Source organism: Hyla sarda, chromosome 2 (genome assembly GCF_029499605.1).
Source record: "Hyla sarda isolate aHylSar1 chromosome 2, aHylSar1.hap1, whole genome shotgun sequence".
In the NCBI taxonomy this organism is placed as follows: domain Eukaryota; kingdom Metazoa; phylum Chordata; class Amphibia; order Anura; family Hylidae; genus Hyla; species Hyla sarda.
In genome coordinates this window covers 96,846,420-96,918,508 of record NC_079190.1, presented here as the reverse complement: position 1 = coordinate 96,918,508, position 72,089 = coordinate 96,846,420, and the positions used below count along the sequence as shown (strand labels likewise).

Below are 72,089 nucleotides of genomic sequence, written 5' to 3'. Positions count from 1 at the left end.
TTTCCTGGGATTTTGGGTTGAAATTAGGGGTCTCGGCTTATACTCGGGTCGGCTTATACTCGAGTATATACGGTAATCCTAGTGTATAAAGCCCATATTTTAATATTCAGGGAGAACTAGTTCACTATATATTTCAAAGCTTCTTATAACCTGCACATAACTTTATTGCTATGGAACAACCAGCAGTATTGCATCCATATAACATCTCCTAAAAGATATAAGCCCCTGCAAACACATGAGTATACTGGATCCAGTTTATGCGGCACCTGTATCCCGGATGGCAACAATAGCTTCTTGCTGGATGTGGTTATGAAATATCTAACTTCTGACCCCCCCCCCCCCCCTCCTTTCTTTCTTGTTCTTATCTATGTAGTGAATGACAATTTATGGACCAACCTAGTGTGAATTCTCCAACTTCTGTTGCCGAGATGTAACCTGTGTGTTTTCTGCTTATGAGCTCAGAAATTCTTATGACTTGATAAGGAGAGGACCTCCAAAAACTTCTCTACAAAATACTGTTAGTCCAGTAATAAAAGGTATTACAAGACTAGAGATGAGCGAACTTACAGTAAATTCGATTCGTCACAAACTTCTCGGCTCGGCAGTTGATGACTTATCCTGCATAAATTAGTTCAGCTTTCAGGTGCTCCGGTGGGCTGGAAAAGGTGGATACATTCCTAGGAAAGAGTCTCCTAGGACTGTATCCACCTTTTCCAGCCCACCGGAGCACCTGAATGCTGAACTAATTTTTGCAGGAAAAGTCATCAACTGCCGAGCCGAGAAGTTCGTGACGAATCGAATTTCCTGCAAGTTCGCTCATCTCTACACAAGACTCTGCACCATTCTTGCATCTGCATCCCTGGACCAATACGACGACTCCAAACAACTATATACTCCATAGTAAGATAATGCAACCCATGTGCAGAGTCCCATTTACTCACTTCTACCATCACCGCTGTGTTCCCTTCCTGCAGGAGACCCACAAGACCCTCGGCAGTCTTTCTTCCTTGTAGCTTGGACGCTTTATTCCAGCCTTCTTTTTGCGCTTGCTGATGGAGCCAGGTCTCTGCCTTTTTAAAGAATTAACAGTAAGTAATCTGGGGATGATGGCAAATATAATCTGGATAACACATACATTATAGGGAACACAAGATGTAGAGACAAAAATCAGTATCAACATTATCTATACCAGCGGTCTTCAAACTGTGGCCCTCCAGATGTTGCAAAACTACAACTCCCAGCATGCCCGGGTAGCCAACGGCTGTCCGGGCATGCTGGGAATTGTAGTTTTGTAACATCTGGAGGGCCACAGTTTGAAGACCACTGATCTATACATTGCTTCGTATACCTTTAGCTCTATATTTGTTAAGTATGGGTTAAAAAAAAATTATGTAACCATCACAACGGAAACTGTCAAACTTTTCACCACTAATATCCAGAATTTTTATTTTCTTCTTATTCTGGTTGTGGACTTTTTTTTTTTTTTTTTTGCAGTACTGAGATGATGTACAGGTGAATACTACTCCATGCTGGGGCGGTGAGCACTGCTGTAACTGCTGGTGACTTCTATTTTGGGACCAGGCCCCACTGAGAGACACGTCAAACTTCAAAGCTATGAGGCAGATATCTAGATCAACCCAGGAAAAGATATCAATCATATCATAAGAAGTTAATAAATCTCACTAATCTGTAATCTGGAAATTCATAATATGCAACCTCTATACCTTTAAAGGGGAACTCCAGTGGAAACAAGTGGTTTCAAATCAACTGGTGCCAGAAAGTTAAACAGATTTGTAAATTACTTCTATTTAAAAATCTTAATCCTTTCAGTACTTATCCGCTGCTGTATACTACAGAGAGATTTGTGAATTTCTTTTCTGTCTGACCGCAGTGCTCTCTGCTGACACCTCTGTCCATGTCAGGAACTGTCCAGATTAGAAGCAAATCCCCATTGAAAACCTCTCCTGCTCTGGACAGTTCCTGATACGGACAGAGGTGTCAGCAGAGAGCACTATGGTCAGACAGAGAAGAAATTCACAACTTCCTCTGTATTATACAGCAGCTGATAAGTACTGGAAGGATTAAGATTTTTAAATAGCAGTAACTTACAAATCTGTTTAACTTTCTGATTTGAAAACATTTTTTTTTCCCCCCACCGGAGTTACCCTTTAATGCTGTTTGCAGCTCCTTGCACTTGGGTGGCCAGAAATGCTGCCGTATAGGTAATACAAAAAAAAAAAAAAAAAAAAAAAGAAGAAAAAAAAAAAAGTACGTGCAGCACATGGAAATGTATGGAACAACCTCCGTATAACATCTCCTAAAATATATAAGACCCTGCAAACACATGAATATACTAGATACAGTTTATGCGGCACCTGTATCTTGTATGGCAACTAGAGACGAGCGAACTTACAGTAAATTCGATTCGTCACGAACTTCTCGGCTCGGCAGTTGATGACTTATCCTGCATAAATTAGTTCAGCTTTCAGCTGCTCCGGTGGGCTGGACAAGGTGAATACAGTCCTAGGAAAGAGTCTCTTAGGACTGTATCCACCTTTTCCAGCCCACCGGAGCACCTGAAAGCTAAACTAATTTATGCAGGATAAGTCATCAACTGCCGAGCCGAGAAGTTTGTGACGAATCGAATTTACTATAAGTTCGCTCATCTCTAATGGCAACAATAGCTTCTTGCTGGATGTGTTTATGAAATATCTCAGTTCCTTCTACCACAGTAAATACATGTTTTCCTCTTATCTCTACGCCAGTGTTTTCCAACCAGGGTGCCTCCAGCTGTTGTGAAACTACAACTTCAAGCATGCCCGGACAGCCGAAGGCTGTCGGGGCATGCTGGGAGTTGTAGTTTCACAATAGCTGGACGCACCCTGGTTGGGAATCACTGCTCTACGCTCTACTACGGCTCCTCTTGCATTCACAGTGGACAAGCAGCTAGGAAGTTGGAGGTGGAGGAGGTGGCACAGAAGCCTCTGAATGAGAGGATGTGCAGGAGGAGCAACTACCAACTACTCCCAGGGGCACAAGCGGTCCAGCGATGGATACAAAGTTACTGCTGGAAGGCGATACATCTGCCGCAAGGTGTATCTAAGCTCTGAATGACATTGCTACAAATCCCCCCCCCCCCCCCACCTCGGCACCTTGGTGCAGCTTACTGGCCAGAATCGGCCCTGTGGTGAACAACATTTTTAAAAGGAAAGACCCGACAAAAAACTAGGCGCCAGGATAAAATTTTCAGTCGCCATGGCAACCTGGCACCTGGCATTTGTCAAGCCCTGTTACATTGTAAGACAAAGTAAATGAGACTGTTGGAAGCGAAGCATTTTCTTATTTCTTACCTGTTTCGCATCATTGTTGAACTTTTCGAGGGCTTTCTTACAGTTGACAAAGGAGTAGCCAGTCTTCCTTCTGAGTTTAACTAAAAGTTCCTTGTCGCTCGCCAGTAACCGCAAACCGGAGTGGAACAGTCCCGCCTGCTGCCAGGAGAAGAGCTGCCAGATAGAGAAAACACATCAATAACCAACAGGTCTCTCAGCACAACTAGAAAACATACTATTGTGAAGCTTTTTCCTGGATACATGTTAAATAACCCTCATTGTCAATGATAAAAAAAACTACAGAGCAAAAATAAAACCTAAGAGGAGGTCTGTAGGAGTGTGTTTAATTCCAGATATGGGTGGCTAGGTGCCGGATTATCTACAGTAGGAATTTTTCATTATTTTGTTGTGGGGTAAAGATTAGACCCTTTTATTGCATGGAGAAAACATGCAATCTACTGATCTACTCAGCTCTGCTACATACTACAATACTTCCTGCTGATCTACTCAGCTCTGCTTCATACTACAATACTTCCTGCCGATCTTCTCAGCTCTGCTACATACTACAATACTTCCTGCCGATCTACTCAGCTCTGCTACATACTACAATACTTCCTGCCGATCTACTCAGCTCTGCTTCATACTACAATACTTCCTGCCGATCTACTCAGCTCTGCTACATACTACAATACTTCCTGCCGATCTACTCAGCTCTGCTACATACTACAATACTTCCTGCCGATCTACTCAGCTCTGCTACATACTACAATACTTCCTGCCGATCTACTCAGCTCTGCTACATACTACAATACTTCCTGCCGATCTACTCAGCTCTGCTTCATACTACAATACTTCCTGCCGATCTACTCAGCTCTGCTACATACTACAATACTTCCTGCTGATCTACTCAGCTCTGCTACATACCACAATACTTCCTGCTGATCTACTCAGCTCTGCTACATACTACAATACTTCCTGCTGATCTACTCCGCTCTGCTACATACTACAATACTTCCTGCTGATCTACTCAGCTCTGCTACATACTACAATACTTCCTGCAGATCTACTCAGCTCTGCTTCATACTACAATACTTCCTGCCGATCTACTCAGCTCTGCTTCATACTACAATACTTCCTGCTGATCTACTCAGCTCTGCTTCATACTTCAATACTTCCTGCTGATCTACTCAGCTCTGCTACATACTACAATACTTCCTGCCGATCTACTCAGCTCTGCTTCATACTACAATACTTCCTGCTGATCTACTCAGCTCTGCTTCATACTACAATACTTCCTGCTGATCTACTCAGCTCTGCTTCATACTACAATACTTCCTGCCGATCTACTCAGCTCTGCTACATACTACAATACTTCATGCTGATCTACTCAGCTCTGCTACATACCACAATGTAGGCCCTGGGCTTATGAAGCTGGCAGGGAAAATAAAACTAACCATATGACACACAACATGCTGGTTTAACCTAATGCTGCCTACAATGTAACATCCCTATTACCATCTACTTGTATGCCCTGCAGTCTCCTCCATATACTAGTACTAGAACATTCCCTCTGGGGCCTGGTGATCCGCACAGACACATCTCTAACCTTGGACCGCAGGAATCCTGACAGCGCAGCCATACTGCTCCACGATGAATGACAGGGCGCGGAGTGATGACGTCACGCCGCCGAGTAACATTCTAGTAACCAATATTCAAACACTAGAGGTAGACGCTTTGCTGGGGTAAGTTGTCTCAGCGGCCATTATGGTGACGCCTCAAACACCTGAAAAACCCGCCGACAGCACCCTGCAGACAGTGAAGAGTCATAGAGATAACTTTCTTAGCTCACTAAATCAATGTTTCCCTACCAGGGCACCTCCAGCTGTTACAAAACTACAACTACCAGTATACCCGCATGCTGGGAGTTGTAGTTTTGCAACAGCTGAAGACACCCTGGTTGAAAAACACTGCACTAGATCAGTGTTTTCCGAACAGTGTGCCACCAGCTGTTGCAAAACTATAAATCCCAGCATGCCTGGACAGCCAAAGGCTGTCCAGGCATCCTGGGATTTATAGTTTTGCAACAGCTGGAGGCACCCTGGTTGGGAAACACTGCACTAGATGAATGAACGTGACTGGGTAACGTTAGCAATCTACTGCCCCTTCTGGTCAGGTGTGGTATAGGCCAGAGAGCTTTCCCCCATCCTTTACCAGAACCTGTACATGCCACAAGTGTGCCACATAAGAACTAGTACACATGACTATATCCATACCACAAAAGGCCGCATTTACATCACCATATTTGCATCCGTCGAATGTAGTGCTGAAACGAATGGCTTTAAATCAATAAACTCAAATGTGTCTAAAAATCATATCTGTGGTAAATTTTCATGTTTTTCCTCAGTTTTATTATAAAAAAATGTATCCGTTTTATAGTTCTAAATCTTTCCAGAGTATTTCAAAGCTGTTTCCAAACTCCAGACTATTTCCAAACTGCGGATCTACAGATATTGCAAAACTACTACTCCCAGCATGCCCAGACAGCCGTTGGCTGGAGTATGGAGACCCTGCCTGTGGTCAGGGACAGACCCAAGTCCCTCCTCATGCCCCACCCCTACTTTTAAAATAAAATGATATAAAACATGTTAACGTAGGTAAGATCATTTTCCATGACCAATAATACCAGTATACAAGGAGGGAATATATACCACCACACAATAACTGGATAATACCGCCGTATTGTCTGAATAAAACCACTATACTAGACCAGTATTCCCTCATACAGTGACCATATAAAGCTAGATACCAGCTGTACACAGGATCTGTTTACCATATAGGTGATTATACACAGGACAAGATGTCGCCCTAATACCATCTTTGTATTTTCTGAGTTAGAGTAGTCTCCCTCCTGACTCCACCGTGCTCCCAGCCTGGCTTGTCATTCTGGCAGTGCGTCTCTATGCAGTTCGGTCATGTGATCTTTGTCATGTGATGGCTACATGACGCGCCGGCCGGGTTGGCTGACTGGGAAATGTGCGCCATTAGAATACTCAGGTGAGACACATCGCTACAATTAGTATACTGTTCTTTGATTGGTCCTGCTGTATAAAAAAGCCCAGTTTATTTGGAATGCAGACACCCCTGGACAAAGGTCTTTGGACTAAAACACGTGTTGGGGTGGCAGCATTCCAGGACTTGGAGTTCTGCAGTTGCATTAGTGGTTGGGATCTGTTTTCATTACCTCTGTTCAACTCGCTATATAGCTGCTTGCACTTTGCACTTTTAAAGACAGTCCTTTTTCTGGGGGTTTCCCCCAGCAATGAGCACTTTATGGTTTTTCTATTGTTGTACCTTCCTATTTATTATCAATTATGATGTATAAGATCAGGGGTCAAGTCCTAGGAAAAAAAAGTGTGGGAACTCACCCAAGATTTCCAGATAAGGGCTGGTTCTGCTTATAGGAAAGGTGTTCGTGCTGTGGAAAAAATGTAGGAACTCAGTTCCCACGCGTTCCTGCAGGATTTGAACCCTGTATAAGATCCCTCTATAACTTTCAGACCTTGTGATGCCACCCAGTCTGTTGCCTATTCATCCTTGTTTTTATGATGTGCTACATTCTGTCTCAATAAAATACACTGGTCAAAAAAGGGAACACTTAACACAATGTAACTCCAAGTCAATCACACTTCTGTGAAATCACACTGTCCACTCAGGAAGCAACACTGATTGACAAACAATTTCACATGCTGTTGTGCAAATGGAACAGACAACAGGTGGAAATGATAAGCAATTAGCAAGACACCCCCAATAAAGGAGTGGTTCTGCAGGTGGTGACCACAGACCACTTCTCAGTTCCTATGCTTCCTGGCTGATGTTCTGGTCACTTTTGAATGCTGGCGGTGCTTTCACTCTAGTGGTAGCATGAGACGGAGTCTACAACCCACACAAGTGGCTCAGGTAGTGCAGCTCATCCAGGATGGCACATCAATGCACACTGTGGCAAGAAGGTTTGCTGTGTCTATCAGTGTAGTGTCCAGAGCATGGAGGTGCTACCAGGAGACAGGCCAGTACATCAGGAGACGTGGAGGAGGCCATAGGAGGGCAAAAACCCAGCAGCAGGACCGCTACCTCCACCTTTGTGCTAGGAGGACCAGGAGGAGCACTGCCAGAGCCCTGCAAAATGACCTCCAGCAGGCCACAAATGTGCATGTGTCCACTCAAACGGTCAGAAACAGACTCCATGAGGCTGGTATGAGGGCTTGACGTCCACAGGTGGGGTTGTGCTTACAGCCCAACACCGTGAAGGACATTTGGCATTTGCCAGAGAACACCAAGATTGGCAAATTCGCCACTGGCACCCTGTGCTCTTCACAGATGAAAGTAGGTTCACACTGAGAACATGTGACACACGTGACAGAGTCTGGAGACGCCGTGGAGAACATTCTGCTGCCTGCAACATCCTCCAGCATGACCGGTTTGGAGGTGGGTCAGTAATGGTGTGGGGTGGCATTTCTTTGCCCCCATGTGCTTGCCATAGGTAGCCTGATTGCCATTAGGTACCGAGATGAGATCCTTAGACCCCTTAGTGAGACCATATGCTGGTGTGGTTGGCCCAGGGTTCCTCCTAATGCATGACAATGCTAGACCTCATGTGGCTGGAGTGTGTCAGCAATTCCTGCAAGAGGAAGGCATTGATGCAATGGACTGGCCCACCCGTTCCCCAGACCTGAATCCGACTGAGCACATCTGGGACATCATGTCTCGCTCCATCCACCAACGCCACGTTGCACCACAGACTGTCCAGGAGTTGGCGGATGCTTTAGTCCAGGTCTGGGAGGACAACCCTCAGGAAACCATCCGTCATCTCATCAGGAGCATGCCCAGGCGTTGTAGGGAGGTCATACCGACACGTGGAGGCCACATACTACTGAGCCTCATTTTTACTTGTTTTAAGGACATTACATCAAAGTTGGATCAGCCTGTAGTGTGGTTTTCCACTTTGATTTTGAGTGTGACTCCATATCCAGACCTCCATGGGTTGATAAATTTGATTTCCATTGATAATGTTTGTGTGATTTTGTTGTCAGCACATTCAACTATGTAAAGACGAAAGTATTTCATATGATTAATTCATTCAGATCTAGGATGTGTTATCTTAGTGTTCCTTTTATTTTTTTTGAGCAGTGTATATGTTTGTACACAGAATCTGTATACCATATAAGTAACTATATACAGGACCATATGGAAATAGATACCAGCTGTACACAGGATTTTTATACCATATAAGTGATTCAGTTACATCTAGGGAACTCACAGAGGTCTATTCTGATTGGCGGCATCCTCTTTCCTTTTCTTCTGTCCTGATCAGACCGCCATGATGACTTCTTTCATCCAAAACTCATCTCAACATCTGCAGGACAAATGTTAGACTCTGCATTTTTCCAATGCCATCCCCTCCTCTACACTATTTCCCCATCTATAGGCACAGAACTGTTATAATGCCCTCCTTGGTGTCCTGCACAGAAAAGGGCAGGTAGGTAGGTAGCCAGGTAGGTTGCTAACTATGTAGTTAGGTAGCCAGATATGTAGCTAGGTAGCCATGTATGTAGGTAAAATGTAAAAGGAGAACCACACTCCAAGCAAAACTGTTGTTCGAGTGCAGGCTGAAAAAGCCTGGGTTGAAGACCCGCGAATAACCAAATAAAGAAAAAAACAGCAGCACTCTGGTATCAGGTGAATAAATGTTTTCTTTATTAATCCTGTATACAGACACAACGTTTTGGCTGTCTAACACAGCTTGAAACCGGAGTGCTGTTGGCTTTTTTTCGTTTAGGTATGTAGTTAGGTATGCAGGTATCTGGGTAGCTAGTTAGCTAGCCAGGTATGTAGGTAGGTATGTAATTAGGTATGTGGGTATCCAGGTAGCTAGTTAGGTAGCCAGGTATGTACGTAGGCAGCCAGGTATGTAGGTAGGCAGTTACGTAGCTAGATGTGTGGGCCAGGTAGTTAAGCAGCCAGGTATGTGGGCCAGGTAGTAAGGCAGCCAGGTATGTGGGGACCCCCTCCCCTTCCCTATGTGCTAAGTTAAAATAAAATAAAAAACCTGTCCCACGCAGCAATCTCCTCAATTCTACCGCTGGCCATGTTCTTTAGCCTCCACAGTGCAGGCGCCTGCACTGCGTGGCGGAGGTCACACAGAGAGGAGGCTTTCAGCTGTATGCGTGTGAGCCATGCATACAGCTGAAAGCAGCGTTAGTGTGCGTTCACACGGCCGTCTGTCCCCGTTTTGTTTCCTTTTTTGCAGGCTGTAAACGGATTCAAAACGGTTTTTAAAAAATCCCATTCATGTCAATGGGATTTTTAAAAAAATCCGTTTGCACCCGTCAGCATTCATTTCTGATTTTTTTTGATGTACAGTATGCAGTATTTTTTCTTCTGGCCAAAAAATGGAAGAAAAAAGGATACAGTAAATTTAACATTGCAGTCTGCAGTGGTGGATGTCCATGATGCACCAAGGAAAAGATCTGCAATTATTTTGTATGTTCTCCCTGTGATTGTGTGGGTTTCCTCTGGGTATTCCAGTTTCCTCCCACACTCCAAAACAAACTAATATTATATTGTGAGCCCCAACAGGGACAGGGAGCAATCTCAGTGGAAAGTGCAGCAGAATCTGAGCGCTATATAAAGAATTATTAGTCTATGTGCGCTATATGAAGATATATGTTCAGACGGCACAATTTCTGCACAGAATTCTGCAATACAAAAATTTAGGTGCACTACTGTGGTAGATGTATACAATGACATTGGCTAATCCCTCAACACTGATGTTAAAATTGAGACATTCGCCAGTATATCCTTGTACGAAGGACATACCAGAGCCCGCACACCAACGCCGCCAAGGTTTCTCAAAATGGCGCGGAACCTAGCGCTAATCCTACCTGTGCGTGATAAGCAAAACAGGGGCCAGTGGGCAATTACAGCAGCACGAAAACTCCGCCCGACTCTCCCATGCAGGAGGCGTGCCAGCCGTAGCATGACGCCATGGCCGACACGCCTCCTCTATGTATCTCTATGGGAGAGGTGGGCATGCAGCGTTTGTGCCTCCCGTATCTCCTATAGAGCTGTATATAGGGGACTGTGTCCAACGAGCTCAGTGAGCTCGACGCTATGTGAATTAGCCGGCACACAGCACGGGCAATGCCAGGAGTAAATATAGCCTTATATAGGCACCAATATGGCGGCTAATATTTTATGGTACAACAGTATTGGGCAATGTTCACATCATGTTTGGAAAGAGACTTAAAAGTGCTGAGTCTCACAAGTAATTATAAAGTAGACTATGTTTGGTGCATTGAGGTATCCAGCAGTATACGTGGTCATATCTATTTACTAGTATACAAACTCTACAACCAGCCTAACCTGATGCATTAGCTTTACCCAACTATATCTGCCGACTTTAGAGAATAAATGGTGCATGTGCCGACCAGACAATCCATTCAGTCAGGAGAAATCGCAAGGGGTCCCAGCAATTTGTTTTTCTATAGGCTTCTTTGGGTGGTTTCCACACACAGCTTTTTGTGCCAATTTTATATTTAGTGTTTTGCACCAAAGCTAGAAGTGAATTCAAAAGAAGTGGGAAACATAAAAAGGACTTACCACATCAAAACAGCATCAAAAACTGCTAAAAAAAAAAAAAGCCTGTATGTCTGAATAAAACAAACAAAAAATCCTGTCACACAAAAATAAACATACTATATATAGTTTAAAAATATATTTTTTATTTCAATGATGTAAAAATTTAAACTGTGTATAAATGTATTTCTCAGAAGCTTACCAACTAATTATAAAAACAACCAAAAGTATGTCATTTACATAGTCTTTGTGGCTTGTTTACATAGTCCAAGTTTTTGGGGTAATTTTTACCAAACCGTGGTGTTTGGATGTGATTAAATAAAAAAAATAAAAAAATTAAAAATTACAGCAATTCAACTAAAGTTTTTTTTTATTGTTAAAGAAGAAAAAAAGTACAGAAAAAAAAAAAACAGTGCCACAGGTCCCAGCCTGACCTGAAAGGATCATAGATTTTTATAGATCAGTGGTCTTCAACCTGCGGACCTCCAGATGTTGCAAAACTACAACTCTCAGCATGCCCGGACAGCCAACAGCAACCCCTTTAACCCCTTCCCGCTATAGGACGTATGCATACGTCCCAGCACCCAACACGTTCGCGCAATGGGACGTAGGCATATGTCATAGCGATCTCCGGCCCTGCCACGGGCAGCGCAGGAGATCGGCGGCGGGACCCGGCTGTCAATCACAGCCGGAGTCCCGCCGCAGCCGCGATCGCGCCGGTCCCGGCAGCATTAACCTCGTAGATGCCGTGATCAATCCTGATAACGGCATCTATGGTGTTGACAGGGGGAGCGCTCTCCCCCTGTTCACCAACGGCGGTGCCGCGCTACGATCGCGGGTTGCCGTTGGTTGTTATGGCAGCAGGAGGTCAGATCATGACCTCCTGTATGCCTGCTACGGAAGCCTGTGAGATCCAGCCACAGTCTGGATCGCACAGGCTGTACAGTGTGCAGCTCATCAGGTCATACTGTGCTGCAGTACAAATATATTGCAGCATAGTATAACCTGTAAAAAGTGTAAAAAAAAAACTTAAATAAAAAGTTCTTCAATAAAAAGTGTAAAAATTAAATTAAAAAAATGTCCATTTCCCAATAAAAGCCCTGTATTATAACCAAAAAAGATCAAAAACACAAATCATATACATAATAGGTATTGCCACATCTGTAATGATGTGTACTATAAAACTATAAAGTAAATTATCCTGCACGGTGAACACTGTAAAAAAAAAAAAAACTAAAAAAAAAAGCGCAAAATTCGCCAATTTTGGTACAAATAGCGGAATGAAGAAGATCAAAAGGTAGCACGTATCGCAAAAATGATACCAATAAAAAGTACAGCTCATCCCACAAAAAATAAGCCCTTACTCAGTGGCGTCGGATGAAAAATAAAATAAGTTACGGCTGTTGGAAAATGAATGGCAGAAAAACAATTTTGCTCAGAAAAGGAAAAAGAACATAGAAAGCTATATAAAATGGGTATCGCCATAATTGTATAAATATAACATCACTTTTACCGCACAGCGTACACCATAAAAAAAATAATTTTAAAAGCCACAAATTTTCACAATATTTTGGAGTTTTTCACAAAAAATGCTGCATGTGTGCGTCAACAAAAATGCACCAGTTATATAAAGTACAATATGTCACGAAAAAAACAATCTCAGAATCACTCAGAAAAAGCGTTCTAAAGTTATTACCATTTAAAAGAGATACATGTCAAATAAAATAAAAAAGCCTGGTCATAGAGGTAAAAAAATGGGTCCGTCCTTAAGAGGTTAAAGAATTACTGGCTTTTGATGGAGATTAAAGGTGCTTTTGTTTTACATTGATTCATCTCATCAGCAATTTTGAAGGGGTACTCCGCTGCTCAGCGTTTGGAACAAACTGTTCCAAACGCTGGAGCTGGTGCCTGGAGCTCATGATGTCATAGCCGTCACGCCCCCTTCCATAGACTTGCATTGAGGGGCGGGGCATGATGGCATCATGACATCATGAGCTCCAGGCACCGGCTCCAGCGTTTGGAACAGTTTGTTCCAAACGCTGAGCAGCGGAGTACCCCTTCAAAATTGCTGATGTCACGGCCGTCACGCCCCCTTCCATAGACTTGCATTGAGGGGCGGGGCATGATGGCATTAGGGGCGGGGCTATGACGTCACGAATCCCGGCCCCCGGCTCCAGCGTTCGGGACAGTTTGTTCCAAATACTGAGCAGCGGAGTACCCCTTTGAGGTGTTCATACACCTTTATTAGCTGTCAGCAGAACACAGTTTCTTTAATGGGTAAACCATTGCCATACTCACTAGCAGCAGCTTATCTTTATGAAGAACAATAGTATCTATTGAATTTCACATGCCAAGATCTTTTTTTTGCCAATATCACCTGCTGAGGAAGAGTCGAGAAGCACCGAAACACGTTTTAAAAGGGCTTTCAGTTGTGTTTTGCGTTCCCACAAAGTTTTTTTCAGCCATTTGAGCCATAAGCAAAATACTGTGTCCAATATTTAACAATCTAAGGAAAATAACTCATTTGCCTATAGCAACGGATAACAGCTCAGCTTTTTTTTTATTTTATTTTTTAAAGCTGAAAAGCTGAGCTAAGATTGGCTGCTATGGGCAAATCAGACATATTGATAAATCTGGGCCTGTGTGTGAACAAAGCCTGAAGAAATCTTCTCAATAGTGTCATACTTCTCTTTCCTAATTTTTCTGTGCTATTGAAAAGTTGGAAGCAATTTAATAAAAATAGAAAAAATAAAATGACAAAACAATGTATTATAAAGAAGCAGCAGATAAATTCACATGGTTGACACATTTTGTTATCCAGGAATGTGATTTTTCTTTAAATGTTTATATTCATATTAATAAAGTTTTTTTTTAGATCAATTTTGGAAGCGAGTCACTCTGTAGATGTTGATGTTGTCTTCCGCATCTCTTTTAACAATCTCTACATTAAAATACTGAGGCAGGATGTTTTGGAAAAAGTCCATGGTGCCGTGCTCCTCTCTCATTTTTGAAGATAGCAATATGGTTGTCTGAGGACCACAGAGATGCTGTAACGTCTGGATGAGGAGGTCATACGTCTCCTTTAGGTAAACAATGTCTGCTCCTAAGACAAAGTCGTAGTCTTGAGAAAAGTGCACTTGGTCTATTCCCCATGACAACGCACAAACGTCAGGAACGTGATCCGAGGAAACATTGGCCGATACATTTTTCCTGATCTGAGGAAGCGCATGTGTAAGATCGGTCACGGTCACCCGGCCACCTGCAGGGACGCACACACCAAAAAAGAAAGGTGTTATATACTGGCAACAGAACTTCACCAAAAAGTATTTTCAATGTAAAGCCAACATTCTCCCACAATTGATAGACTCTTCTCCAAGAAAAAAAATAAAAGCTGATACACTGTTCCAGATTTTTATTTACAATTGGCCACTAGAGTGACCACTAATATCCATTTTCCCATTCACCAGAAATAATAATAAAACGTAACTTTTAATGCCAAGAAGTTTAATAATCTCTGGCTCACCGTTCTCCTACTAGCTCTGTATCTGAATTTATGCAGCTTTGCTGTGTAGGTAATAATGAATAGATGGTATAGCTGCAGCCTATACCTTTGACTGTGGAGAACTGCGGCAGAACTTAACCCCTTAAGGACCCAGCCCAAATATACCTTAAGGACCCGGCCATTTTTTGAACATCTGACCACTGTCACTTTAAGCATTAATAACTCTGGAATGCTTTTACCTTTCATTCTGATTCCGAGATTGTTTTTTCGTGACATATTCTACTTTATGTTAGTGATAAAATTTTGTCGATACTTGCATCATTTCTTGGTGAAAAATTCCAAAATTTGATGAAAAAATTGAAAATTTTGCATTTTTTTTAAATTTGAAGCTCACTGCTTGTAAGGAAAATGGATATTCCAAATAAATTATACATTGATTCACATATACAATATGTCTACTTTATGTTTGCATCATAAAATTGACATGTTTTTACTTTTGGAAGACATCAGAGGGCTTCAAAGTTCAGCAGCAATTTTCCAATTTTTCACAAAATTTTCAAAATCAGAATTTTTCAGGGACCAGTTCAGTTTTGAAGTGGATTTGAAGGACCTTCATATTAGAAATGCCCCACAAATGACCCCATTATAAAAACTGCACCCCTCAAAGTATTCAAAATGACATTCAGTAAGTGTGTTAACCCTTTAGGTGTTTCACAGGAATAGCAGCAAAGTGAAGGAGAAAATTCAAAATCTTCATTTTTTACACTCGCATGTTCTTGTAGACCCAGTTTTTGAATTTTTACAAGGGGTAATAGATGAAAAATCCCCCCAAAATTTGTAACCCAATTTCTCTCGAGTAAGGAAATACCTCATATGTGTATGTCAAGTGTTCGGCGGGTGCACTAGAGGGCTCAGAAGGGAAGGAGCGACAATAGGATTTTGGAGAGGGAATTTTGCTGAAATGGTTTTTGGGGGGCATGTCACATTTAGGAAGCCCCTATGGTGCCAGAACAGCAGAAAACCCCAACATGGCATACCATTTTGGAAACTAGACCCCTCAAGGCACGTAACAAGGGGTCCAGTGAGCCTTAACACCCCACAGGTGTTTGACGACTTTTCGTTAAAGTCGGACGTGTAAATGAAAAAAAAAAATTTTTCACTAAAGTGCAGTTTTTCCCCCAAATTTACCATTTTTACAAAGGGTAATGGGAGAAAATGCCCCCCCAAATTTGTAACCCCATCTCTTCCGAGTATGGAAATACCCCATGTTAGGATGTAAAATGCTTTGCGGGCAAACTACAATGCTCAGAAGAGAAGGAGTCACATTTGGCTTTTTGAAAGCAACTTTTGCTGAAATGGTTTTTTGGGGGCATGTCGCATTTAGGAAGCCCCTGTGGTGCCAGAACAGCAAAAAATACCCACATGGCATACTATTTTGGAAACTACACCCCTCAAGGAACGTAACAAGGGGTCCGCTGAGCCTTAACACCCCACAGGTGTTTGACGACTTTTCGTTAAATTTGGATGTGTAAATGAAAAATTATTTTTTTTTACTAAAATGCAGTTTTTCCCCAAAATTTTACATTTTTACAAGGGGTAATAGGAGAAAATGACCCCCAAAATGTGTAACCCCATTTCTTCTGAGTATGGAAATACCCCATGTTAGGACGTAAAATGCTCTGCTGGCGAACTACAATGCTCAGAAGAGGAGGAGCGCCATTGAGCTTTTGGAAAGAGAATTAGTTTGGAATGGTAGTCAGGGGCCATGTGCGTTTACAAAGCCCCCCGTGGTGCCAGAACAGTGGAACCCCCCACATGTGACCCCATTTTGGAAACTACACCCCTCACAGAATTTAATAAGGGGTGCAGTGAGTATTTACCCCCCACAGGACTTTGGAACAGTGGGCTGTGCAAATGAAAAAGTTTATTTTTCATTTTTACGGACCACTGTTCCAAAAATCTGTCAGACATCTGTGGGGCGTAAATTCTCAATGTACCCCTTATTACATTACGTGAGGGGTGAAGTTTCAAAAATGGGGTCACATGTGTCGGGGGTCCATTGTTCTGGCACTATGGGGGCTTTGTAAACACATGTGGCCTTCAATGCCGGACAAATTTTCTCTACAAAATCCCAATGGCGCTCCTTCTCTTCTGAGCATTGTAGTTCGCCCGCAGAGCACTTTAAATTCACATATGGGGTATGTTCTTACTCAGAAGAGATGGGTTTACAAATTTGGGGGGACTTTTTTCCTATTTCCCGATGTGAAAATGAAAAATTTAGGGTAACACCAGCATTTTAGTGAAAAAATATAATTTTTTTCATTTTCCCATCCAACTTTAATGAAAATTCGTCAAACACCTGTGGGGTGTTCAGGCTCACTATACCCCTTGTCACGTTCGGTGAGGGGTGTAGTTTCCAAAATGGGGTCACATGTGGGTATTATTTTTTTTTGCGTTTGTCAGAACCGCTGTAAAATCAGCCACCCCCGTGCAAATCACCAATTTAGGCCTCAAATGTACATGGTGCACTCTCACTCCTGAGCCTTGTTGTGAGCCCGCAGAGCATTTTACGCCCACATCTAGGGTATTTCTGTACTCAGGAGAAATTGCGTTACAAATTTTGGGGGTCTTTTTTTCCTTTTACCACTTGTGGAAATAAAAAGTATGGGGCAACACCAGCATGTTAGTGTAAAAAAAAAAAAAAAAATTTACACTAACAGGCTGGTGTAGCCCCCAACTTTTCCTTTTCACAAGCGGTAAAAGGAAAAAAAAAGCCCCCCAAAATTTGTAGTGTAATTTCTCCCGAGTACGGAGATACCCCATATGTGGCCCTAAACTGTTTCCTTGAAATACGACAGGGCTCCGAAGTAAGAGAGCACCATGCGCATTTGAGGACTAAATTAGGGATTGCATAGGGGTATTCTACGCCAGTGATTCCCAAACAGGGTGCCTCCAGCTGTTGCTAAACTCCCAGCATGCCTGGACAGTCAGTGGCTGTCCAGAAATGCTGGGAGTTGTTGTTTTGCTGGAGGCTCCGTTTTGGAAACCCTGCCGTACAAGACGTTTTAAATTGTTTATTGGGGGGGGGGGACAGTGTAAGGGGGTGTATATGTAGTGTTTTACTCTTTATTAGGTGTTAGTGTAGTGTAGTGTTTTTAGGGTACATTCACACTGGCGGGTTACGGTGAATTTCCCGCTAGGAGTTTGCACTGCGGCAAAAAATTTGACGCAGCCCAAACTTGAAGCAGGAAATTTACTGTAAACCCGCCTATGTGAATGTACCCTGTACGTTCACATGGAGGGGGGCAAACCTCCAGCTGTTTCAAAACTACAACTCCCAGCATGTACTGACAGACCGTGCATGCTGGGAGTTGTAGTTTTGCAACAGCTGGAGGCACACTGGTTGGAAAACCTTCAGTTAGGTTCTGTTACCTAACTCAATATTTTCCAACCAGTGTGCCTCCAGCTGTTGCAAAACTACAACTCCCAGCATGTACTAATCACCGAAGGGCATGCTGGGAGATGTAGTTATGCAATAGCTGGAGGTACCCAACTACAACTCCCAGCATGCCGAGACAGCTGCTTGCTTTCTGGGCATGCTGGGAATTGCAGTTTTGCAACATCTGGAGAGCTACAGTTTTTAGACCACTGCACAGTGATCTCCAAACTGTGGACCTCCAGATGTTGCAAAACTACAACTCCCAGCATGTCCAGACAACAAACAGCTATGTGGGCATGCTAGGAGTTGTAGTTTTGCAACATCTGGAGGGATATAGTTTAGAGACCACTGTATAGTGGTCTCAAACTGCAGCCCTCCAGCTGTTGCAAAACTACATATTCCAGCATGCCCAAACAGCTGTCTGGGCATGCTGGGAGTTGTAGTTTTGCAACATCTGGAGGGCTACAGTTAGAGACCACGGTCTCAGACTGTAGCCCTCCAGATCTACTTACCGGCTTCCGTAGGATCCCGGCAGCCGTCCTCTTCAGAAGCACGTGACGCCGCCCGCCGATCAACGTCGCCGCAGCCTCCGGACGGGTAAGTGGACGTCGGCGCCCGGTCCCCTTCGGTTCCCCGTTCTGCCCCGCCTATTGTGGGAGGGCAGGACGGGGAAAACGAAAGTTAACCCCCCCGCCCCCGGTCTGCTATTGGTCGTCGCCTCTGACGATCAATAGCAGACCAATAGCAGGGATAGGAGGGGTGGCAACTCTGCCACCTCACTCCTATGCCTACAGGGGGATCGTGGGTGTCTTGGACAACCGCGATCCCCCTTCTATTCCGGGTCACCGGGTCACAATAGACCCGTATGACCCGGAATCGGCGCAAATCGCAAGTGTGAATTCACTTGCGATTTGCGCCGATCGCCGACGTGGGGGGGTCTGATGACCCCCCTGGGCATTTGCACGGGGTGCCTGCTGATAGATATCAGCAGTCACCCCGGCCCGGTCCCCGCCCGGCGTGCGGCGGGGACCGAAATTCCCACGGGCGTATGGATACGCCCTGGGTCCTTAAGTACCAGGACGTCAAGGCGTATCCATACGCCCTAGGTCCTTAAGTGGTTAAAGGGGTATTCCAGGAATTTTTGTTTATTTGACTATGCTACAGGGGCTGTAAAGTTAGTGTAGTTCATAATATAGTGTCTGTACCTGTGTGTGACGGTTTTCTCACAATTCTTCTGTGATTATCGCCCCACTATTATTTTTACCAGCATACAAAATGACTGTTGTCTCGGATTTTTCCCAGGTTGCAATGTGGCCGAAACCTGACTAACTAGTCAGCTGATGACAGGGAGCCTGTCTGCTTCAATGGGTGGAGGGATCAATCTGCAACTAATGCAACAGCTGTAGGCACCCTGATTGAAAACCACAGGTCTTTTGTTTCAATGGGTGGGGTGGCTGATGTGCGAGAGGGAGGAAAATGGCATTGTGGGATTTGTAGTCAAAAAAACATAAGTCAAACAGGAAATACAAGTTCACAAAAAGCTAAAGTGTTATGGTAATCTCATGACATTTAGCCCCAAGACAAGTGCAGATCCTTCCTAAGCATGTCCATTACTGTCTGCCAGGTACGTACTAAAATCACCTTATGGTGGATAACCCCTTTAAAGGAGTACTCCCATGGAAAACTTTTTTTTATTTTTTATTTTTATAAACTGGTGCCAGAGAGTTAAACAGATTTGTAAATTACTTCTATTAAAAAATCTTAATCCTTACACTACTTTTTAGGGGCTAAATACTACAGAGGAAATGCTTTTCTTTTTGGATTTCTCATGGCCACAGTGCTCTCTGCTGACCTCTGCTGTCCATTTTAGGAACTGTTCAGAGCAGGAGAAAATCCCCATAGCAAACATATGCTGCTCTGGACAGTTCCTGAAATGGACAGCAGAGAGCACTGTGGTCATGACATCAGAGAAATCCAAAAAGAAAATAATTTCCTCTTTAGTATACAGCTCCTAAAAAGTAGTGGAAGGATTATGATTTTTTTTTATAGAAGTAATTTACAAATCTGGCACCAGTTGATAAAAAAAAAAAAAAAAAAAAAGTTTTCTACGGGAGTACCCCTTTAAAAACAAAGACACATTAACCCATTATGTTCCAGATTTGTCACAAAATGCATAAAGATGGCTCTCGAGAAACCCTGTAGTGTTGTCAGGCAGATCTGCACTACTCTTGTTGTTCAAAATGCCTAGAAAACCCCAGTAATGTTTAATTTGCTTGAAGTTAATAACATTTTTGAAGTTCTTGTCGTCCTCATGTCACATAAACCGCTTGCTTACTACTACAGTTTAATGTGAAGACCCATTACTGCAGACACCCTAGTACTACTGTCTGCCAGCGTCCTGACCTAACACAACCTTTACAATTTATCCCTAACTGAGACATAAGACATGAGTAAGCAATATGAAACAAAGAAAAATAAAAGGCAGCTTCAGCCAAAATCCTCCTGTACAGAACAGCAAAGAGCTCTTCCTACCAAAGCCTGATGAAAGACATGGAGTAAACAAGCCAAATTCGAGATATGACAAATGCTTCACGTTCTATTAATACTGTGAAATATAAAGTCACGCTCCTGGGGTGAAATGAATGTATGCGCTATTCCTAACATTTCTTTATATGAATTCATCTCTCTGATGTTCGGTACTTTGAGTAACACAACACACGGGAAAATGTTTGATAAACCAGATGGATAATGTTAATGGGGCCATTACTTGTACCAAACAAGAACAGGTCTGTTCAACTTTCTAAAGAGGGAATGAGAATCGCTAAGACAGCTGTACCTTCAGCTAAGTGCCACTTAAAATTCTCATCTGCCCACCAACTGGTTCTGAAGAGGAGCGCCAGCTCTCGGGCTCATTATATGTGAATAGTTGTACCATAGTACTGCTGCCATGCTGGAGAGCACTTGGGCTTTTATTTTTGTTTTTAAAATCAAATGTATTGACGCAGCCCGGGCCCACTTTAAAAACAGAATGGCTTGTCTGTTCAGTTTTCCTTTAGTTTTTGTTTGATATATATATGACAGCAATTGCTACTTGCCCACAAATTAGCTAGAATATAACGCCCCCAAAAAAAGCCACACAATGGGGGGAGATTAGAAAAACCTTGTGCAAAGTAACAGTGGATTCCAGCTTTCATTTTAAAAAGGCCTTCTCCACTGTTCCTTTGATAAAACTCCCCCAATGTTCTGTTAAAAAATGGTAATTTACATACACGTTTGCACAAAGAACTATTTTATGTTGTTTTTGTATAAAAATGTTAAACGTCAATATAAAGATCTGATTTAAAAAAGAGTCAAAATGAAAAACAAAAAATAAAACACAGATTGTAAGCCCTCAGGACAGGGTCCTCTCTCCCTCTGTACCAGTTGCTCTAAGAATCAATAACAGTAATGTGGTACATGTTATGTACGTTTTAGTTATCTGCCCCATCGTTTCCGTGGCTGAGAATTTTACACACATCTGTGGTCTTTCCAGACCATGACAGTCTGCCCTCAGTCAGCTAAAGCATTGTTCAATTCCTCCAGAAGAACAGTCGTTCTGGTTGAAATAGTCTGTCTTCATCAACTTTAAAAGGGAACCAATCATCAGATTTTACCCTATATAAAGCTTGACAAAGCGTTATATAGGGTAAAATCTTTATTTTCACCATTCCCGGGGGATGCTCCTGCCCCCAGGGATGGTGAAGATATGAAGTTATAAACTAGTCACCGCCGCCGCCGTAAGTAGTCACCTGGGCGGGGAGCTCTTCTCATCTACTCCCGTTCTTCAGCCGGGAGCGACGCCCCCTCCGCTTGATTGATGGGCCGCGTCATCACTCTGCTCCGTCTGTTCAGTGAGCGGAACAATGACACGGCCCATCAATCAAGCGGAGGGGGCGTCGCTCCCGGCTGAAGAACGGGAGTTGGTGAGAAGAGCTCCCCGCCCAGGTGACTACTTACGGCGGCGGCGGTGACTAGTTTATAACTTCATATCTTCACCATCCCTGGGGGCAGGAGCATCCCCCGGGAATGGTGAAAATAAAGATTTTACCCTATATAACGCTTTGCAAAGAGTTATATAGGGTAAAATCTGAGGACTGGTTCCCTTTAATCTATTGCGTACGGGCAGCCTTACACATGACAGCTTAAATACCAGTTGTCTCAACATGTGCATGACTGGCATCTGATTTTTGTTCTACTTGCTTCACAACAAATCTTTAATACTAATGTATTTGATAAAATGTCTGTTATATGTTTTTTTCCCTGAAAGCCAAAAACATCTGATAAAACCTTTGTAGTAACATAGCATGCGATGCGGGGCGGAGGCTCTTGACATCATGGTCAGGCCCACACTCCCTCAATGCAAGTTTATGGGTGGGGGCGTGACGGATGTACGCCCCCTCCCATAGACTTGCATTGGGGGAGTGTGGCCTGACGTCACGAGCGGGGCCTCCGGCGCTGCACCCGACACTCTAAACAAATGTCGGGTGCAGCAGGGACCCAGCTGCGGGACCCCCGCGATCAGTCATCCTATCCCCTATCCTTTGGATAGGGGATAAGTAGTCTACCCTTTAAGGGTATGTTCACACGTTAAGTATTTTGAAGTCAATGGGGAGCAAAATCAGCAGCAGACACTAAAGTACGTGTGTAAGGAGTTATCTGGGCTTTAATTATTAATGGTCTATCCTCAGGATAACCATTGGTATTAGATCTGCAGGCCAATACGCTGTTTGAACAGGTCAGTGCACTTGTGCAAGTACTGCGGTATCTTCAAAGCTTACAAGTGCTCGTACATATAATTACTATTACTATTAAATCACCACCACTAATAGTATAGGGCATTGCAAATATGATCATTTAGAGCATAGAAGAGACTACAACATTTACACAAACGCCATGGTGTCTTTAAAGGGGTATTCCAGGAAAAAAAACTTTTTTTTTATATATCAACTGGCTCCAGAAAGTTAAACAGATTTGTAAATTAAAAGTAAAAAGTAGCCCGGACCTTCTAGGTGAGTGTAAATATATATAAATAAATAAATCTCTGGATCGTGCTTCAATAATAATAGTCAGCAATTTATTAAAATAAGATATGTGTAAATTAAGATTAGTTACTTCTCACAGGGCCCATGTGAGAAGAACATATACAATAAAAGCAACCAATCAATAATAATTATGCATAGATTTAAATAGCATATATTATAACAATGTCACTGGCATAAAATTGGCTTCTGATGTGTAAGCGGTATATGCCCGTTAGTGTAACAAGCAAGATGCGCAAGATAAGCAAGATACAACTGAAGTGCTTAAGTGATTGTTTCCCTTTAAATGTTCAAAGTGAAATGTATCCTTTTTTATAATATTACACAGTTTGTAACAGTTTCAGAATTATGTTACCGATCCTTATAGTGGCAACCCGGGCAGTAGGTGTTACCACAGTGCCTAGATGGTTTTAGTGCAGTGCTCCCAGATGTTAACAGTTTGGTCCAGCAAGGTCCGGCATCTTAATCTTAATTTACACATATGTTATTTTAATAAATTGCTGACTATTGTTATTGAAGCACGATCCAGCGATTTATTTATTTATATATTTACACTCAGCTAGAAGGTCCGGGCTACTTTTTACTTTTGGTTTCCCTATTTGAGCAATTAAGGTATTGTTGCATGCCCTAGTTTGACCTCTGTGTGTATTAGTAATTGTGAGCTGCACATACATTTATTTTTTCTTTTCTTTCTAGATTTGTAAATTACTTCTATTAAAAAATCTTAATCCTTTCAGTACTTATGAGCTTCTGAAGTTAAGGTTGTTCTTTTCTGTCTAAGTGCTCTCTGATGACACCTGTCTCGGGAAACGCCCAGTTTAGAAGCAAATCCCCATAGCAAACCTCTTCTTAACAGGGCGGTTCCCGAGACACGTGTCATCAGAGAGCACTTAGACAGAAAAGAACAACCTTAACTTCAGAAGCTCATAAGTACTGAAAGGATTAAGATTTTTTAATAGAAATAATTTACAAATCTGTTTAACTTTCTGGAGCCAGTTGATATATATATAAAAAAAAGTTTTTTCCTGGATAACCCCTTAACAACTTTGGACATACATTACCATCTATTGTCAGCTCCCGCTGTATGAAGCGCGCTCAGGAGTTGAGTGCTCTCCATACCCAGTGGGTCCCGGTTAGCTCCGGACATCGCCAATCGGGCTGATCCCTGGCTTTAACCTTTTAGACAAGGTAATCAAAGTTGACGCTAATGTGAACAGAGTCTCAGATCTGGTTCACACAAGACAGTTTGGTGCAGTTTTTATGCCTTTTTTTCACCCAGACGTGGATACTAAAAAAAAAAAAAAAAAATTCTAAACTGCACAGCGTGAGCTTTGTTTCAAGCTAATAATTTGACATCTTTTTAAAGCTCCTATGTTTTTTTTTATTTTTATACAACATCTTTAAAAATATATTTTAAATGAGTAAACATTCTAGGTGTTCATTTGTTGTTCTAGGGCCTTTATGGGTAACCTACCAAGTAATGATGCCAGTATGCCCACTATGCCAGTCCCAGCACCCAGCTCAATTACTTTTTTTCCTTTGAAATTCAGTTTCTGTTCCTCAAAGAAGCTGCATAAATACAGGGCCTGAAAGAGAAAAGGAGACATGCTGGTTGTCTTTGTGCATCCATTCCTAATAGACTACTAAACTGATATCTGTTTAACATACTTGGTACTTAATGTGAACATGACCTTAGCGATTGACAAGAACTCTTTGGTCACTGCAAGTTTAGTTTATTACAGCGCAATTTAAGCCGTTTCTCCCTTAAAGTTGTATGGAGCTGAAGAGAGAGTGTTCAGCCATTGCTCCACACAACTACTTCTCCATGTGGCATTACTGAGGACCAAGGACATGAACCCCAAATCTGGTAACAAACATATCTTCTCTAGTACAACCCCTATCCGCACAGCACAAGAGTCATGAGTGGGTGTCCAAGCAGGAAATGGAGTTACATCTGGTCATGGTCCGTCTGAGCCTTTCCTCCATAGGACTATAAGGTACAACTAATAGTGTGGTTGCTCTTAGGGTCGATTCCCACGGCAGAATTTCCGCACATCCGAACCAATTCCTCTTCCGCATTCATTTGGGTGGTTTCTGGCTTGTGCAGATTTTGTGGAGAATCTATGCAGAATCTGTGCAGAATCCGCATGCGGAAATTCAGAAGTGTGAATTGGAGTGCGGAATTCCATAGAAGTCTATTAGGCACGTGTGAATAGACCCTTAGTATTGCACTATAATGTTTATAAGGCTCACACACACTGCTATTGCCAGCGTGACCCGGCCAGTATTTTTGGGTGGCAAAAATGCAACGAAGATGTAAATGGAGCCTGACAGGTAATTAGCTCTTGGTGGATAGCATGTGCAGAAACAGTGGAAGATGTAAACAGCAGGCACTGTCTAAGGGCTCGGTGGCTGTATGACTATTGACTGTATGACACATGATGAAAATGTTAGTCATAGATTTGCTATGAATTTGGATGCGGTGTAGGCCCATTTAGCAGTGAAAATACACAAGCAGCTACCAAACATGGACTGTGTGTCAATTGTTTTAGGCAATAACACTTTCCAATTCAAAAGAAAAAATGTTGAAGCCATTTTTTAAGGCAGTGCATATACACATCCTTTCTGTCCAACACAGTGTTTAGCCTGATCAGGGACATCAATGGGGGAAGGTTTGAAAGTAAAAGCCACAAGAATTCTGGTGGAGAGGAAAACAGCCAACTCACCTTAGCAACCAATCAGATCTCTTCTTAAACTTTTAAAAAGGTCTCTCAAAAAAGAAATGAGCAATCTGGTTATTATGGGCAACTGCTCAGGTTATGTTATATCTCCTCCTTTGTCAGTATAAATGCCGTAAATGCTGTGGAGTTTCAGCTTGAAAATTCAATGTGAAAAATCCCATAATGTGACTTTTTTTTTTCAGTTCAGAGTTTCCATTTTTATTTCCTCACATTTAACACCTTAAAGGGGTATTCCAGGCCCAAACTTTTTTTTACATATCAACTGGCTCCGGAAAGTTAAACAGATTTGTAAATTACTTCTATTAAAAAATCTTAATCCTTCCAATAGTTATTAGCTTCTGAAGTTTTCTGTCTAACTGCTCAATGATGATGTCACGTCCCGGGAGCTGTGCATGATGGGAAAATATCCCCATAGGAACTGCACAGCTCCCGGGACGTGAGTCATCAGAAAGCAGTTAGACAGAAAACAGCAACTCAACTTCAGAAGCTAATAACTATTGGAAGGATTAAGATTTTTTAATAGAAGTAAATCTGTTTACCTTTCCGGAGCCAGTTGATATATAAAAAAAAGTTTGGGCCTGGAATACCCCTTTAACCCCTTAAGGACTCAGCCCATTTTGGCCTTAAGGACTCAGACAATTTAATTTTTACGTTTTCATTTTTTCCTCCTCGCCTTCTAAAAATCATAACTCTTTTATATTTTCATCCATAGACTAGTATGAGGGCTTGTTTTTTGCGCGACCAGTTGTCCTTTGTAATGACATCACTCATTGTATCATAAAATGTATGGCGCAACCAAAAAACACTATTTTTGTGGGGAAATTAAAACGAAAAACGCAATTTTGCTAATTTTGGAAGGTTTCGTTTTCACGCCGTACAATTTATGGTAAAAATGACGTGTGTTCTTTATTCTGAGGGTCAATACGATTAAAATGATACCCATTATTATATACTTTTATATTATTGTTGCGCTTAAAAAAAATCACAAACTTTTTAACCAAATTAGTACGTTTATAATCCCTTTATTTTGATGACCTATAACTTTTTTATTTTTCCGTATAAGCGGCGGTATGGGGGCTCATTTTTTGCGCCATGATCTGTACTTTTTTTTGATACCACATTTGCATATAAAAAACTTTTAATACATTTTTTATAATTTTTTTTAAAATAAAATGTATTAAAAAAGTAGGAATTTTGGACTTTTAAAAATTTTTTTCGTTCACGCCGTTCACCGTACGGGATCATTAACATTTTATTTTAATAGTTCGGACATTTACGCACGCGGCGATACCAAATATGTCTATAAAAAATGTTTTTTACGCTTTTTGGGGGTAAAATAGGAAAAAACGGACGTTTTACTTTTTTATTGGGGGAGGGGATTTTTCACTTTTTTTTTACTTTTACTTTTACATTTTTTTTTACACTTGAATAGTCCCCATAGGGGACTATTCATAGCAATACCATGATTGCTAATACTGATCTGTTCTATGTATAGGACATAGAACAGATCAGTATTATCGGTCATCTTCTGCTCTGGTCTGCTCGATCACAGACCAGAGCAGGAGACGCCGGGAGCCGCACGGAGGAAGGTGAGGGGACCTCCGTCCGGCGTTATGAATGATCGGATCCCCGCAGCAGCGCTGCGGGCGATCCGATCGTTCATTTTAATCGCGAACTGCCGCAGATGCCGGGATCTGTATTGATCCCGGCACCTGAGGGGTTAATGGCGGACGCCCGCGAGATCGCGGGCGTCGGCCATTGCCGGCGGGTCCCTGGCTGCGATCAGCAGCCGGGATCAGCCGCGCATGACACGGGCATCGCTCCGATGCCCGCGGTTATGCTTAGGACGTAAATGTACGTCCTGGTGCGTTAAGTACCACCTCACCAGGACGTACATTTACGTCCTGCGTCCTTAAGGGGTTAAGGACCAAGCCAATTTTCACCTTAAGGACCAGAGCATTTTTTGCACATCTGACCACTGTCATTTTATGCATTAATAACTCTGGGATGCTTTTACTTTTCAATTTGATTCAGAGATTGTTTTTTCGTGACATATTCTACTTTATGTTGGTGGTAAATTTTGTTGATACTTGCATCATTTCTTGGTGAAAAGTTCCAAGATTTGATGAACAATTTTTTAAATTTTGCATTTTTCTAACTTTGAAGCTCTCTGCTTGTAAATAAAATAGACATTCCAAATAAATTACATATTGATTCACATATACAATATGACTACTTTATGTTTGCATCATAAAGTTGACATGTTTTTACTTTTGGAAGACACCAGAGGGCTTCAAAGTTCAACAGCAATTTTCAAATTTTTCACAAAATTTTAAAAATCGGAATTTTTCAGGGACCAGCTCAGTTTTGAAGTGGATTTGAGGGGCCTTCCTATTAGAAATGCCCCACAAGTTACCCCATTATAAAAACTACACCCCTCAAAGTATTCAAAATGACATTCAATAAGTGTGTTAACCCTTTAGGTGTTTCACAGGAATAGCAGCAAAGTGAAGGAGAAAATTCTAAATCTTCATTTTTTACACTCTCATATGTGGATGTAAAGTGTGGATGAAATGGTTTTGGGGGGGCATGTCCCATTTAGGAAGCCCCTATGGTGCCAGAACAGCAAAAAAGAAAACCCACATGGCATACTAATTTGGAAACTACTCCCCTTAAAGGGGTACTCCGGTGAAAACCTTTTTTCTTTTAAATCAACTGGTGGCAGAAAGTTAAACATATTTGTAAATTAATTCTATTAAAACATATCAATCCTTCCAGTACTTATTAGCTGCTGAATGCTACAGAGGAAATTCCTTTCTTTTTGGAACACTGATGACATCACGAGCACAGTGCTCTCTGCTGACATCTCTGTCCATTTTAGCAACCATGCACAGCAGATGTATGCTAAGGGCTGCATGCTGGGGACTTGGGTTCAAATCCCACTAAGGACAACAATAAATAAAGCTTTGATATTATTATTATAATAACATCAGCAGAGAGAACTGTGGTCGTGATGTCACGAGAGCATTCCAAAAAGAAAATAATTTCCTCTGTAGTATTCAGCAGCTATTAAGTACAGGAAGGATTAAGATTTTTTTAATAGAAGTAATTTACTAATATGTTTAACTCTCTTCCACCAGTTGATTTAAAAGAAAAAAGGTTTTCACCGGAGTACCCCTTTAAGGCATGTAACAAGGGGTCCAGTGAGCCTTAACACCCCACCGGTGTTTGACGACTTCATTAAAGTCGGGTGTGTAAATGAAAAAAAAATTTTTTTCACTTAAGTGCAGTTTCTTTCCCAAATTTACAATTTTTACAAAGGGTAATGGGAGAAGATACCCCCCAAAATTTGTAACCCCATCTCTTCTGAGTATGGAAATACCCCATGTCTGGACGTCAAGTGCTCTGCTGGCGCACTACAATGCTCAGAAGAGGAGGAGCGCCATTGAGCTTTATTGAGAGAGAATATGTTTGGAATGGAAATCGGGGGCCATGTGCGTTTACAAAGCCCCTCGTGGTGCCAGAACAGTGGACCCCCCCACGTGACCCCATTTTGGAAACTACACCCCTCACGGAATGTAATGAGGGGTGCAGTGAGTATTTACACCCCACTGGCGTTTGACAGATCTTCGGAACAGTGGGCTGTGCAAATGAAAAATTAAGTTTTTCATTTTCACGGACCACTGTTCTAAAAATCTGTCAGACACCTGTGGGGCGTAAATGCTCACTGCACCCCTTATTAAATTCTGTGAGGGGTGCAATTTCCAAAATGGGGTCACATGTGGGGGGTCCACTGTTCTGGCACTATGGGGGCTTTGTAAACACATGTGGCCTTCAATTCCGGACAAATTTTCTATCCAAAAGCCCAATGGTGCTCCCTCTCTTCTGAGCATTGTAGTGCGCCCACAGAGCACTTTACATCCATATATGGGGTATTTTCTTACTCAGAAGAAATGGGGGGGGGGGGGGCTTTTTTTCCCCCTATTTTCCCTTGTGAAAATGAGAAATTTAGGGTAACACCAGCATTTTAGTTAAAAAAAATTTTTTTTCTCATTTTCCCATCCAACTTTGAAAATTCGTCAAACACCTGTGGGTGTTAAGGCTCACTATACCCCTTGTTACATTCCGTGAGGGGTGTAGTTTCCAAAATGGGGTCACATGTGGGTATTTATTGTTTTGCGTTTATGTCAGAACCGCTGTAAAATCAGCCACCCCTGTGCAAATCACCAGTTTAGGCCTCAAATGTACATAGTGCGCTCTCACTCCTGAGCCTTGTTGTGCGCCCGCAGAGCATTTTAAGCCCACATATGGGGTATTTCCGCACTCAGGAGAAATTGCGTTACAAATGTTGGGGATCTTTTCTTTTTACAACTTGTGAAAATAAAAATTATGAGGCAACACCAGCATGTTAACAGGCTGTGTAGCCCCCAACTTTTTCTTTTCATAAGGGGTTAAAGGAGAAAAAGCCACCCAAAATTTGAAACGCAATTTTTCCCCGAGTACGGAAATACCCCATATGTGGCCCTAAACTGTTGCCTTGAAATACGACAGGGCTCCGAAGTGAGAGAGCACCATGCGCATTTAACCCCTTAAGGACCAAGGACGTACCGGTACGTCCTTGGTCCTGCTCTTCTGATATAACGCGGGGTTACACAGTAACCCCGCGTCATATCACGGCGTGTCCGGCGTCATAGTGAAGCCGGGACCCGCCTCTAATAGCGCGCAGCGCCGATCGCGGCGCCGTGCGGTATTAACCCTTTAGCCGCGCGCTCAGAGCTGAGCCGCGCGGCTAAAAGTGAAAGTTCCCGGCTAGCTCAATCGGGCTGTTCGGGATAGCCGCGGCTAATCGCGGCATCCCGAACAGCTGACAGGACAGCGGGAGGGCCCCTTCCTGCCTCCTCGCTGTCCGATCGCCGAATGACTGCTCAGTGCCTGAGATCCAGGCATGAGCAGTCATGCGGCAGAATCGTTGATCACTGGTTTCTTATGAGAAACCAGTGATCAGCATAGGAGATCAGTGTGTGCAGTGTTATAGGTCCCTATGGGAGCTATAACACTGCAAAAAAAAAAGTGAAAAAAAAAAGTGAATAAAGATCATTTAACTCCTCCCCTATTAAAAGTTTGAATCACCCCCCTTTTCCAATAGAAAAAAAACACAGTGTAAATAAAAATAAACATATATGGTATCACCGCGTGCGGAAATGTCCGAGTTATAAAAATATATTGTTAATTAAACCGCTCGGTCAATGGCGGGCGCGCAAAAAAATTCCAAAGTCCAAAATAGTGCATTTTTGGTCACTTTTTATATAATTTACAAATGAATAAAAAGCGATCAATAAGTCCTATCAATGCAAAAACATCAGATCACGGCGCAAAAAATGAGCCCTCATACCGCCCCATACACGGAAAATTAAAAAAGTTATAGGGGGTCAGAAGATGACAATTTTAAACGTATTAATTTTCCTGCATGTAGTTATGATTTTTTCCAGAAGTCCGACAAAATCAAACCTACCGTATTTTTCGCCATATAAGACGCTCCGGCATATAAGACGCACCCAATTTTAAAAGGAGGAAAATCTAGAAAAAAAAGATTCTGAACCAAATACTGTATAGAATATTTTATATCAGTATAGTTCCCCCACAATAGTTGGCAGTATAGTTCCCCCACAATAGTTGGCAGTATAGTTTCCCCACAATGGTAGGCAGCTCCCCCCCCCTACCCCCACAATAGTTGGCAGTATAGTTCCCCCACAACGGTAGGCAGCTCCTTCCCCCTCCCCCCCCCCACAATGATTGGCAGTATAGTTCCCCCACAATAGTTGGCAGTATAGTTCCCCCACAATGGTAGGCAGCTCCCCCCCCCCCCCCCCACAATGGTTGGCAGTATAGTTCCCCCACAATAGTTGGCTGTATAGTTCCCCCACAATAGTTGGCTGTATAGTTCCCCCACAATGGTTGGCAGTATAGTTTCCCCACAATGGTTGGCAGTATAGTTTCCCCACAATAGTTGGCAGTATAGTTCCCCCACAATGGTAGGCACTGGCAGCTCCCCCCCCACAATAGTTGGTAGTATAGTTCCCCCACAATGGTAGGCAGCTCCCCCCCCTCCAAAATGGTAGGCAGCTCCCCACCCTCCACAATGGTTGGCAGTATAGTTCCCCCACAATGGTTGGCAGTATAGTTCCCCCACAATGGTTGGCAGTATAGTTCCCCCACAATGGTTGGCAGTATAGTTCCCCCACAATGGTTGGCAGTATAGTTCCCCCACAATGGTTGGCAGTATAGTTCCCCCACAATGGTTGGCAGTATAGTTCCCCCACAATGGTTGGCAGTATAGTTCCCCCACAATGGCTGGCAGTATAGTTCCCCCACAATGGCTGGCAGTATAGTTCCCCCGCAATAGTAGGCAGCTCCCCCCCACAGACATACAGCTTCCAGCCATATACAGTGTATGGCTGGAGGCTGTATCTCTGTGTGCTGCCCCCACAGTGATCCGGTCACCGCTCCTCTGGCCCAGTGTCACATCTACTGCTATGGCCTATGGACCATAGCAGTAGGTGCCGGGACCGGAGGAGCGGTGACCGGAACGCTGAAGATTACACACCGCCGGTCACTCACCAGGCCCCGGTCGGCGTGCGTCTTCCTCCGGTCCTCCGGCGCCTCTATGGTTGTACGCACGGGACGTCACTGAGGTCCCGTGCGTACAACCATAGAGAGGCAGAGGATCGCAGGAAGACCGCAGGAGGACCGGAGGAGGACCGGAGGAGGACGCGCATCGGCCGGGGAATGGTGAGTGACCTGCGGACAGCCTTATGTCCCGAAAAGATTTTTCGGGACATAGGGATGTCCGGCATAGGAAAACCTATGATTTTATCTGCCCGGGCCGGCTCCTGTGTGCGGCTGCAGGCGGGGGCCGGCCAGAGCAGGTAAAAACTAATACTGTATATTAAAAAGCAGGGGGCCTCCAGCTGTTGTGAAACTACAACTACCAGCATGCCCAGACAGCCTTTGCCGGTCCGGGCATGCTGGTAGTTGTAGTTTCAGAACAGCTGGAGGCCCCCTGGTTTTTAGTATACAGTTATTAGTAATTCACTTGCCTGGAACTGTATGTTCCAGGCATAGGGCAATAAACATAGCCGGTGTGAGGTGAAAAATTCACCGGCGGTCATGAGGCTGCTGCGGGTGGGGAGTGGGTAGTCAGCGCTGTACCGCACCGCCGCAGCCTCTGTGCTTGCAGCTGACTTCCCGCTCTCGCCCACAGCAGCCTCGGGCGTATATTCGCCGTATAAGACGCACCAACTTTTCCCCCCACGTTTTGGGGAAGAAAAAGTGCGTCTTATACGGCGAAAAATACGGTATATAAGTAGAATATCATTTTAACCGTATGGACTTACAGAATAAAGATAAGGTGTCATTTTTACCGAAAAATGTACTACGTAGAAACGGAAGCCCCCAAAAGTTACAAAACAGCTGTTTTTTTTTTCAATTTTGTCGCACAATGATTTTTTTTCCTGTTTCACCGTAGATTTTTCGGCAAAATGACTGACGTCATTACAAAGTAGAATTGGTGGCGCAAAAAATAAGCCATCATATGGATTTTTAGGTGCAAAATTGAAAGAGTTATGATTTTTTAAAGGCAAGGAGCAAAAAACGAAAATGCAAAAACGGAAAAACCCCCGGTCCTTAAGGGGTTAAGGACTAAATAAGGGATTGCATAGGGGTGGACATAGGGGTATTCTACACCAGTGATTCCCAAACAGGGTGCCTCCAGCTGTTGCTAAACTCCCAGCATGCCTTTACAGTCAGTGGCTGTCCGGATATGCTGGGAGTTGTTGATTTGCAACAGCTGGAGGCTCCATCTTGGAAACACTGCCGTACGATACGTTTTAAATTTTTATTGGGGGGGGGGGGGACAGTGTAAGGGGGTGTATTTGTAGTGTTTTAGCCTTTATTATGTGTTAATGAAGTGTAGTGTTTTTAGGGTACTTTCACACTGGTGGGGGTTTACGGTGAGTTTCCCGCTAGGAGTTTGCGCTGTGGCGGAAAATTTGCTGCAGCTCAAACTACATTCACAAGTGGGCAAACTTCCAGCTGTTGCAAAACTAAAACTCCCAGCATGTACTGATCGCTGAAGGGAATGCTGGGAGATGTAGTTATGCAACAGCTGGAGGTACACAACTACAACTCCCAGCATGCCGAGACAGCTGTTTGCTGTCTGGGCATGCTGGGAGTTGCAGTTTTGCAACATCTGGAGGGCTACAGTTTAGAGACCACTGTATAGTGGTCTCAAACTGTATCCCCCCCCAGATGTTGCTAGGCAACTACTCAACGGCTTCCTTAGGATCCACAGAGCCTGCCGAGGATTGCCGCCGAGGGTAAGTGACCTCCGGCGCCGGACACCAACGGTTCCCCTGCTCTGTCCGGACAGTGCGGGGGAACCGAACATTAACCCCCCGCCCATGATCTGCTATTTGTCGATCGCTTCTGATCGACCAATAGCAGGGATAGGAGGTGTGGCACCCCTGCTACCTCACTCCTATCCCTTCAGGGGGATCATTGGTGTCTTGGACAACCCCGATCCCCCTTATTTTCCGGGTTACCGGAGACCCGTATGACGCGGAATCGCTGTAAATCGCCGGTGTGAATTTACTGGCGATTTGCGACATGGGGGGGGGGGGGGGGGTCTCAGGACCCCCCTGGGCATATGCACGGGATGCCTGCTGATAGATATCAGCAGTCATGAAATTCCCACAGACGTACAGGTATGCCCTGGGTCCTTAAGTACCAGGGAGCAAAGGCGTACCTGTACGCCCTTGGTCCTTAAGGGGTTAAAATCCATAACTGATTCAAATTGCACTTAACGGTAAAATTTACATGGTATGTTTATTCTAAAGGTCAATACAAAAATACCCAATTTATATAGGTTTTGTTTTACCACTTTTATAAAATTAGAACTTTTTGTAAGAAAATATGTTTAAACTTTTCTTCTGACCACTATAACTTTGGGGCTGTTTGATGGCTAATCTTTTCTAATGCTTTTTGCACAGTAATCAGTAGTTTCTGTCAGTATCATTTTTGTGCAGATGTCACTTTTTATCAATTTTGTTTCTAATAGATGAAGTGATCACAGTTCAGCAATTCTGGCATTTGCTACTTATACACACATTTTTTCAAGTCCCCATAAGGGACTATTAGATGCAATTTTTGGTTGCAAACACTGCTCAATGCTGAAGCAGACTGAATTAGCAAAGCGCTGATCGAACGGCACAGAGGCAGGTAAGGGACCTCCGGCTGTCATCCAAGCTATATGGAACCCCGCAATCACCCCCCCTAAATAAACTGCAACAGTATTTTAGTACAGTGACCCTCCGACCTACAATGGCCCCGACATACGATAATTTCAACATGTGATGGCCTCTCAGACATCGCATGTTGAAGGCAGCATCAACATACGATGCTTTTGTATGTCGGGGCCATCGCATAAACGGCTATCCGGCAGCGCAGACTGCTTCACCTACTGCCGGATAGCAGTTTACGGTGCCCCGTGTGCTCCGGTGATGGTCACTTACCTGTCCTCGGGCTCCAGCGTCCTCTTCGGGATCCCCTGCATCGCCGGCGCTCTCCTTTGTAGTCATCACGTCGCTGCGCACACCGTCCCGTCATCAAATACAAGCGGTGTGCGTAGTGACGTGATGGCGGCGACGGAGAGCGAGGATCCCGGGGAAGCAGAGACGTCCGGAGCGTGGGGGACACCCCAGGGATGCGGCGACAGCGATGGATGGCGACATCCAGGGTAGCGGTGACTGTCCGGAATGTCGGGGATTCTTCCCATTGCACGGATCCCTCAACATACGATGGTTTCAACAAACGATGGTTCATTTGGAAAGGATTGCCATCGTATGTTGAGGGACCACTGTACTTTTCGATGCTATAATCGACTGATTGCAGGATCTAAAGGGTTAATGTTGGACATCAGCATGATCACCATTGTCCAGCATTAGTGGCAGCTGGCAGCTCCTAAACTCGCTTGTGCCCTTAACACCTTGTGCCCTTAAGTCGATAATTTTGCTGTATGCAAAAACATGGTCAACTACACTATTGTATACGCAAAAAAGACTGTATACCTTAGGTAGGTTCACATGGCCATTCTCTTTTTTTTGTGGCGGAGCACAACACCACTAGGTCCTGACAGAACGGGTTTCGTCCGGTGTCCGGTATTTTAAACAATTGTAGATGCAGTATTGTATTCTCTCTTCAACTCCCTTCCTTCCGGCGGACAAAGCACAACGGTTGTGTGAACAAAGCCATAGCACTCCACCAGAGGTATCCTCGGGCATCCGGACGAAAACAGGATTCTGACATATACTATAATGGAGACCAACGGTTCCATTTAATTTCTATGGCCCAAACTGAGTCACCTAGTCACTCCATTCAGGACATATGCGACATTTTAGGCAGACTGGACAATATGGCATACATTCCGAATGGACTCCTGAGGCGAGTCAGTTGGGGCCATTGAAATGAATGTCACCCACTGGTCTCCGTTACAGCACACGTCAGGACAGAAGTGCTAAACTCTGTGTGAACGTGGCCTTACAGTCCGCATTTTCTCTAACCTCTAAGTCAATGGGAATTAGATGGCATACGGAAGCCTCTGTATATATATATATATATATATATATATATATATATATATATACATATATATATCTAGCCTGTTGTCTGTCGTAGCTGTTAATAAAGTTTGGATCAAAGACGAGTGCCGCGGACGTGAGTTCTTACACACATATATATATATATATATATATATATATATATATATATATATATACACACACACTAAGAGAAACGAGGGCCGCAGCACTCCAGAAGTATAGGTGAAAAAAGATTTATTGACCTGACATCAAGGAACAATGTTTAAACTGCTCAATTGCAGTCTTTCTCAAGCTAGTATATATATACTGCTCAAAAAAAATAAAGGGAACACTAAGATAACACATCCTAGATCTGAATGAATGAAACTAATCATATGAAATACTTTTATCTTTACATAGTTGAATGTGCTGACAATAAAATCACACAAAAATTATCAATGGAAACCAAATTTATCAACCCATGGAGGTCTGGATATGGAGTCACACTCAAAATCAAAGTGGAAAACCACACTACAGGCTGATCCAACTTTATGTAATGTCCTTAAAACAAGTCACAATGAGGGTCAGTAGTGTGTGTGGCCTCCATGTGCCCATATGACCTCCCTACAACGCCTGGGCATGCTCCTGATGAGGTGGCAAATGGTCTCCTGCGGAATGTCCTCCCAGACCTGGACTAAAGCATCCGCCAACTCCTGGACAGTCTGTGGTGCAACGTGGCGTTGGTGGATGGAGCGAGACTTGATGTCCCAGATGTGCTCAATCGGATTCAGGTTTGGGGAACGGACGGGCCAGTCCATAGCATCAATGCCTTCCTCATGCAGGAACTGCTGACACTCCAGCAACATGAAGTCTAGCATTGTCTTTTGCATTAGGAGGAACCCGGGGCCAACCGCACCAGCATATAGTGTAGGGATCGACCGATATCGTTTTTTTAGGGCCGATACCGATAATCGGTGGAGGTTAGGGCCGATAACTTATACCGATATTCCGGTATAAGTTATCGGCTATTTATCCCCCCTCGACACCGCTGCAGAGCATTGATTTAAAGCGGGCGCTTTAAATCAATGCACTGCAGTGGCTTTTGCGGTGCCATAAGCCGCCTCCGCCACCACCACCACCACCCGCTTCTCTCCCCTTACCTGTCAGGGTGGTCCAGGCCATCCATCCTCCTTTCCTGTAGTGTCCGGCGGCATTCCGGGTGGAGGGTGCACCGGTCCGGGCTGTCCTTCTTCTCTGGCAGTCATCTTCTCCACTCCAGGCAGGCTCCGGCCTAGTACACTGCATAGACGCCGCTGCGCAGTGACGCCCGTGCGCAGCGACGCACCTGACGTTGCGGCGTAGCTGCGTCTATGTAGCATAATAGGCCGGAACCTGCCCGGAGTGGAGAAGAGGACCCCCGGAGAAGGACAGCCCGGACCGATGCACCCTCCACCCGGAATGCCGCCGGACACTACAGGATGGATGGCCCGGACCACCCCCATTACGGGTAAGTTTAATTTTTTTTATTGACTCGGAGGGTGGGGGAGGGGCCCGACCGGTATAGCGGTATGGGCAAAAATCCATACCGGTATACCGCCCAGCACTACAGGGGGCGGTCGGGGGGCGGTTGGGGTGCGGGGCGGCAGATCGGGGGGACGGTCGCGGTGCGATGGGGGCGGTGCGGGGGGCATTATCGGCAAGATAATTGCCGATACTGATAATGCCCAAAATCGTGATTATCGGCCTATAATATCGGCCATACCGATAATCGGTCGATCCCTAATAAGGTTTCACAAGGGGTCTGAGGATCTCATCTTGGTACCTATTGGCAGTCAGGCTACCTCTGGCAAGCACATGGAGGGCTGTGCGGCCCCCCAAAGAAATACCACCCCACACCATTACTGACCCACCGCCAAACCGGTCATGCTGGAGGATGTTACAGGCAGCAGAATGTTCTCCACGGCGTCTCTAAACTCTGTCACATGTGCTCAGTGTGAACCTGCTTTCATCTATGAAGAGCACAGGGCGTCAGTGGAAAATTTGGCAATCTTGTTTTCTCTGACTAGTGCCAAACGTCCTGCATGGTGCTGGGCTGTAAGCTCAACCCCCACCTGTGGACGTCGGGCCCTCATACCACCCTCATGGAGTCTGTTTCTGACCGTTTGAGTAGACACATGCACATTTGTGGCCTCCAGGAGGTCATTTTGCAGGGCTCTGGCACTGCTCCTCCTTGCACATAGGCAGAGGTAGCGGTCCTGCTTCTGGGTTGTTGCCCCCTTACTGCCTCCTCCATGTCTCCTGATTTACTACCCTGTCTCCTGGTAGCGCCTTCATGCTCTGGACACTATGCTGACAGACACAGCAAACCTTCTTGCCACAGTGTGCATTGATGTGCCATCCTGGATGAGCTGCACTACCTGAGCCACTTGTGTGGGTTGTAGACTCCGTCTCATGCTACCACTAGAGTGAAAGCACCGCCAGATCTCAAAAGTGACCAAAACATCAGCCAGGAAGCATAGGAACTGAGAAGTGGTCTGTGGTCATCACCTGCAGAACCACTCCTTTATTGGGGGTGTCTTGCCAATTGCCTATAATTTATAATTGTCTGTTCCATTTGCACAACAGCATGTGAAATTGTCAATCAGTGTTGCCTCCTGAGCGGACAGTGCGATTTTACAGAAGTGTTATTGACTTGGAGTTACAATGTGTTTAGAGATGAGCGAACTTACAGTAAATTCGATTCGTCACGAACTTCTCGGCTCGGCAGTTGTTGGCTGAACTAATTTATGCAGGAAAATTCATCAACTGCCGAGCCGAGAAGTTCGTGACGAATCGAATTTACTGTAAGTTCGCTCATCTCTAATTGTGCTGTTTAAGTGTTACCTTTATTTTTTGAGCAGTGTATATATATATATATATATATATATATATATATATATACACACACACATATACATATACATAAACACACACACACATTAAACTGAAACCAAAACGTGGTGTGAACGCACACTGACGCATGTGAAGGTGTCCATTCAGCAGTGTGGCACAGGGGGCAGTATACAGTATATAGAGGAGAGTTACTCTCAGAACATGCACCTCATTCTCCTGCACCTACTGTGCTGCTGTTGAGGGCCAGCATGCTGCAGGTCACATAGCACAGCTAGGGAGCAGCGTTCCCAACCAGGGCGCCTCCAGCTGTTGCAAAACTACTCCCAGCATGTCCGGACAGCCGAGTTGTAGTTTCGCAACAGCTGGAGACACCCTGGTTGGGAACCACTGCTTAATAGTCAGTTCTCCATCCAGATGTCGGCTCCGTGCTCACACGTGGCGCCCCCATCCCCGTACTCACCGCGTCCCACACAGGCGCCGCCACCCCGAGATTGGCACCGAAATGCTGGGTTATCCGCAGCTCCCGGCCGCAGAACCTGTAGCGGCTCTCCTCCGTATACGTGTCCGAGAATAGCGAGCCCACATCCAGCGGCAGCTCGTCCCCCAGCACGCTCATCTCCTCACACTGCATGGCCGCCCTCAGCCCGGGAAATGGATGCGGACACGTACACGGCGGCGGCTTCCTGCTACTCCGGCGGCTTCCGTCTGCGCTGAGCTCTGCGGCACCGCTCCTCCAGGGCCCTCAGGGTGAAGGGGCTCGAGCCTTACCAGTCACCATTAGGCGCTGAGGGCACAAATGTCAATTTTTGTTTAAATAAATTAAAAATGATATATATATTAAAAATATAATCTATACACATATAGGGGGAGATTTATCAAAACGTGCAGAGGAAATGTTGACCAGTTGCCTATAGCAACCAATCAGATTGCTTCTTTCATTTTTAAAAGGCCTGTGGAAAATGAAAATAGCGAGCTGATTGGTTGCTATGGGCAACTGGTCAACTTCCTCTGCACAGGTTTGGATAAATCTCGCCCATATATATTTAATTTTATATACACATATATTAAAGGGGTACTCCGCCCCTAGACATCTTATCTATCCGAAGGATAGAAGATAAGATGTCTGATCATAGGGGTCCCGCCACTGGGACTCCTTGCAGCACCCGATTAAGATCGCCAGCTGCGGCACCAGAGGCTCGTGACATCACAAGCCCCCAGCGCCACACCACTAGACATCCGGCACAGAGCCATGTTTGCTCCCTGCACCAGATGACTGAGGTGCTGCAGCAGAGATCATGGGCCCCCGCAATCAGACATCTTATCCCCTTTCTTTTGGATTGGGGGATAAGATGTCTAGGGGCGGAGTAACCCTTTAATACACACACATATATTTATATATAAACCATAAGGGCCCATGCCCTTAGTTGATTTCACACAGCGGTTTGCAGCTAAAATGAACCCTTGCAATTCAAAGTCCAATTGCCAATGATCTATTCTGTACCGGATCCAGATCCGCTACAGAACTAACGTAGTTTGCACTAAGCCCCAGAATCCTGTTTAGAGCAAAGGAGATTCTGCATGGGGGATTACGATCAGAGAATCCGTAGTGTGCATGTGCCTATACAACACAACCAGAGGCCTCGTTCCCAATAGTCAGTCCATGTTAAACACAAATGCTCGTTCGTCATCTGATCTCATATTTTTGGCAACCAATAAAATCAATGCTATCCGCCACGTATTGTCCTTTGTAACCAGGTAATTTACTGCAGCAAGTCTGTCTGTGCAAAAGGACCCTTAGGCAATGTTCACATGATGGAATTTCCATTAGGATTTCTGCAGCAGCAGGCCCCATTGATATCAATGGGATTCTGTTGCGCTGAGCACATGTCGGAGTTTTCGCAGCAGATATTTCTGGAGTCCGGAGAAAAAATAGACATGTCTATTCTTCCTGTGGAGTCTGCACATAAATGCATTGCCGCCTATGAGAACAGTATGTTTTGCTGGTGCGCAGTCGGGGCAATGTCAGCACACCATGTGAACATAGCCTTACTGATAAGAGTCACAGTACTGGCCTCAATAAACTCTTAAGGCTCGTTCACACTATGGAAATTCTGCATGAAATCGACTTGCAGCAGCTTCTCATTGATTTCAATAGGATCCTGCTACTTAGTTCACAGAACTTCCGAGGAGGAATTGGAATCTAGGAGAATCCACCAGAGAAGTGCCGTCCATCAATGTACCCCTAAGTAAATCATATAGTTACCAAATTACATTGGTATATAAGGACAAAATATTACCATCATCCTGACTAAATACAGTATACTGAGCCCAATATTACCAATAATACCAGTATACAAGGAGGAATATTCTCATACATATTACTAGAGATGAGCGAACTTACAGTAAATTCGATTCGTCACGAACTTCTCGGCTCGGCAGTTGGTGACTTATTCTGCCTAAATTAGTTCAGCTTTAAAGTGCTCCCGTGGGCTGGAAAAGGTGGATACAGTCCTAGGAGACTCTTTCCTAGGACTCTATCCACCTTTTCCAGACCACCGGAGCACCTGAAAGCTGAACTCATTTATGCAGGGAAATTCATCAACTGCCAAGCCGAGAAGTTCGTGACGAATCGAATTTACTGTAAGTTCGCTCATCTCTACATATTACCATCATACTGGTACTGACCAAATCCTGAATACTGAGACCAATATTACCAATAATACCAGTAAACACGGAGGAAATATTATCATCATTCATAATACCATCATACTGGCCAAATCCTGTATACTAAGACCATTATTACCAATAATACCAGTATACAAGGAGGAAGATTCTCACCATATGTACTACCATCATACTGGTACTGACCAAATCCAGTATACTGAAACAAATATTACCAACAATACCAGTATACAAGAAGGAAATATCACCATACATATTACCATCATACTGGTCAAATCCTGTATACTTAGACCAATACTACCTATAATACCAATATACAAGGAGGAATATTCAACCCACATTCATATTACCATTATACTGTTATTATATTGTTACTAACCAAATACTGTATACTGAGAACAATAATTACCAATAATGCCAGTTTACAAGGAGGAAATATTCCCAGCATACAGTGACCATTTGGTAGAAGATATTAGCTCTACGCAGGATCTGCAGTTCCTATAACTGATTACAGTGCAGTTACATCCGATGACTCACAGTTAATGTCTTCTCTTATTTGAATCGTTCATTATCTTTTTTCTCCTCCATCGAGCACAGACCATCATGGTGATTTCTTCCAGCCAGGACATGTCCCCACAGAACCTGCCAGAAAAACACACTAGGCTTCACATTTTTCCAGCACCTATAGTGCTCCAAACAGTAATAACCTCCTTGATGTCCCACACAGTAAGTGGGTTGGGATGGAGTAGGTAGGTCTTCCCAGGGAGTGGTGCATGCGCTGAACAGTAACGTACACCGAACAAGCAGGGAGGGGGATTATGAAGATGGAGGAGCCGGGTGGAGCGCCCACACGGCGAAGATGATGTCGCAGTGCCCGGAGCAGGGTTTGTAGCTCTGCCCGTGTCCCAAGCAACTAATTTGCTTTTACAGAAAAAGAATTACGGCGGAACAGAGCGACGGATCAAGATGCAGTAAGCATCATTTTTATCAGTATCACCTGCACTACAAGTCTGTATGACAGGTTTGTGTGGGTGATACTGATGACAGATTTCCTTTAAGGCATCTAAGGTGTTCCTATCATTGCTACCTCCTTCAACAACAGTCTTCTTGGCTGTGCCCACCTCAGGTAACATCTTCTGCTGCACTTGCCTTTTGGCCTTTTGGCTAAGATCAAGCGTAGCATCTGTTCTTATCAGTGGTTTAGTCTCTGGCCATTGATGTAGGATGGATGCTGCATGGAGGATCAGGTGTACCGGGGCGTTCTGGGGCTGGTGCCATGAAACCAGCTCAATGGCTGTCCTGATGTGACCTGTTTCCTCTGGGTGTCGCCATGAGGTTGGGGGGTGTAGAGCCGAGGTACTTCTGTGCCTCAGGGAGTGGTGACCCTGAGGTGCCGAAACTCACTGGGTGTTATAACTCACTGAGTGAAAGCACTGCACCATTACTCTTCACCTTTGGCACACACCCTTGGTATCCCGGCCTTCTAGCTAGGATCAGGGACATTTTTATAGATTTTTTTTTTTTGTTTGTCACTGTGCTACTTTTATGTGTCTGTTTTTGTACACAGGATTGTCAGGATGCGGTAGCCCTTCTGGGTGTCCCTCCTGGCCGTCTAGGGGAGGTGTGTGTGGCCATTAGGTTCCTCACCTCCCTGCAACCCCTGGGCATCTTGGCTTCGGTCAAGATACCATCAGTATACGGCTCCTCGGCTGATACCTTGGATAACGCCTAGGTTGAAGCCAGGAGCATTTTCGGCCCCTTAGTAGCTTCTGCGAAAAGGGACATCGAACCTGGATCCTTGCAGGTGCCTTTTGGCCCGGAGGTGAAGGGTAGGTTTGTTGGGGGGGGAGGGGCTCTCTCCATTTGGAGAAGGGCTTAGCGATAGACCCCATCCTTTGTGCACATTTTTTTAGTGTAACACGTTTGCACTTTTTCTTGCACTTTGGGTGATAGAGAGCACTTGCCTCGGCTCTTAAAAAAAAACGACTTGCCTTGATACTCACTTCTTGGCTGTGTCTGCTGACCAGTGTGCAAAATAATTGCTCTCCACCAAGACACTTCTTGACTTTGCAAGCAGAATAATGTTATAAGATTCCTGACATAAGCAATGTATGCCATAGGCTTCCATTCATCTACTTGCATTATTTCTGTGATGAAACCTGCAGGTGACCCCAATCCCAGCACTAAAAAAAATGGACCTTGTTCCATCCACCTTTTGGATCACGCCAAATGCCCTTTCAAGCAATAACACCAATCGTGCATGAATATGGTGGAGATGGTGGAAACAACTGTTGGATAATTAAGCAGTCGCTTAAGACATGTTAAGAGTGTAAGGGCACCTTAAAGCATTACTCCAGAGATGTGGTGCCACACAATTGGTTGTTTGAATCAGCAATTTCATTTTGAGCTATTAAATATCTGAAAGACACAGTAATATTTCAGGAGTGAAATGAGGTTTATTGGATCAACAGAAAATGTGTAATCTGCATCAAAACGAAAGTAGACAGGTGCATAAATTTGGGCACCCCAACAGAAATATCCCATCAATATATAGTGAAACCCTGGTGATTTAACACAGTCCTGGTACTTAACCCCTTAACGACGAAGGACGTATATGTGCGTCCTCCGCCGGCTCCCGCGATATGCTGTGGGGTCACGCGGTGTCCCCGCGGCATATCGGGTCGGTCCCGGCGACTATCAACGGCCGGGACCCGCGGCTAATACAGGACATCACCGATCGCGGTGATGCCCTGTATTAACTCTTCAGACGCGGCGATCAAAGCTGACCGCCACGTCTGAAGTGAAAGTGAAAGTAACCAGGCTGCTCAGTTGGGCTGTTCGGGACCGCCGCGGTTAAATCGCGGCGTCCCGAACAGCTTACAGGACACCGGGAGGGCCCTTACCTGCCTCCTCGGTGGCCGATCGACGAATGACTGCTCCGTGCCTGAGATCCAGGCAGGAGCAGTCAAGCGCCGAAAACACTGATCACAGGCGTGTTAATACACGCCAGTGATCAGCATAGGAGATCAGTGTGTGCAGTGTTACAGGTCCCTATGGGAGCTAGAACACTGCAAAAAAAAAAAAAAGTTTAAAAAAAAAGTGTTAATAAAGGTCATTTAACCCCTTCCCTAATAAAAGTTTGAATCACCCCCCTTTTCCCATAAAAAAAATAACAGTGTAAATAAAAATAAACATATGTGGTATCGCCGCGTGCGTAAATGTCCGAACTATAAAAATATATTGTTAATTAAACCGCACGGTCAATGGCGTACACGTAAAAAAAATTCCAAAGTCCAAAAAAGCGTATTTTTGGTCACTTTTTATACCATTAAAAAATGAATAAAAAGTGATCAAAAAGTCCGATCAAAACAAATATGGTACCGATAAAAACTTCAGATCACGGCACAAAAAAAATTAGTCCTCATACCGCCCTGTACGTGGAAAAATAAAAAAGTTATAGGGGTCAGAAGAGGACATTTTTAAACGTATACATTTTTCAGAAGTACGACAAAATGAAACCTATATAAGTAGGGTACCATTTTAACCGTATGGACCTACAGAATAATGATAAGGGGTCATTTTTACCGAAATATGCACTGCGTAGAAACGGAAGCCCCCAAAAGTTACAAAATGGCGTTTTTTCTTCGATTTTGTCGCACAATAATTTTTTTTCCCGTTTCGCCGTGCATTTTTGGGTAAAATGACTAATGTCCCTGCAAAGTAGAATTGGTGATGCAAAAAATAAGCCATAATATGGATTTTTAGGTGGAAAAATGAAAGAGTTATGATTTTTAAAAGGTAAGGAGGAAAAAAGGAAAGTGCAAAAACTGAAAACTCTGCGTCCTTAAGGGGTTAAAGGGGTACTCCACTGGAATTTTTTTTTTTGTTTTTTTTTTATCAACTGGTGCCAAAAAGTTAAACAGATTTGTAAATTATTTCTATAAAAAATCTTAATCCTTCCAGTACTTATCAGCTGCTCTTATTATCCACAGGAAATTCTTTTCTTTTAGAATTTCCTTTCTGTTCGACCACAGTGCTCTCTGCTGTCACCTCTGTCCATTTATGGAACTGTCCAGAGCAGGATAGGTTTTCTATGGGGATTTGATCCTACTCTTGATAGTTCCTAATGGCACCCGCTCTGCCCCTGTTCGGAAGGGCAGGTGCAGGGAGTATGTACCTGAGGCCAGGGACGCAGGAGCGGAGTCAACGGCGGCAACAGGAGGTAAGGCTGGCCTCCTGCTGTTGCTTAACAACCTTTAGGCTAGGACTCCACTGAGATTTTTGCCCTGCGATTTTTTGTGGCATAAAAATGCCGGAAAAAACGCCAGAAAAACTGCCACAGTTTTCCCCTGCGTTTTCGCGTTTTTTCTGGCGTTTTTACCTTTATGTGGAATTTGCCTTTTTTGGCCCCTTTTGCCTTTTGGCCCCTTTTTAAGTGTGTGTGTGTGTTTAACTTTTTTATTTTATTTTTATTTTTTATGAAGTACTACTACTCCCAGCATGGAACACACTGTTTCATGATGAGAGTAGTAGTACCTGTACTATAGACATATTGCCCCGGGTGTCAGTCTGACACCCGCTGCGATCTGTCTATTAATGCAGGTACTACAGCTTCCAGCATGGAGCAGAGAGTACTCCATGTTGGGACTGCGGGTATCACTTCTTACACCCGCTGCGATCCTCCGGTATAATGTATGGATGCGGCCGCTCTCCTATGGTCCCCTGCACGGCGGTATATATATATATACACACATGTTCCTATTTCTCACAGAGAGCTGTGATAGGCTGGAACCATCTGACCAATCACAGCTCTGCGGGGAATATGAATATGTGTATATATACGGCAGGGCAGGGGACCATAGAAGAGTGGTCGCCGCATCTATACATTATACAGGAGGATCGCAAGGGACCCCGGCAATCTGTCAATTAGTACAGATACTATTACTCCCATCATGGAACAGTGTGTTCCATGCTGGGAGTAGTAGTACTACCTAAAAAATGTTAAAAAAAAAAAAAAAAAAAAAGTGAAAAACACACACACACACACACACACACACACACACTACATTTTTATTATTGTCGGCTACAATGTATAAACATTTCATAATAAAAAAGATAAATTTCGTTAGATACATTTTTTTCCATCACTACTGTATCTTTTTTATTATTTTTTTTTTATGGTACCCTACGAAACTTTAATAAAAAAGGTATCTCCATAATTTTTTGGGATCGCTAAAGTCCAAAAAAGAATAAAAACTGCCTGCAAAAACGCTAAATTTAAAACCAACATGGCGTTTTTTCTTGGCGTTTTTGCTCTCCCATAGACTTCTATGGGAGGAAAATGCCACGATTTCAGGGCAAAAAACTCCAAACTAGGTTTTGTCGGGCGATTTGAAAATCCAGCCTCTGAGCCCGAAATTGCTGAAAAACGCCAAAAGGATAAAAAAAAAGCCAAACTGAAAAACGCCAAGTGAAGCGTTAATTTTTAACGTAAATTTGTTTTCCCTTAGTCCTAACAGCAGCACAAGTGGGGTGTTCTTCCCCTGTGAAGCTGGCAGGACGGTGGAATTTTAAATTCCGCCCAAGTAATTAAAGACTTAATTAGACCCCCATATAAGGCCTCCTCCCTTAGGCCACATTGCTTAATAACAAGAAAAACTAAACAATTTGGGCGGGAAAATTTGTGTGCTGCTGTTAGGACTAAGGGAAAACAAATTTACGTTAAAAATTAACGCTTCCCTTACGTCCTAACCAGCAGCACAAGTGGGGACTTAGCAAGTAACAACACAAATAGGGAGGGACTACGGCAGAGTGGCACTTAGGATTGATTGCCCGAAGGCCAACTCTTCCGATCGTTTGGCATTAACCCTGTAATGACTAATAAATGTATTATGCGTGCTCCAGGAGGCAGCAGCGCAGACTTGTTCTAGAGGAACAGCTTTTCTTTCTGCAAAGGAAGTGGAGACTGCCCTAGTGGAATGGGCAGTGACAAAGGCAGGAGGAGCTAACTCCTGGGCTACAAAAGCCTCCCGGATTGCCTCTTTTTTTGCTCTGAGCCCCTTCCTTACCTTGGAAGGGGCAAGTAACTAATATATTAGATAAAAATAATAGTTAAAACTAGCGCTCATTGCACCAGAAGGCTCCGATGCCGGAACGGAAGTCGTCAGATGACGCACTTCCGGTCCGCGGCTCCGCACACAGCAGAGGACCGGAGCGAGACAGCGGCGCTGCCGGAAAAGGTAAGGGCGGAATGCCCGAGTAGCAGAGGGATCGGAGGATCCCTGAACCATAGAGGGCGGTGCTCAGCGCCGCCTGAACAAAGAAAATAAACTGTATCTACGAACCCGTACCGAAGTCCCGGGTCATAGATACAGAGTCTGAAAAAAACTCAGCTGGGGCAGCGCCAAAACAACGCCGACCAGGCTGAGAGAAAAGAAGGGGCAGCAAGCTGCAACCCTGCTAGAAAAAAACAAACCCTTCTCCACATAAAAGAGGGGGAAGGGAAAACTCCATGCAGGCTCTGCTAAAAAACCAGAGCCTGCACCGTCCTGCTGTCCTGCACAGGACAGAGAAAAAGCAATGTGGAGTAAGGGAGGAGGCCTTATATGGGGGTCTAATTAAGTCTTTAATTACTTGGGCGGAATTAAAAATTCCACCGTCCTGCCAGCTTCACAGGGGCAGAACACCCCACTTGTGCTGCTGGTTAGGACGTAAGGGAATCTGGCATTTTGCAGTTTACTATTGACTTGCAGCTAACATCTGGACGCTGCGTTTTTTCACAGAAAAAATGCAGAGTGGGAAAATTGGCGCTTTTGCAAAAAAAACTTCAGTGGAGTTCCAGCCTTAAGGGATGGACCCCTTGCGGGGAAAACCCTTTACTAGAAACCCCCCCTAAAATAATTATTTTATTAGTTGATATTTAAAATATACCCCACACAAATGTTTAAAATTCTAGCCGCTCTGAGGTGGTGTATATGTGGAGTCACACATATACACCAGCTGGGGGCACATTTTTTGATGAAAAAGTGTACCTCCATCTGTTGGATAACTACAACCCCAGCATGCACAAACTACCAAATGGCATGCTGGGAGTTGTAGTTGTGCCTTCTGCTGTTGCATAACAACAACTCACAGCATGCCCTTTTGTGCATGCTGGGAGTTGTTGCTAAGCAACAGCAGGACAAAATCCAAAAGAATGTCCCTGGAGATTACAGGGCAAATCAGTATTTAACAACCTTTAAGGGGTTGCTCCCTCGCGGGGAAAAAACCCTTTACTAGAACACCCCCCCCCCCCCCCTAAAATATTGATTTTATTAGTTGATATTTAAAATATAGAGAGTTGTAGTTTTTGCAACAGCTGGAGGCATACTGGTTGCGAAACACTGAGTTAAGTAACAAACTCTCAGTGTTGCCCCACCAGCGTGCCTCCAGCTGTTGCATAACTACAACCCCCAGCATGCACGGACAGCCAAAGGGCATGCTGGGAGTTGTAGTTTTGCAACAGCTGAAGGTTTGCCCCCCCCATGTGAATGTTTCTCGCTGCAAGTTTGAGATGCAGCAAATGTTTCCCTGCAGCTCAAGCTCCCAGTGGGAAACTCGCTGTAAACCCCCGCCTGTGTGAATGTACCCTAAAAACACTACAATACACTACACTACACCTACACAAAATAAAGGGTAAAACACTACATATACCCCCCCCCCCCCCAATACAAAATTAAAAATGTCTGGTACAGCATTTTCCAAAACGGAGCCTCCAGTAGTGCAGCTGGAAGCACCCTGTTTGGGAAACACTGCCGTAGGGTAATTTTGGTATCGGAGGCAACTCTAATTCTTGCATTCGGGTCTGTCCCCATGCAAATCCCTAATTTAGGCCTCAAATGCGCATGGTGCTCTCTCACTTCGGAGCCCTGTCGTATTTCAAGGCAACAGTTTAGGGTCACATATGGGGTATGTCCGTACTCGAGAGAAATTGCCTAAAAAATTTTGGGGGGGCTTTTTACTCCTTTTACCCCTTATGAAAAGGAAGAGTTGGGGTCTACTCCAACATGTTATTGTAAATTTTTTTTATTTTTTATAATAACATGCTGTGGTTGCCCAATACTTTTCATTTTCACAAGAGGTAAAAGGAAAAAAAGACCCCCAAAATTTGTAACACAATTTCTCCTGAGTACGGAATACCCCATATGTGGACGTATTGTGCTCTGCGGGAGCACAACAAGGCTCAGGAGTGAGAGCACCATGTTCATTTGAGGTGATTTGCACAGGGGTGGCTGATCGTTACAGCGGTTCTGACATAAACGCCAAAAAAAAAAAAAATACCCAAATGTGACCCCATTTTGGAAAAGACACCCTTACGGAATGTAACAAGGGGTATAGTGAGCCTTAACACCCCACAGGTGTTTGAAGAATTTTCGTTAAAGTTGGACATGGAAATGAAAAACTTTTTTTTTTTCCATTAAAATGCTGGTGTTATCCCAAATTTTTATTTTCACAAGGGGTAATAGGAAAAAAGCCCCAAATAATTTAATGTAATAAGAAGTGCAGTGAGCATTTACACCCCACAGGTGTCTGACAGATTGTTTTGAACAAATTTGCCATGAAAATGAAAAATTTTATTTTTCATTTGCACAGTCCACTGTTCCAAAAGTCTGTCAAACGCCAGTGGGGTTTAAATGCTCACTGCACCCCTTATCACATTCCATGAGGGGTGTAGTTTCCAAAATGGTGTCACATGTGGGGGGAGGGTCCACTGTTCTGGCACCATGGGGGCTTTGTAAATCCACATAGCCCTCGACTTCCATTCCAAACAAATTCTCTCTCCAAAAGCCCAATGGTGCTCCTCCAGTTCTGAGAATTGTAGTTCGCCCGCAGAGCACTTTACATCCACATATGGGGTATTTCCATACTCAGAAGAAATGGAGTTACAAATTTTGGGGCACATTTTCTCCTATTACCTCTTTTAAAAATGGTGAATTTGGGAAAATACTGCATTTTATAAAAATAAAAAAAAATTTCATTTACACATCTGACTTTAACGAAAAGATGTCAAACACGTGTGGGGTGTGAAGGCTCACTGTACCCCTTGTTATGTGCATTGAGGGGTACAGTGAGCCTTAACTGAGGGCCCTTCTGAGCCCCCTACTGCGCCTGCAGAACACTTTACATTCACATATGAGGTATTTCCTTACTCAAGAGAAATTGGGTTACACATTTTGGGGGGGCTTTTTCTCCTTTTATCCCTTGTAAAAATTCAAAAACTGGGTCTACAAGAACATGTTAGTGTAAAAAAAATGGAGATTTTGAATTTACTCTTTCACTTTGCTGCTATTTCTGTGAAACACCTAAATGGTTAACAAACTTTCTGAATGTAATTTTGTATACTTTGAGGGGTGCAGTTTTTATAATGGGGTCATTTATTGGGTATTTATAATATCAAGGCCCCTCAAATCCACTTCAAAACTGAACTGGTCCCTGAAAAATTCAGATTTTGAAAATTTTGAGAAAAATTGGTGCTGAAATTTGAAGCCCTCTGATGTCTTCCAAAAGTAAAAACACATCAACTTTATGATGCAAACATAAAGTAGACATATTGTATATTTGAATCAAATGCAAATGATGCAAGTATGAAATGATGCAAGTATCAACGAAAATTTACCACTATGTTAAAGTAGAATATGTCACAAAAAGTAAAAGCATCCCAGAGTTATTAATGCTTAAAGGGGTACTCCGCCCCTAGACATCTTATCCCCTATCCAAAGGATAGGGGATAAGATGTCAGATCGCCTGGGTCCCGCTGCTGGGGACCCCGTGGATCGCTGCTGCAGCACCCCGCTATCATTACTGCGCAGAACGAGTTCGCTCTGCACTTAATGACGGGCAATACAGGGGCCAGAGCATCGTTACGTCACGGCTCCGCCCCTCGTGATGTCACGACCCGCCCCCGTCAATACAAGTCTATGGGAGGGGGCGTGGCGGTCGTCACGCCCCCTGCCATAGACTTGCATTAAGGGGACGGGCCGTGATGTCATGAGGGGCGGAGCCATGATGTCACGCTGCTCCGGCCCCTGTATCACCCGTCATTACGCACAGAGTGAACTCACTCTGTGCAGTAATGATGGCGGGGTGCCGCAGCGGCGATCCACGGGGTCCCCAGCAGCGGGACCGCGGCGATCTGACATCCGTCTACGTAATTTCCGTCTATGGAGACGCAGTAGTAAATGAATGTCTTGCATAATTTGTGTGCTCAGTATAACTGTACAGCACTTTCAAGGCCAAGGTATGCATACAGCAGCTGGACAACTATACTAATTGAAATAATAGATAAGAAACTGTAGTACCCAATCTAGATGTATGCCCGAGTCATGTGCGTGACCCACTATTAGAGAACTGAATATAGATATGGGAAAATGAAAGAAAGACTGATTCTCTCTGATCGTGATATAATTTGTATGTATCTAGCACCTATATGTGGTGAGGGGGTGATGGAGGACAGACTTATTACCCTAGGGGCAGATGGCATTAACCCCTTGTGTTCATGATGCCAGGGCGTGGTTTATCCTCTACACCACCCGAAGGTATTCTGCTGGATCCTGGGCTAGGCACGGGGGCAAATAATGACTCAGACACCAAGTTACGGAACAACGCCAGCTTTACTAAGTCAGACAGGTGTAACAGTCTAAACAACTTGGCTAGGCCCAAGGAGGTGACCAGTGACTTCAGAGACCACAGGGCTTGCTGGGAATTATAGTGGACTTGGACAATTTGATGCTGACTTGATAGAGAATACTTGGCTGACTTGACTGAGACTGACTATGACTGACTTCACCCCGTTTGTAGTTTACCAGGCTTTGACTTGGACCTGGGGGGTAGTGTACTTGTGGATCCATGGCTACGTGGTAGACTTTAGGCCTCTTTAGGACACCAGACACTCTCTCCAGACTTGACCTCACTGCAACTCATTACTAAAGAACATGAGGAAGCTCCACCCAGGGCTTATATGGGGGAGACTCAGGAGGGGTCCCATAGGTCACCCTGTAGGTCACTGGTATCTTCCCTGGTTACAATCACATGACAACCACAATTAAAGGTATATAACATAATATGTACATTACACCATATAACATAGGCACTTAGGGGAATACATAAGACACAAGTACAGGGGGGAGGGGCCCAGGGGTTATGGAATGGAGTCTGCCTGACAGGGCAGCAAAGGTACAGGGGTGCAACTCACTCCTGTACTGGGCCACCACATATATATATATATATATATATATATATATATATATATATATATATATATCTATCTCACAAATACCTTCTATCTGTTGCTCACTTACTTCTTCATTCTGTGTTTTGGAGGAGGTATGTCTCAGTCTGCATGACTCCTCTTCCTCCTTTAGTCTTCTGTGCTGGGTCTGGTCATTTAATCAATGCAGGCTGCAGTAACCCCTTTCGCTCTGTTTTTATGCTGCAGTCTGATAGGTAAGGATTGAGCACAGAGGATTGCTAGTCCCACCCTCACTTAATGGACGTTGTCCATGTCTGTGCTTTAGCTTGGACAAAGATGATGGTGCAGGAAGACAGGATTATCTTCTGGATGGTATGGGGATCCCTAGTGGTGAATTTTTAATCCATAATTTGTAAAAAAAAAAAAAAAAAAATTATATATTTATGCTGCCCTATTTCCTCCCCCATCCCCGGTGTTATAATTACCTGTTCCCGGGGGCCGCGATACTTCTGGCTCCGGCGGTGTCCTGCACTGTCACTGTGCGCACTGACTGTGACGTTGCGTTGAGGACGTCACTCGTCATTGCGCATCGCAGCGCGCAGGACGCTGCAGAAGCCAGAAGTATCGCGGACCCCGGGAACAGGTAATTATAACACCAGGGATGGGGGAGGCGATGGGGCAGTGGCAGCGGCGGCATGTGGCCAGAGGATGGGGGAGGCAATGGGGCAGCGGCAGTCGTATGTGGCCAGAGGATGGGGGAGGAAATGGGGCAGTGGCGGTGGTATGTGGCAAGAGGATGGGGAGGCAATGGGGCAGCGGCGGCGGTGGTCGTCTCTGGCCAGGGGCGGGGCGAAGCGGGGCAGGGGGCGGTCCATTATCGGCATATCGTCAAAGTAATTGCCGATACCGAAAATGTTCAAAATCGTGAATATTGGCCGATAATATCGGCCAAACCGATAATCGGTCGATCCCTAATTAAATCACATTTATTAACAATTTTTTTACACTTTTTTTTTGCAATGTTATAGCCACCTTAGGGGACTATAACATGCAGTACATTGATTGCAGACACTGATCAATGCTATGCCATAGCATTGCATTGATCAGTGTTATCGGCGCTCCACTGCTCCTGCCTGAATCTCAGGCACAGAGCAGTGAATTGACGATCAGACAATGAGGTGAAAAACTATTTTTTTTTATTTAACTGGTGCTAGAAAGATTTACAGATTTGTAAATTACTTATATTTAAAACTTTTAATCCTTCCAGTACTTATCAGCTGCTGTATGCTCCACAGTGCTCTCTGCTAACACCCCTGTCAATGTCAGGAACTGTCCAGAGCAGGAGAGGTTTGCTATGGGGATTTGCTCCTGCTCTGGACAGTTCCTGACATGGACAGTGGTGTCAGCAGAGAGCACTGTGGTCAGACAGAAAATCAATTTAAAAAGAAAAGAACTTCCTGTGGAGCATAAAGCAGCTGATAAGTGCTGGAAGGATTAAAAATGTTAAATAGAAGTAATTTACAAATCTGTTTAACGTTTTGGCACCAGTTGATTTAAAAAACATTTTTTTTCATCGGAGAACCCCTTTAAAAGGGTTATTCCAAAATTAAAAGTTATTCCCTTTTCACTGTGTAAGAAATACTTAGCTAATCGTGAGAAAGGAAGCTTTCTCCATTAACCAATGATGCCATGAATGTGATTCTGAGTTCTGATGTTAGCCATTGCACTATTGTTTTTCTTCGCTAAACTCCGGTAAACTACCAGATCCCTGACAGACCACATTTAAGTCAATAGGATTCGTTGGGACTCAGTGTTGACCCAGTGTAATCAGTTGTGCTCCGACCTGTTTTGGGGCCCAGAACTAGATGGAGCACAATGGCAATGTGAACAATGTGAACCTAAGTCTTTAAAACAAGGAATGTATAGTAAAGGACGATAGTAAAATTGAATCATGCAAAATTTGGCACGCTGCACCAATTTGCGTTGTGAAAACAGAATAGTAAATGCAAGCCACTGTGTGTGTGACACCAGCCTAAGGGGACATTCAGATACAGTTTTTGGGAAATAAAATGGCATTGTAGTTTTTAAACCAAAACTTAACCCCTTAAGGACTCAGCCCATTTTGGCCTTAAGGACTCAGACAATTAAATTTTTACGTTTTCATTTTTTCCTCCTCGCCTTCTAAAAATCATAACTCTTTTATATTTTCATCCACAGACTAGTATGAGGGCTTGTTTTTTGTGTGACCAGTTGTCCTTTGTAATGACATAACTCATTATATCATAAAATGTATGGCGCAACCAAAAAACTCTATTTTTGTGGGGAAATTAAAAAGAAAAACGCAATTTTGCTAATTTTGGAAGGTTTCGTTTTCACGCCGTACAATTTATGGTAAAAATGACGTGTGTTCTTTATTCTGAGGTTCAATACGATTAAAATGATACCCATTATTACATACTTTTATATTATTGTTGTGCTTAAAAAAAATCACAAACTTCCCTTACGTCCTAACCAGCAGCACAAGTGGGGTGTTCTGCCCCTGTGAAGCTGGCAGGACGGTGGAATTTTTAATTCCGCCCAAGCAATTTAAATTAATTAGCCCCCCCATAAAAGGCCTCCTCCCCTAGGCCATCTCGCTTTTTTTCTGTCCTGTGTAAGGACAGCAGGACGGTGCAGGCTCCTTTGGAGCCTGCCTGGATGTCTCCCCTGTATTTTGGGGAGATATTTTTAGGGCGCAGTACCTTTTCCAACTGCCCTCTGTTTTTTTCTCTTTATATTATCTGGGCCTCCGGCCTGGTTTATCTTAAAACAATTTGTTTTGACTATTTTATGTTGCTAGAGGGATCCGGTGATCCCTCATAGCATGTCCCGGCGCGCACAGTTTTTCCTCCGCGCCTCCATTACACTGTGCGAGCCGTGGACCGGAAGTACGTCATCTGACGACTTCCGGTCCCGGCCTCACTTTTCTTCAGTGCTTTGCGCTGCCTTTAAAGTTTATATTTAGGTAAAAATTCAGGCGTGAGCCCTTTCCTAGTTAGGGAAGGGCTCAGTGGATAATTTTTATTAAAATTCCCTTCCGGGTGTTTCAGCCTATTGCAGGCTGGTCTTTCTCTGAAAGGGGCGGGGCTTCCGGGCCCCTTCCCATATAAAAACAGCTGAGACCTTCATTCAGTCTCTGCTGCCATCATAGCTAGTCCTATTTACAAGCCTAGCATTAGTGGTTAGAGCTCCTATCTGTATTATAGGTATCTCTCCCTCTCTATTTGGTTAGGGCGCTAATAATTTTATTTATTATCCCTGACTTATTTTCTTTTCTTTCCAGAGTCATGTCTACTCCTTCCTCTAGTGACCCACACTCTGGTGGTCGTAAGGCTAGCGCCAAAAAACGCCATCTAACTTGCGCCAATTGCGGCACTCCGCTTCCGGACGCTTACGAATATAACAGGTGTCCCGGTTGCCGTCCACCCTCTAATCCAGCTGAACCTACTGTCCAGGACATGTTCATCTGGATGAAGGAGTTTATGGGAAATTCCATATCTGAAATTAAGAGTGCTCTTGTTCCCAAAAGAGCTAGAACTGAATCCACTCCTCCTTCTGTGGCGGAAGAATCCGTTATGTCGGTCGATGTATTGGACCAGAGGTCATCTGTACAGTCTGAACAGCCTGTTGAGGTGAAAATGTTTCCGCCTCTTTTCCCTGCGGAAAAGACGCAGAGATTACTTAGGTCCATCCGGTCAAGGGACCAGGATGTTGACCAAGGGGAAGCCTCTGCATCCACCTCTAGAGAACCTTGGGTTTTCAAGGTGAATGATGCACGCAAAAAGATGATGAAGGCTGAGTGGAAGCACCCAGATAAACCTGCACTTGTCACTCGTACCTTCAAGTGGATGTACCCTCTCTCGAACGCGGAATCTGATTGCTGGATGCCACCTCCTAAGGTTGATATGGCAGTAAATAAACTGTCCAAGAGAGTCTTGGTTCCCGCGGATGATGGAAGCAACCTCCAGGACCCGCTTGATAGGAAGGTGGATTCCCTTCTCAGACGCACATATTCAGCAGCATCAGCGTCTGCCTCTGTGGCTATTGCCTCGGGAGAAGAGTCTGACTTCGTGAAGGAGCGCGTGGAGCGCATACAAACCGAGATTGACAACAATGTCCCCAGGGAAGACATCTTGGACAGCTTCAAGACACTCCTCCTTGGTATAGACTTCCTCTGCGAGGCCTCCCAGCAACACCTTAAGCTAGCTGCCAAGTCCATGGCACTCACTTCTGCTAGCAGACGTCCCTTGTGGTTACGCCCTTGGGTAGCGGACAACACCTCCAAGTTTAACTTGTGTGGGATGCCTTTCGAGCCTACTTGGCTATTTGGTTCTGAACTGGATCGCATAATGGAAGGTTTTGCTGACAAAAAAGGCAGGTGCCTTCCTGTTCAGGCCTTTCGGGGTAAAGGTAGAGCAAGAGGGGGGAAGTCCCAGGGCCCTCCTAGATTCCAGAGACGTCAGTCCTTTCAAAAACGTGGTGGAGGTCGCGGCCGCGGTAAAGACCGGAAAGCCGAGCTATGACTCTCCACTGACATCCACCAACGTTTTCCCTCTCCCTTCCCCTCAAGTGTTTGTTGCAGAGAATCTATCTGCCCATCCTCCTCCAGTAGGGGGGCGTTTAAGTTTATTCCTTACAACCTGGATGCAAGAAATCCAGGATCCCTGGGTTCTGAAGGTTATTCAGTCGGGGTACAGGATAGAATTTACCTCCCCTCCGTCAAGGAAGTTTGTCTTAACAAAGTTACTTCCTCAGCCAAAACAGGCTGTCATAGAAACCTCAGTTCTCCAATACTTGGAAAAGCAAGCTTTGGAAGAAGTTCCCCCAGATCAAAGAGGATCTGGGGTCTACTCCCCGATATTTTTGGTTCCCAAACCAAATGGCGACTGGCGCATGATAATAGACCTGCGCTACCTAAACCGATTTATAAGGAAAAGGCGGTTCAGAATGGAAACCATTCGTTCGGTGGTCAGTATCCTGAACCCACAAGATCTCATGGTCCCTATAGACTTGAAGGATGCATACCTTCATGTCCCTATATTTCCTGCCTACAGGAAGTTCTTAAGAATCGCCATCACCATAAAAGGTATGGTAAGGCATTTCCAATTTGCTGTTCTACCGTTCGGCATTACCTCCGCTCCCCACACCTTCACAAAGGTGGTGGCTCCAGTTGTCTCTGCTCTAAGACTAAAAGTACTACTCCTACAATTGTCACCATGAATTAAACACCAATAATACAAAATTCATGAAAAAATAGTATAAACTTTATTAGATAAATAATTACAAACTAAAGGACAGACAAACCCACCCCTAAAAAACATATACCCCAGAAAAGCACTAGTGACCTGGTCCTGATTATGAAGATGGTAAATATAAGGAACAGTGCATAAGTTGTATTATTGGTTCACTCTGATTATCAGTACAGTAGTGTGTACCTCAATACAAAATCACAGCTAATGCAAAAATGATAATTATCCATAAAACACTACCTGTAATAGGCATGTTCCCACAGGCTATCCAGGGACACAGTGCACCCACCCTCTAAGACTAAAAGGCCTAGAGATTGTTCCTTATCTAGACGACTGGCTTTTAAAAGCCGCGACTCTAGACATTCTTCAAGCTCATCTTCAACTGACCCTGGATTTTCTTCAACACCTAGGGTGGCTCATAAATTAGGAAAAATCCGAGATCATTCCATCTACCTCAAGAAGGTTCCTGGGGTTTGTCCTAGACTCCTCTTGGATGATGCTGTCTCTCACCCCAGAAAGGAGAGAGCGCGTCATAAGAGCCGCAGAGTTTTTGTCGGCACCTCGCAGAGTGCCCATCAGAACTCTAATGAAGATGTTGGGCCACATGTCAGCGTCTGCAGAAGCAGTCCCCTGGGCCCTGTGGCACCTCCGATCTCTCCAAGATCAGGTCTTGACTGCCTGGAATCGCTACCCCAGTGGGTTGGACAAAAAATGCACCCTGTCGTCCGAAGTCCGTGCCTCTCTCAGGTGGTGGACGTACCTGACAGATGGGAAGTCCTTGATTCAACCTCTGTGGATCACTCTGACCACGGACGCCTCCCTTCTAGGGTGGGGAGCCCATCTGGATGACCATCCGGTTCAGGGTACCTGGACCCCTCAGGAAAGGTTACTCTCATCCAACATGAGAGAACTAAGAGCAGTTCGTCTTGCGCTCCTCCACTTTGCTCTCCATATCTTAGGGAAAGCAATAAGAGTCCGATCAGACAACACCACCGTAGTGGCTTATATCAACAGACAGGGTGGCACAAAGTCCCAAGTGCTCCTCAAGGAGACCGGACTTATTCTATCGTGGGCAGAGCTCAACCTATCCCACCTTGTTGCAGTCCACATCAAGGGGGATCTCAACGTAGTGGCAGATCGTCTAAGTCGCGGGCTTGCAGTCCAGGGAGAATGGTCTCTCAACGAGAAGATCTTCAGGAGGATAACCCTGAAGTGGGGTACACCAGAAATAGACCTCATGGCAACCCGGCTGAATGCCAAAGTGAGCAAGTTTTGTTCCCTTTACAAGGAGGACAATCCGGTGGCGATAGACGCTCTGTCCATCCCATGGAGGTTCAGGCTGGCCTACATATTCCCTCCACTTTCCATGATACCCAGGGTATTGATGAAAGTCAGGCAAGACCAGACCTCAGTGATTGCCATCATCCCATTCTAGCCGAAGAGGTCTTGGTTCACCCAACTCATGAGGATGAGTCAGGGGTGTTATTGGAGGCTTCCCCACGTGCAGAACCTTGTGTCTCACAACACAGGCTCCTGCCTAGATCTGAGTAGACTCAATCTGACAGCCTGGAGATTGACAGGACCCTACTAAGGAGTGGGCTTCCTGCGGAGGTCTTGAGAACTATTGCACACTCTAGAGCAGAGTCTACAAACAAGGTTTACTCCAGGATAAAGAAGATTTTCCTTCAATGGTGTGCAACGAAAGAGGTAGTTACCTCAGATCCTCCTCTTTCTGCAATACTGCGTTTTCTCCAGGATGGCCTTGACAAGGGTCTTAGCCCATCCACCTTAAAGGTTCAGGTCGCAGCACTCTCTGCCTTCCTAGGCAGGTCTCTATCACAAGAATCCCTGGTTAGAAGATTCCTCAAAGGGGCTGAAAGTCTTAAACCTACAGTTCTCAGACCTATTCCCAGTTGGGATTTAACCACTGTTCTCATGGGGTTATGCGTTCCCCCCTTTGAACCTCTGGAAGAAGTAGACTTTAGGTATTTGTCCCTTAAAGTCACTTTTTTATTGGCCATAACCTCAGCCAAGAGAGTGGGTGAGCTTCAGGCCCTTTCGGCTTTCGAGCCTTATACTGTTTTTCTACAGGGCAGAGTCCTGTTGAGGTTTTTACCTACCTTCCTTCCTAAGGTTCCGACTTTCTCCAATGCCAATCAGGTTATTTCCCTTCCAGTTCTACTCCCTAATCCATCCTCTCCTGAAGAAGCGGTTGACCACACTCTGGACATCTCTAGAGCTCTCAGAGTCTATATCTCAAGAACTGGAGAATTCAGGAAGTCGGAACACCTCCTTGTTTCTTTTTCTGGAAAGAACAAGGGCTTGAAAGCCTCTAAACCTACCCTAAGTAGGTGGATTAAGGAGGCAATCCGAGAGACCTTCATAGTCCAGGAGCTAACTCCTCCTGCCTTTGTCACTGCCCATTCCACTAGGGCAGTCTCTACTTCCTTTGCTGAGAAAAGGTCTGTTCCTCTGGAACAGATTTGTGCTGCTGCTTCTTGGAGCACCCACAATACTTTTTTGAGTCATTACAGGGTTAATGCCAAACGATCGGAAGAGTTGGCCTTTGGGCAGTCAATCATAAGTGCCACTCTGCCGTAGTCCCTCCCTATTTGTGTTGTTACTCGCTAAGTCCCCACTTGTGCTGCTGGTTAGGACGTAAGGGAAGCGTTAATTTTTAACGTAAATTTGTTTTCCCTTAGTCCTAACAGCAGCACACAAATTTCCCGCCCTAAACTTTTTTGTTACTTGTTATTAAGCGAGATGGCCTAGGGGAGGAAGCCTTTTATGGGGGGGCTAATTAATTTAAATTGCTTGGGCGGAATTAAAAATTCCACTGTCCTGCCAGCTTCACAGGGGCAGAACACCCCACTTGTGCTGCTGTTAGGACTAAGGGAAAACAAATTTACGTTAAAAATTAACGCTTTTTAACCAAATTAGTACGTTTATAATCCCTTTATTTTGATGACCTATAACTTTTTTATTTTTCTGTATAAGCGGCGGTATGAGGGCTCATTTTTTGTGCCATGATCTGTACTTTTTTTTGATATCACATTTGCATATTAAAAACTTTTAATAAATCTTTTATAATTTTTTTTTATAAAATGTATTAAAAAAGTAGCAATTTTGGCCATTTTTTTTTTTACGTTCACGCCGTTCACCATACGGGATCATTAACATTTTATTTTAATAGTTCGGACATTTACGCATGCGGCGATACCAAATATGCCTATTAAATTTATTTTTTACGCTTTTTGGGGGTAAAATAGGAAAAAACGGACGTTTTACTTTTTTATTGGGGGAGGGGATTTCTCACTTTTTTTTTACTTTTACTTTTACATTTTTTTTTACACTTGAATAGTCCCCATAGGGGACTATTCATAGCAATACCATGATTGCTAATACTGATCTGTTCTATGTATAGGACATAGAACAGATCAGTGTTATCGGTCATCTTCTGCTCTGGTCTGCTCGATCTCAGACCAGAGAAGGAGACGCCGGGAGCCGGAAGGAGGAAGGTGAGGGGACCTCCGTGCGGCGTTCTGAATGATCGGATCCCCGCAGCAGCGCTGCGGGCGATCCGATCATTCATTGAAATCGCGCACTGCCGCAGATGCCGGGATCTGTATTGATCCCGGCACCTGAGGGGTTAATGGCGGACGCCCGCGAGATCGCGGGTGTCGGCCATTGCCGGCGGGTCCCTGGCTGCGTTCAGCAGCCGGGATCAGCCGCGCATGACACGGGCATCGCTCCGATGCCCGCGGTTATGCACAGGACGTAAATGTACGTCCTGGTGCGTTAAATACCACTGCACCAGGACGTACATTTATGTCCTGCGTCCTTAAGGGGTTAAAGGGGTATTCCTGGCAAAAACTTTTTTATATATATCAACTGGCTCCGGAAAGTTAAACAGATTTGTAAATTACTTCTATTTAAAAATCTTAATCCTTCCAATAGTTATTAGCTTCTGAAGTTTTCTTTCTAAGGCTGGGTTCACACCTCGTTTTGTTAACTACGCTTCCTGTATACGGGGCGGCGTGGCTTAATCACGCTGCCCGCACTAAGCCGTATTCGGGAACCGTATTTAATGCATGTCTATGAGCCGACCGGAGTGAACCGCAGCCTCCGGTCGGCTTCGTTTTTGGCCGCATGCGGTTTCCCGACTGCAGGCAAAAACGCGGATGATGTCACGTCCCGGGAGCTGTGCATGATGGGAAAATAGCACAGCTCCTGGGACGTGAGTCATCAGAAAGCAGTTAGACAGAAAACAGCAACTCAACTTCAGAAGCTAATAACTATTGGAAGGATTAAGATTTTTTTATAGAAGTAATTTACAAATCTGTTTAACTTTCCGGAGCCAGTTGATATATAAAATAAAGTTTTTGCCTGGAATACCCCTTTAAATTGGATTATGCAGGAAGGAGAAGTATAATTCCTTTCTTTATATTACTATGCCTTTGATTCCATCCCTGACTTTGGCTCTAAAAACAGACCAGTGGTATTGCCACACTTCTTGGGCCCAACCAGTCTTCTCTTTTATTTTTTGTTTACTTTTCCGTGTTTGTGTAATTTATTTTTGTTTACGCTATTGCCGCCAATCTTCTGTTATAGCACCATTGTAACTGAGCGAAGTGAGCTACCTTAAACATGCTCTGTTCCTAATGTGTTTTCCTGGAGCCAAGATGACTGTTCTCCGCGTACCTGGACTCTGTATGCCGGTATAACTATTGCCGCATTGTCGGCTGCCTTTACGAGCACATGTTTGCAGTTTAGACTGTAGTCATAGAAGAGGTATCCTGATCAACATGGTTGGCCTTATGTTCCTTTCTTTTTTAATTCCCTGCGAGGGATTCATATTCGTCCAGCAGGACGTTGTTACTTGTTTGTATCTTTGTACAGTTTGTAAACCTTTCTTTATGGAAAACTAATAAAATGTTTAAAATAAAAAAACAGACCAGTGGTGTTAGGCCAGGATTTGCAACCGTAATGCAGACACAAAACTGTGACTTTATTATGTTTGTGTAAAACCGGCCTAAAGAGATTATTTGGTTGCCTGCTTTTAATTTTCCAGAAACAGCCACTATTGTCCATGGGCTGCACCTGATATAGTCTGTCCTAATGAATTTTAAATGTAGTGAGAGATACACTTTAATTAATAAATACAGATGGACAAGTATGTCAAATGATTAGGACTTTTAAAGGTGAAGAGGTAATGTCAATGTACCGTTAAGTGTTCACTGAACCGATGCAGACAAATTGAGGCCGTGAAGCTTCGGGTAGGTGCCATGGCTCCTTTCAGATAATAATCAGCCCATGTAAAGACTTGGGACTTTGTCTTTTGAAGCCTAATGACTTTGGAAACATTCCACATGGCAAGATTGCATAAGCTTCATGCACACCCACTCAGATCCTTCTACACCATGTTAAATATTCACATTCATCAGCAGCTCACTGCTCCACTATCCATTTGGACCAATATTAACTTATAAATTCCTAATATATAATAAAGCATCTGCCACTGAAGGGGTTTTGATAAAAAGAACAGTCTGTCAAAAAATGACTTAGGAATTAGACATGTAAGGACATCTTATATTACTTGCAGTTTCTGTCATTAAAATAAACTGCACTTTTATACCGCTTTTGCCTTTATAGTGCAGTTGATTTTTTAGTTTTGTGTCTTCCTTTATTTTTTTGGCTATGTTTGTATTGGATTTCTAGTGTTTGGCATATTTTAATGTTTACACTGGGTTTATGTTTACACTCAGAGATACCAAATAGTTTTTAATTTTTTTTAATTTTATTTATTTATTTATTTGAAAAATTGGAAAAGAGGGGGAGGGGGGATGACTGTGATATGTAATCATAAGAGTAAATTCACTGTACAATGCTACGCTATTGCAGAGCATTGTATAGGGGGACCAGCGCTCTACTGATACGGCCTGGCTCAGCCTGGCTGTATCATTGGAACCACAATCGGGAGGAAGGCAAAGAGTAAGGGGACCTTCCCCTCCATTTTAACTAATTGAACCCCCACAATTGCACTGCGGGGTCTGATGGGCACCAAAAACCCACTGGCAACTGTATTTTCCTTTAGACGCCATGATCGGCATGAAAGGGTTCATGACGAGCAGCAGCGGGCTCACTGCTGCCCATCATTATTGGTGAGTGCCTGGCTACTGAGAGCACCACTAACCCACCAGCAACTGTATTTTCTTTTAGATGCCGTGACTTTCAAGGCTGTGTCAACCTTTTCTTCAGGGGTGATGCCAAAATGATACAGAAATGAAGATATAGGTAATACAGTGACACGTCATACATCCAACAGGAAAGTGAAGATTCACCAGCACACGATGATACATATTAAAACATACTGTTACAACCAACAGAATAATGAATAATACATACAGATCCCTAATAGCACGCAATAATCTTAATAAATAATGATAAAATGAAAATCTAAATATAAAACGTTATACCAATACCTAGTTAAAATGAATCAGTCTTTTCAATAATTTCAGTAAGACCATCAGGAGACAAAGTGTTCAGCTTAAAAATCCAATATGCCTCTCTGTTTTTCAGCTTTTGAAACTGATTAACTTCATGTTCAGAAATCAATTCATTAACAACTACCAATAATAACTTCCGTTTCCGGCGCCATGGAGTGAAGACGTGCGGTGTGTGAGCTCCCGGTCTACCACCTGCTTCCCGGTGATCTATACCCACAATCTCCTACCGGACGATCCCGCTTCTTAACCTCTTGAGAGAGGACAAGTTTATGGACCGATTTCTCTTACCTATGGACCGGTCCTCCCGCTCCAAGACTCGGGCGCAGCCCGCAAAGACCAAGGGAGGTACATCCAAGATGGCAACTTCGCCTGCCTCGAGTCGCGCTGCTTCTCCCTCACCTTCGGACATGGGATCTATGGACTACGGGGATGATTTTGAACCCCAGCGGCTTGACTATTCCCGGCTCGTGGAAGCGGTAGCTAAATCTATAGCCCCCAAAGTGCAGGAGGCTATTATAGCCACAATCCAGTCCACCCTGGCCTCCCTACAGCAGGCTGTATCGCAGCACAGTGAGCAGATGCAAACCGTTGAAGAGAGGGTGCTGCGAGAGGAGGAACAGGGAGAGAAGACAGATTCTCGACTCGGCACGCTCGAGGCAGAGTGCCGCCGCCTGAGTGACAAGGTGGAGGACCTCGAGAATAGATTGCGCAGGAGAAATTTGAGGGTAGTGGGCCTTCCTGAGACTGTGCCGAGGAGAGATTTAGTTTACATCTGTGAGGCGGAATTGCCCAAAGCCCTAGGACTGCCGAGGCCCTGCAAAGTGGAGCGAGCGCATCGTTTGGGCCTGGACCTGCATCAGGGTCCCACGGATAACCTGCAACCTGCCCTTTCTCACAGAAACAAACCGAGGCAAGTTATTCTCAAATACCTCGATTTTACGGACAAAGTGGCTATATTGCAGGCTTTTCGTCAACGCAGGGACCCGCTCGTTTTTGACGGAGCCATGCTGCTACTATTTGGGGACTTTTCTGCAGAGGTCTCTAGAAAGCGCTAATTATTTGCGCCAACCTGCACTTCTCTGCATAAGCGAGGAAAACGCTTTGCATTGATGTATCCTGCTCTCCTAAGAATATTCTTCCCTGACGGATCCATTGGGACATATCGTACACCAGAGGATGCTGCAAGAGGTCTTGCGGGACTTGCCACCCTTGGGGGCTGCGACTTCTCCTCGTCAAATGGACCCGGATTTGCAGAACTCTCAACGGGAGCTGTCTGGGGAGCCGGGAATCAGAGGTACCTCGTGGTCTTCCCTGCCTCGCATTGACTACTAGCCGCAATCACCTAAAGCCCCCAGGCCTAGGACCCTGACTGATGCCGCTTAACCCCGGAATGAGCGCATCATGTTTCTTTCTTCTATTTGTCAGCTGCCCCTTGCCTTGCTGGGGGAGGTTGCCTGCAGCTGACTCAGACCGAGAACCCCTCTAGCTCTGTGGACCTCTCCCGAGCTGCTTTGCTGATGGACTGCGGGTTGCACTCACTTGTATGGTGTTGGTTTGTACACGCATAAGGAAGGACCGATTATCACTGACGATTGTGCTTTTGCTCTCCTTCCACCTAGGGGGGGATTTGGGGCCGGGGGGGGGGGGGGGGTACCGATATACCTGTGATTTGTGTATTGTTTGTTATCTTTAGTTGAGGTTCTAGGGGGGGTGGGGGTGGGGGGGGAGTGGCGGTAGAGGGGTGGGATGGTGGTGGGAAGGGGGATGGGTAGTTGGTAGTGGGGATTACATTTGGGGGGGGGGAGGTGGGTGGGGGTAGGGATAGACAACACACACATGCTTTCTTTATACAAAAAAAAAATATATATTATATGTTCAATGTTACTGCAGGGCACACAGGATGTCCCCACTGTCTACTAAACACATTTATCCATAGGTAGGGGTTCCCGACTTGACTGTAGTGCTCTTTCTGCTTATGCTCCAGCAGGGGAGGGGAATAGATATTCTGAATGCTCTCATTCTTTGGGTGTAGACTCCAATGGGGGCTGGGGGGTGGCCTGGCATTTAGATGGGGTCGGGGCTCTGTACTCCACACCCCTAGCTAGAATAGCTACAACAGGGTTTTTATCTTCACCGTTCGCCCCGCAAAAAGGTACGAGACAGGGGTGTCCTCTCTCCCCCAATCTGGCAATTGAACCTCTCTCTAGGGTTTTGGCAAATGATGTAGACATTCAGGGGATAAGGGTGGGTGATATCCGGGTGGGGCATGCTCTCTTTGCCGATGACTTATTGTTATTTTTAGAGCACCCTGTTAGAGATGTCCCTTTGGTATTTCAGCGGCTCGCTGATTTTGGACTCGCCTCAGGCTATAGAGTGAATGTTAGTAAGAGTGCACTGCTGGTGCCCCACATCTTGTTGCATCTGACTTCCCACACGAGCTTAAGGTGACCTCCTCAATGTTGAAATACTTAGGGATTTAGGTTGGCAGGACTCTCGCTTCCCTGTACAGTCTAAATTTTACCCCCCTTATTACGAAGATAGTGAACGAATTGCACAGATGGGTGTCTCTCCCGCTTCCTCTGTTAGCCCGCTGCCATCTGGTTAAGATGCTCAGTTTTTCCAAATTATTGTACCCTCTTCAAACGATCCCAGTACTACTACGGCATCAGGATGTTAACCTTCTCAATTCTTCATTCACCAAATTTATTTGGGCCAATAAACGCCCCAGAATAGCGCTGAGAAAGCTGATGTTGCCTAAAGATAAGGGGGGAGTTAACTTCCCTGATGTCCGACACTATAATTTAGTTTGTCTCTATCGTCATGGTGTTGATTGGCTGAGAGTTAGTGACTCATTTTCTAATACTGCTCTGGAGAGGGCTTTGTTAGAACCTTGGGATTTGTCGGCTTTGCTACATACCAGGTTCGGAGCCTTCCCCAGAGAGGTTCGTTCCAGCTTAATTCTGAGAGACACCTTAGCGGCTTGGAAAGCCTGTAGAGCAGCTATGTCTCTGCCATTAACTATCAGGAAACATATGTCACTGTGGGGACACCCAGAGTTCCCTCAGGGTCGGGATAATAAGATGTACCGGGTGTGGCGAGAGAAGGGAATATCAATAGCTGGTCAGTTGTTCCATAGTGTGGAAGCTCGTTACCTCACATTTTCCGAACTCCGAAGTGAGTTTGGCATATCGAACGGTCACTACCTCCCATAGTGTCAAGTAATTAACTTCCTTAAATCTAGGCTCACGGATTTGACCAGGGATCATGCCTCAACATCCTTTGACCCTTTGATCTCGTCAAGTTCCGCTTATCATTCCTTGTCTTTATTATATAAGCATGTGAAGAGAAAGGGTAGTGATACCTTGCATGTACGTTTGTTCAGTTACTGGGAGGACAAGTTGAATATGTCCGAGTTGACTCTACCCATATTGGAAGGGTGGCAAAAAGTTTGTAAAGCGGTGATAAGCGAAACTTGGAGAGAAACCCAATTTCGTATCATACATCACGCCACATATGGCTTCTCGTTCCCCTGCACTCCCCAACACCCTGATAGAATAGAACATTGCCCGCACTGTGGGGCCTTCTGGACTGACCTCCTGCATGGGTTACTTACCTGTCCTAAGAGCAAGGAATTCTGGCTGGCTTTACTTTCCTAAATTAACCGTCATTTGCAAATTCACTTACCCTTTGATGTACCTATGCTCTTATTACATATTCCACCGGAGAATACGAATATGACTCTGCTGATACACACATTCGTATTGGTAGCTAAGAGGTGTATCCTGGCGCATTGGTTGGAAGCTTCGGTTCCATCCATACAGGAGGTCTTGATGCAGGTGAAACGTTATCTGTTCATGGACATGACTGAGTTGGGTAGGTCGAGAGAGAAGTCCGCCAAAAGGTTTTTTAAGAAGTGGAGAACTTTTATTGAGACTTTTCTCTCTAGAGATGACATTGTACGGGTTATGGCGATATTTAAAGACACGACGTGGTATTTGACTAGAGATGTCTCAGGAGAATTAGGTAGGTTACGATTAGACGACAGTGGGAATTAGCCACACCTATCCCTTGGTTTCTTGGGGGTCAAACCTGCCATGGGGCCCACCCCCGGATTCATCCCCAGGATAAGCCCCCAATTTTATTTTCTAGTAATGTATTTTATAACTAGATTATTGCAGAGTGCAGTGCAGTAAAACACTGTGCTGCAAAGTATTGTACTGTACTGTACTCTGCTATAAACAAATATAACCCATTCTGGTTACTGTGAAACCGCCCTAAAAATTTGCCAATATTTCCTTATACTGACCATATAGAGGTAGATACCAGCAAGCATTCTGCAGACAGTATAAGTGATTACAGTTGCATATAGTGATTCACAGGTGACATCTTCTTTAAGTGAACCTTCTCTGAGTTGTTCACTGGGTTATCATGAAGACTTCTCCTGTCCAAGACTTGTCTGAACAGAACCTGCCAGAGCATCCAGACAAACATTTTAGACTACTTTCTCCAGCACGATACCCACCACTACAAACTCCCCATGTGCATTTCCCCACACAATATTAGTGCCACCTTTGTGGCCTCATATAGTTGTAGGCCCCCTCTGTGCCACCATATAAAGTTGTAGGACCCCTCCATGCCTCCAAATATAGTGGTAAGCCCCCTCTGTGCTAGTTGTCCCCATAGTTGTAGGCCCCCTCTGTGCTAGTTTTCCTCATAGTTGTAGGCCCCTCTGTGCTAGTTGCCCCCATAATTGTAGACTTCTCTGTGCTAGTTGCCCCAATAGTAAGGCTTCCCCTGGCCAAGACTTGTCTCCACAGAACCTGCCAGAGCAGCCAGACAAACATGCAGTGTTGAAGGGTCTATCTATGGTGCTAGTTGTCCCGACATAGACCCCCTCTATGTTAGTTGCCCCCATAGTTGTAGGCCCCTCTTTGCTAGTTGCCCCATAGTTATCGGCCCCTTATGTGCTAGTTGCCCCCATAGTTATAGGGTCCCCTTTGTGCTATGTGCCCCCATAGTTGTAGGCCACCTCTGTTCTACATAGTTACATAGTTCCTAAGGTTGAAAAAAGACCAGAGTCCATCAAGTTCAACCTATAACCCTAATTAGTCGCTGCTGAGTTGATCCAGAGGAAGGCAAAAACCCTCATACTAGAGGTAAAAAATTCCTTCCCGACTCCAAATATGGCAGTCAGAATAAATCTCTGGATCAATGTTCTGTCCTTATGAATCTAGTATCCATAACCAGCAATGTTATTATTCTCCAAAAATGCATCCAGACCCCTTTTGAACTCTTTTACAGAGTTTACCATGACCACCTCCTCCGGGAGAGAATTCCACACTCTCACTGCTCTTACAGTAAAGAACCCCCGTCTGTGCTGGTGTAGAAACCTTCTTTCCTCAAGACATAGAGGATGCCCCCTTATTATAGATACAGTCCTGGGTATAAATAGATCATGGGAGAGATCTCTGTACGGTCCCCTGATATATTTATACATAGTTATTAGGTCTCCTCTAAGCTTTATTTTTTCTAAACTAAATAACCCTAATTCTAAAAATCTTTCTGGGTACTGTAGTCCTCCCATGCCCCGTATTACCCTGGATGCCTGTCTTTGAACCCTCTCCAGCTCCACTATATCTCTCTTGTACACTGGTGCCAAGTACTGTACACAGTATTCTATGTGTGGTCTGACTAGTGATTTGTACAGTGGTAGAATTATTTCCTTGTCGTGGGCATCTATGCCTCTATTGATGCACCCCATGATTTTATTAGCCTTGGCAGCAGCTGCCCGACACTGGTCACTACAGCTAAATTTACTATTAACTAAGACTCCTAAGTCCTTTTCCACCTCAGCCGTCCCAAGTGTGTTCCCATTTAATACATACTCTCAGTCCGGATTTTTCCTCCCCATGTCCATTACCTTACATTTATCAGTGTTAAACCTCATCTGCCACTTCTCTGCCCAAACCTCCAACCTATCCAGATCCATTTGGAACAGTGCACTGTCCACTATTGTGTTTACCGCTTTACATAGTTTAGTATCATCTGCAAATATTGCTACTTTACTATTCAACCCCTCTACAAGGTCATTAATAAATATATTAAATAGAACAGGACCCAAGACTGACCACTGTGGTACCCCACTAGTAACAGTCACCCAATCAGCATAAGTACCATTAATAACCACCCTCTGTTTCCTATCACTGAGCCAGTTACTTACCCACTTACACACATTCTCCCCAGCCGAATCCTTCTCATTTTATGCACCAATCTTTTATGTGGCACCGTATCAAATGCTTTGGAAAAATTTAGATATACGACATCCAGAAATTCCCCCTGGCCAAGTCTGGAGATCACCTCCTCATAAAAGCCGATCAGGTTAGTTTGACAGGACCGATCCCTCATGAAGTCATGCTGATAAGGAGTCATACATTTATTTTTATCAAGATACTCCAAAATAGCATCTCTTAGAAAACCCTCAAACATTTTACATACAACGGCGGTTGAACTAACAGGTGTATAAGTCCCCTTTTGACCCATTTTTAAATATTGGCACCACATTTGCCAGTCCTGGGGAAACAGTCCCTGTTACTAAAGAGTCCCTGAATATTAAAAATAGGGGTCTGTCTATTACAATACTTAAAGGGGTTATCCAGGAAAAAAAAATTTTTTATATATCAACTGGCTCCAGAAAGTTAAACAGATTTGTAAATTACTTCTATTAAAAAATCTTAATCCTTTCAGTACTTATGAGCTTCTGAAGTTAAGGTTGTTCTTTTCTGTCTAAGGGCTCTCTGATGACACGTGTCTCGGGAAACGCCCAGTTTAGAAGCAAATCCCCATAGCAAACCTCTTCTAAACTGGGCGGTTCCCGAGACAGGTGTCATCAGAGAGCACTTAGACAGAAAAGAACAACCTTAACTTCAGAAGCTCATAAGTACTGAAAGGATAAAGATTTTTTAATAGAAATAATTTACAAATCTGTTTAACTTTCTGGAGCCAGTTGATATATATAAAAAAGTTTTTCCTGGAATACCCCTTTAATTCCTTTAGAACTCGGGGGTGAATGCCATCTGGACCTGGTGAATTGTCTATTTTGATTTTTTGTAGGTGGCACTGTACTTCTTCGAGGGTTAGAT

The 72,089-nt window shown here is 44.3% G+C and overlaps 3 protein-coding genes across 5 annotated transcripts in view; 1 reads left to right on the top strand and 2 right to left on the bottom strand.

Moving 5' to 3' along the window:
- Positions 1–6,268, bottom strand: part of TSFM (Ts translation elongation factor, mitochondrial) — a 16,587-nt gene extending 10,319 nt beyond the window's left edge. The window contains exons 1-3 of one of the 3 annotated variants that reach the window (XM_056562621.1): positions 6,160–6,268; positions 3,351–3,503; positions 942–1,070 (exon numbers count right to left, since the gene is read on the bottom strand). In XM_056562621.1, coding sequence (XP_056418596.1) covers positions 942–1,070; positions 3,351–3,503; positions 6,160–6,204 — 327 coding nt within the window. In that variant the 5' untranslated portion in view covers positions 6,205–6,268. Of the gene's footprint in view, positions 1–941; positions 1,071–3,350; positions 3,504–4,844; positions 4,869–4,935; positions 5,133–6,159 lie in introns of those variants that run through there. The other 2 variants (XM_056562622.1, XM_056562623.1) reach the window with 2 other exon arrangements.
- Positions 6,269–13,025: 6,757 nt separating this feature from the next.
- EEF1AKMT3 (EEF1A lysine methyltransferase 3) lies at positions 13,026–40,160 on the bottom strand. The gene is made up of 3 exons (XM_056562626.1): positions 39,708–40,160; positions 24,455–24,566; positions 13,026–14,220 (listed from the first exon to the last, which is right to left on the bottom strand). Exons 1-3 carry the CDS (start codon positions 39,876–39,878, stop codon positions 13,838–13,840), a joined length of 666 nt encoding a protein of 221 aa, XP_056418601.1. The 5' UTR covers positions 39,879–40,160; the 3' UTR covers positions 13,026–13,837.
- Positions 40,161–40,218: 58 nt separating this feature from the next.
- LOC130357385 (uncharacterized) lies at positions 40,219–66,005 on the top strand. The gene is made up of 2 exons (XM_056560077.1): positions 40,219–40,263; positions 65,024–66,005. Exon 2 carries the CDS (start codon positions 65,220–65,222, stop codon positions 66,003–66,005), a length of 786 nt encoding a protein of 261 aa, XP_056416052.1. The 5' UTR covers positions 40,219–40,263; positions 65,024–65,219.
- The last annotated feature ends 6,084 nt before the right edge of the window (positions 66,006–72,089 follow it).

Coding starts and splice junctions, on each gene's coding strand:
- EEF1AKMT3 (XM_056562626.1), bottom strand. CDS start 39,878: ATGCAGTGTGAGGAGATGAGCGTGCTGGGGGACGAGCTGCCGCTGGAT. Junction 24,567..39,707: donor CGGCGCCTGTGTGGGACGCG/GTGAGTACGGGG, acceptor TTTCTCTTTCAG/GCCCTGTATTTATGCAGCTT. Junction 14,221..24,454: donor CATACTGGCATCATTACTTG/GTAGGTTACCCA, acceptor GCGTCCCTGCAG/GTGGCCGGGTGACCGTGACC.
- LOC130357385 (XM_056560077.1), top strand. CDS start 65,220: ATGGACCGATTTCTCTTACCTATGGACCGGTCCTCCCGCTCCAAGACT.